This window comes from Enhydra lutris, unplaced genomic scaffold (assembly GCF_002288905.1).
Source record: "Enhydra lutris kenyoni isolate GAN:26980312 unplaced genomic scaffold, ASM228890v2 scaffoldscaffold2, whole genome shotgun sequence".
NCBI lineage: Eukaryota > Metazoa > Chordata > Mammalia > Carnivora > Mustelidae > Enhydra > Enhydra lutris.
This window is the reverse complement of record NW_019154086.1, coordinates 62085450-62157538: the sequence shown is the minus strand read 5'-3', so window position 1 is coordinate 62157538 and position 72089 is coordinate 62085450.

Genomic DNA, 72089 nt, shown 5'->3' with positions numbered 1-72089 from the left:
AGCGACAAAGAAAATCCTGAAAGCAGCCCGGGAAAAGAAGTCTGTAACATACAATGGTAAAAATATTAGTTTGGCAAAAGACTTACCCACAGAGACCTGGCAGGCCAGAAAGAACTGGCATGATATATTCAGAGCACTAAACGAGAAAAACATGCAGCCAAGAATACTATATCCAGCTAGGCTATCATTGAAAATAGAAGGAGAGATTAAAAGCTTCCGGGACAAACAAAAACTGAAAGAATTTGCAAACACCAAACCAGCTCTACAGGAAATATTGAAAGGGGTCCTCTAAGCAAAGAGAGACCCTAAAAGTAGTAGATCAGAAAGGAACACAGACAATATACAATAACAGTCACCTTACAGGCAATACAATGGCACTAAATTCATATCTCTCAATACTTACCCTGAATGTAAATGGGCTAAATGCCCCAATCAAAAGACACAGGGTATCAGAATGGATAAAAAAACAAAACCCATCTATATGTTGCCTACAAGAAACTCATTTTAAACCCGAAGACACCTCCAGATTTAAAGTGAGGGTGTGGAAAAGAATTTACCATGCTAATGGACATCAGAAGAAAGCAGGAGTGGCAATCCTTATATCAGATCAATTAGATTTTAAGCCAAAGACTATAATAAGAGATGAGGAAGGACACTATATCATACTCAAAGGATCTGTCCAACAAGAAGATCTAACAATTTTAAATATCTATGCCCCTAATGTGGGAGCAGCCAACTATATAAACCAATTAATAACAAAATCAAAGAAACACATCAACAATAATACAATAATAGTAGGGGACTTTAACACTCCCCTCACTGAAATGGACAGATCATCCAAGCAAAAGATCAACAAGGAAATAAAGGCCTTAAATGACACACTGGACCAGATAGACATCACAGATATATTCAGAACATAGATAGGGATCATTCCCTGCATATTTTCAGACCACAATGCTCTGAAGCTAGAACTCAATCACAAGAGGAAATTTGGAAAGAACCCAAATACATGGAGACTAAACAGCATCCTTCTAAAGAATGAATGGGTCAACCAGAAAATTAAAGAAGAATTGAAAAAATTCATGGAAACAAATGATAATGAAAACACAACGGTTCAAAATCTGTGGGACACAGCAAAGGCAGTCCTGAGAGGAAAATATATAGCGGTACAAGCCTTTCTCAAGAAACAAGAAAGGTCTCAGGTACACAACCTAACCCTACACCTGAAGGAGCTGGAGAAAGAACAAGAAAGAAACCCTAAACCCAGCAGGAGAAGAGAAATCATAAAGATCAGAGCAGAAATCAATGAAATAGAAACCAAAAAAACAATAGAACAAATCAATGAAACTAGGAGCTGGTTCTTTGAAAGAATTAATAAGATTGATAAACCCCTGGCCAGACTATTAAAAAGAAAAGAGAAAGGACCCAAATCAATAAAATCATGAATGAAAGAGGAGAGATCACAGCTAACACCAAAGAAATACAGACAATTATAAGAACATACTATGAGCAACTCTACGCCAACAAATTTGACAATCTGGAAGAAATGGATGCATTCCTAGAGACATATAAACTACCACAACTGAACCAGGAAGAAATAGAAAGCCTCAACAGACCCATAACCAGTAAGGAGATTGAAACAGTCATCAAAAATCTCCAAACAAACAAAAGCCCAGGGCCAGATGGCTTCCCGGGGGAATTCTACCAAACATTTAAAGAAGAACTAATTCCTATTCTCCTGAAACTGTTCCAAAAAAATAGAAATGGAAGGAAAACTTCCAAACTCACTTGATGAGGCCAGCATCACCTTGATCCCAAAACCAGACAAGGATCCCATCAAAAAAGAGAACTACAGACCAATATCCTTGATGAACACAGATGCAAAAATTCTCACCAAAATACTAGCCAATAGGATTCAACAGTACATTAAAAGGATTATTCACCACGACCAAGTGGGATTTATTCCAGGGCTGCAAGGTTGGTTCAACATCCACAAATCAATCAATGTGATACAACACATTAATAAAAGAAAGAACAAGAACCATATGATACTCTCCATAGATGCTGAAAAAGCATTTGACAAAGTACAGCATCCCTTCCTGATCAAAACTCTTCAAAGTGTAGGGATAGAGGGCACATACCTCAATATTATCAAAGCCATCTATGAAAAACCCACCGCAAATATCATTCTCAATGGAGAAAAACTGAAAACTTTTCCGCTAAGGTCAGGAACACGGCAGGGATGTCCGTTATCACCACTGCTATTCAACGTAGTACTAGAAGTCCTAGCCTCAGCAATCAGACAACGAAAGGAAATTAAAGGCATCCAAATTGGCAAAGAAGAAGTCAAACTATCACTCTTCGCAGATGATATAATACTATATGTGGAAAACCCAAAAGACTCCACTCCAAAACTGCTAGAACTTGTACAGGAATTGATAAAATCAATGCACAGAAATCAGTTGCATTTCTCTACACCAACAACAAGACAGAAGAAAGAGAAATTAAGGAGTCCATCCCATTTACAATTGCACCCAAAACTATAAGATACCTAGGAATAAACTAACCAAAGAAGCTAAGAATCTATACACAGAAAACTATAAAGTACTCATGAAAGAAATTGAGGAAGACACAAAGAAGAATCTATACACAGAAAACTATAAAGTACTCATGAAAGAAATTGAGGAAGACACAAAGAAATGGAAAAATGTTCCATGCTCCTGGATTGGAAGAATAAATATTGTGAAAATGTCCATGCTACCTAAAGTAATCTACACATTTAATGCAATTCCTATCAAAGTACCATCCATTTTTTTCAAAGAAATGGAACAAATAATTCTAAAATTTATATGGAACCAGAAAAGACCTCGAATAGCCAAAGGAATATTGAAAAAGAAAGCCAAAGTTGGTGGTATCATATTTCCAGACTTCAAGCTCTACAAAACTGTCATCATCAAGACAGCATGGTACTGGCACAAAAACAGACACATAGATCAATGGAACAGAATACAGAGCCCAGAAATAGACCCTCAACTCTATGGTCAACTAATCTTCGACAAAGCAGGAAAGAATGTACAATGGAAAAAAGACAGCCTCTTCAATAAATGGTGTTGGGAAAATTGGGCAGCCACATGCAGAAAAATGAAACTGGACCATTTCCTTACACCACACATGAAAACAGACTCAAAATTGATTAAAGGACCTCAATGTGAGAAAGGAATCCATCAAAATCCTTGAGGAGAACACAGGCAGCAACCTCTTTGACCTCAATTGCAGCAACATCTTCCTAGGAATATCGCCAAAGGCAAGGGAAGCAAGGGCAAAAATGAACTATTGGGATTTCATCAAGATCAAAAGCTTTTGCACAGCAAAGGAAAGAGTTAACAAAACCAAAAGACAACTGACAGAATGGGAGAAGATATTTGCAAACGACATACCGGATAAAGGGCTAGTGTCCAAAATCTATAAAGAACTTAGCAAACTCAACACCCAAAGAACAAATAATCCAATCAAGAAATGGGCAGAAGACATGAACAGACATTTCTGCAAAGAAGACATCCAGATGGCCAACAGACACATGAAAAAGTGCTCCATATCACTCGGCATCAGGGAAATACAAATCAAAACCACAATGAGATATCACTCACACCAGTCAGAATGGCTAAAATTAACAAGTCAGGAAATGACAGATGCTGGCGAGGATGCGGAGAAAGGGGAACCCTCCTACACTGTTGGTGGGAATGCAAGCTGGTGCAACCACTCTGGAAAACAGCATGGAGGTTCCTCAAAATGTTGAAAATAGAACTACCCTATGGCCCAGCAATTGCACTACTGGGTATTTACCCTAAAGATACAAACGTAGTGATCTGAAGGGGCACGTGCACCCGAATGTTTATAGCAGCAATGTCTACAATAGCCAAACTATGGAAAGAACCTAGATGTCCATCAACAGATGAATGGATAAAGAAGATGTGGGATATATACACAATGGAATACTATGCAGCCATCAAAAGAAGTGAAATCTTGCCATTTGTGACGACGTGGATGGAACTAGAGGGTATCATGCTTAGTGAAATAAGTCAATCGGAGAAAGACAACTATCATAAGATCTCCCTGATATGAGGGAGAGGAGATGCAACATGGGGGGTTAAGGGGGTAGGAGAAGAGTAAATGAAACAAGATGAGATTGGGAGGGAGACAAACCATAAGTGACTCTTAATCTCACAAAACAAACTGAGGGTTGATGGGGGGAGGGGGGTTGGGAGAAGGGGGGTGGGGTTATGGACATTGGGGAGGGTATGTGCTATGGTGAGTGCTGTGAAGTGTGTAAACCTGGCGATTCACAGACCTGTACCCCTGGGGATAAAAATATATGTTTATAAAAAATTTAAAAAAAAAAGAAATGTCTATCATCAAAATTATATGTTCTTTCTGACTGTTGGTTTATATTAGCTTACTGTTTAAGAAAAGGTTAATGTAGAATATATTTTTCAGACTAGATTTAATCCATTTCTCAACTAATGCTTATTTTGTGCTTGCTCTCATTATTGTGCAATCATCTTTCCATGGATTCAGGGGAGAATAAAATTCTAGTCTCAGAAGCTTATAGTCTCATAAGAAAAGATATAATATATAAATATATAAACAACGGCATGTAACAGAAAGAAAAGAAAATGAATGCAATGAAAATAAAGTTTCATGAAAGAGAAGAGGAGAATCAATTACGTTTGATGAGTGCAATCTAGGGACTTCAAGATGAAGTAGTCCCATCTAGAGACTATTAAAGTTGATTATTGACACTATGTAGATAAATGACCTATAAATTGACAGACAATAAATTTTATATTCTCTCTGCTGCTGTGATTAAGAGACATCCTGGAAATTATATAATTCTTTAATTTTGAATTTATATATAATTCCTAATATATGGCACATTTCCTTCAGAGGAGTCTCTTTTGCTTTATAAATTCATTTCTTGTTTGGCTAAATCTTTGTGTTTCACGTTGCATCATCAGTTTTGATATTTAGATTGAGCCCAGATTAGTAGATAGAATAAATATTTCCTCCCACATAAATTGGCAAAATAAATCATCTTTACATAGTTTCATTTGGAGAAATGAGGCATACTGTACATTATTGCCAAAGCATTGAAAATAAAACCTCTGTGTACCTCTGTGTTCTCAGGGGGTATTAAGGATGCCAAAGCTATTTTTAAGGACATGTATAACTAACTGCCTTTGAATACAGCCCAGAAGCTCTAGAGATTCCAGTCTACTAAGAAATACTGTTCTCAGTCACAAAAACTAGCAAACTTCCTGAAAGAGAAGAATTTTTATTGGTGAGGAATGTTAAAATATTAAAAGTGTAACCTCAATGTGATGCCATTTTTCACCTTTGAGAATACATTCCAAAGAGTGATGGTTTTTAGAAGGTACCTCTACCCCACTTGTCAAAGGTCAAATTTTCTTAGAATAAGTAACATATTCCCATAGATAAATCTGAGTTTACAAAACACATAAATTAGGAGGTAATTATTCACACTACAAGTGATTCACTCCAGGGTTCTTTTAAGGCTCTACTAGCAATTTTAAGTAATTGTTTATAGTTCATTAACTACTTCTAAGAGAGACAAGAGGAAACAGAGAGCCTAAATACTAAAAAAATTCTGGAGATCAACCAGAAATAAAGAACAAAATATTTCTGGAATTGGAAGAGCCCTACAGAAGCATAAACATATTTTATTTTTGGAGATAAGGAGTGAAGAGAAGGTAGAGTTGCCCTGTGTCACCCAGCTAGTTACCCAAATGGGCAAAACAAAAACTCAGCCTTTTCCACCCACAGCCTAAAGGTCCATCCATTACACCAAAACCAGCTAGATATGGTTCAGTTACCCTGGAGTCAACTCTTGTGGATGCGTGAAGTAGGAATTAAGGTCAGGCTGAGGGGGAAGCTGACCTATATAATGCAGGCAGGCAAGAACTTCAACTAAGCACATAAGAAGCTCTGGAATTAAATTAGCCCATTAGAGTTGTCTCCTGTCCCATCAAAATACTGGAATTATTTTTGCTCCCATCAGTCAGTGAGTGGATATGGGCCACCTGGAAAGGCCATAGCCTTGAGCAGAGAAGCCCTCTGTCACTGAAGGATTTTTTAAGGAGCAGCTGGCACAACATACCATTAATCAGAGGGATCTAGGTAGTGCATCAACATGTCTCTCAGAATCTCCAATGTAGAATTTCATGCATGATCTTTGAAGAGAGCTAAGACTAGATTGAAATTTCTGTTTTCTCATGACCAGTAATGTAACTTTGGATGATTTATCTAAGCACTCTGAACCTCAGTTTCTTCATCTTTAAGCCAAGGTCAATAGTACTTATCTCATAGAACTAGTTAAGTATCAATGCTTAGCCCTAAACATGGTTAACTAATAGTACCTATTAGGGATGTGTTTTACTTATTATTCTCTTAATGGATGAGATTGTGTTTTTTTTTACTTTGTATGTGGTAAGTAACAATTCTTCCTAATACTCATCTCTTGGAAGAAATATTATAGACTCATTTTATGGTCTAGAGGGGCTTGGACTGGCATTATAAAATGATCCTAAGATCTTCAAATTACAAAGCAGAAATGTAAGGTAATAATAGTAACAAATATATTATATATTGATTACTACTGATAATATTTAATATATAAAACAGTATATATACACATCACATATGTATACATACACAGTATATGTATATATTATATATACATTATATATGTGTATGTGTGTGTGTATTACTAAGTCTCACAAATTACATTAACTCATTAACTATCCCTAATGACTTAATATGGCAGGCACCCTTATTATCTCCATTTTACAGTCGAAGAAATTCAATTTTAGTTAGATTAAATGATTTGCCCAAGATCAGTTTGAGTTCCGTATCTGATACACTATATTCCTGGACAAGGCTGGAGGACTCAGACTATCTCTGGATGTATATTTTTTTTACATTTTTTTACATTTTTAATATTTTTAAAATCATATTAAATATTCAAAAGCCAATTGTTTTACTTGAAGAAAATATTTCTTTTTGCCTATGCCAATTGAGTTTCCTTTTATCAAAATTTAAGTTTAATTAAGTTGAAAATCACCCATAGTTAAAATAGTTGTAGTAAATAATTAAAAATCTCATATTTTAGGGTTTTATTTTTTTTTGAGATTTTATTTATTTAAGAGAGAGTATGAGCAGGGGGAGGGGCTAAGAGAGAGGGAGAAGCAGGGAGACTGCTGTGGGACTCAATCCCAGAACTCTGGGATTATGATCTGAGCTGAAGGCAGACACTTAAATGACAAAGCCACCCAGGCACCCTAAAATCCCAGATTTTAAATGCAACTGTCCTAGGACTGTGTCTTATTTTATTTTTGTTGAAAATACATGTATGTTTACCTACTAGATTTCTTAATTACACATTCGTGTTAGTATTCAACACTATTCATTTCCAAATAACCAGTTAAACTCTTCTTGAAGACATTATTATCAACCATTTGATATAATTTCTATGGACTTTATCTATTTTATTTACTCTTATATCTTAAATGCTTGGAACTGTAGCTGACACATAATAAATATTCAGCAAATTAATAACCATTTTTCACTTGTTCACATATGTGTCCTCATCTCTGCAATGAAATTTCCAGGTTCATAAGGTAATGGTCATGCTTTATATTATTTATGCACCAAACCAGTGTCTTAAATATAGTAAATGCTCAGTAGTACTTTTGTTTTGATAAAGAACTCTGAAGAACTATTTATATTACATTCTAATACCAGTAAGGTCTTTTTAAATTTAATGTTTCACAAAAGATCTTTATTCACTACAATAGCAGGTGACCCATAAACACATGTCTCTATAAATGCATAATGAGAACTAATCAGGGACATTGATTAACAAGTTCAGCTACAGTTTCCCATTGAATGATACAAAATAGAGTATGGAAACACTTTTGAACAGCCCTAATTCATATAAAAGGAAAGTACAAAGTAAAATAAATGTAACTTAATTATACAACTTTATGTACTTTAAAGTTTACTCTGTTTCAGATTTTCAAATATGTATTGGTTTGGATTTGAGTGTACACTAAATCATTTGACTTGTTACATTTCTCTCTGGTGGCCTTTAGACAGATTGCTCTCTTATGCTTGCTATAGTTGTTGCTCTAATTACAGGGACTGGATTGGTCTAATAAAAATAAAAATATAGATCTTTTATTTGTATGAATATATAAATTATATATTACCCTATAGAATTTGAGTGAAGAAAAAAAATGTGGGAATCTACAGCAAGCAATAATTTCTATATTACATTCGGTATAAATGGGATTGTCCTCCAAGCTATAAGTTTTTAAATAGAGAACAAAAAGATAGTTAAATAAATAAGGGGGACAGCTCCATCATGGTCTTTTTTTCTCCCAGGAATGTTACTTGTCTTCTGATACAGAGGCAGACATAAAAAGAAATCATAATGGACATTTTAAAATAGAATTTTTTTAAGTAAAAATATCAAAACCTGTAGCCCTATTCAAAAATAACACTATATACAGCTACTCTTAATAATTTGTTGTTTAAAATAAACCAAATGAATGAGGAAAATACCAAAATATGCAAAACAAATAATAAGTAAGAGTAAAGTCCATATTAAAAGTGATGAGTGATGAAGAATTTTATTATTTAATATGTTTCAGTGAAGTAGAGGTTGGAAAACTAAGCTTGAGTAGTAAGTAAAGAATACTTTAAAATACACAATTATAGAAAATATTGAATGAAAAGTGAGAGATAGTTTGACGAGCTGTAAGAAAAGAGTGTTTGCTAGAGACATGAACCACAAAAAGTCTTTGCAGTAGACATGAGATGAAAAAATGAAAGCCATGTAGGACAAATATTATTGAGAGGACAAAATACACATGTATATATAAGAAATGAAAAGCAAAAAATAAGTAAGGATGTGACAATCAAGGTCTTGTTTTGCACTGAAATTTTGTGACTACAGAAATATCTAAAGGCTATTCTTGAAAGGGATTTGCATAGTTCAATATAGGGTGGAATGACATTTGGGGAAAATTTGTATAGAGGAGTGAAAAATAATAATAGACACAATTAATTGAGTTTATCTTATGTAATCTTCACTGTAATTTTATGATCTCCAGTTTTACAGGTAACAAATATGAAGGACAGAGTGATTAACAGAATCCGTATAGCCTGAGAATGGGAGAGTCATAATTTTATGCCGCTTTGTAGCAGTATCTTGATATCTTTGTATTCCAACTCTAGGAGTTTGAACATGATTCTTTAAGAAACAAGGAGCCACTGCAAACTTCTGAGCAAGCTCCAGGATTCTTCCAACAGTAGTTGTGCCCTATTCTTGGTTTGTGATAACTTAATTACTGTAACATCAAAATATCTTTCTAGAATCTCCTCTTGAAATAAGATATGAACATTTTAACTTTCCATATGGATATATTCAGAATGTTTAAAAGAAAGTGAAAGACTACCACAGTCTTTTCACTGTTGTATTAAAAGCATTGTCCTAAGAAGCCCCCTTCTTTTTTCTCCTTATGATCTATCACTGTTCATATTTATTAAAAAGCCCAATGGCACTCATGGCATAGCATGTCCAAAATCAGTAGTTCAAAATAATGTCATAATATATACAGTGTACATATCACTATGAAAATGTATAAACAAAATATTTAATAATAAAATATATTAGCTGTAGGTTATTACGAAGCTACCCTCTTCAGCAAACAAAATAAAACAGAATTCAAGTTAAATATTTGGAAAGAAGTATTTGTTAAATCAATTTTGAATCTAGACTCCCAACAACTAAGCGGGGAATAGAGCCCCCAATTACAACTGAAACCATACTCAACAGTTCGTAACATCTCTTCTGGTTCCTAAATTACATAACAGAAACCAACTGTGCTTATGCAAAAATTTCATTTTTTATGAATATATTACAGAGAACAGATAGGAACAAAGGGCATCAGCATATAACCTAATCCCATAAGTCATTTAATTTATATCTGTGTATTTGACTAAAACTAGATAACAGACTTCTACTTCCAGGCAAGATGGAGTCACAGGGACCAGATTGACCCTCTCACCTGAAACATCTGAAAATCATGGACAAAATATATGAAAATAAAGGACAATTAAGACTGGACATCAGGCAACAAAGGACAGTAACCCCTTAGATACAAGGGAAAGAATGAGATGAGTCTTATCATTGTCCCCATCTTTTTGCATCTTAAGATTTCCCATGCAAAGATGGGAAGCCCAGCCAGCCAGAAAGTCTGAGTTGAAGAGGAAGAGGAAAATCCAGGGAAATAAAAAAATCATCTGCCTACAAAGGCCCAATACCGCAGAACATGAATAGGTTTGGGTATTTCACTTTCCTGCTTATAATCTCCATTATAGCTATAAATACTAATCTTTAACCTATCATGTGTTTTTGTGTCACTCTCAGGAGGCAATTTTGTAATTTCTGGGCAAGACAATTATTTCCCCTTTCTTCCCACTGTGGGACAGGCTTTTTGGCCTCTATATTCTCTTATTTTCTTTTGTGATCTCCCCCACATAAGAAGAATATATGATTGCTGGGCAGCCAAAATAGCAAGTGTCTCCTACAAGCATGAAATAAATATAGCAAGTACTACTGAGTGCTTCCTATGTGGAACCACCATATGTTTCGCATAGACAACCTCATTAAAACCCTTCAACAATACCATAAGATAGGTATTGTTATTATATTCAGTTTTACAGAGGAGAAAAAAAAATATTTAGACAAATCAGATAAGTGTACCTATATTGTGAATGGTGAATTCAGGTATAATACATGAAGTTGGACTATTATCTATTATATCTACGTTTCAAAAAAAATTGTAATATTGGTTACATAGTTGACAAGGAGAAGATATGTGGCTCCATCAGCCCCAATACATTTCCATCCCCAGAAAAACAATTCAAAACTAAGCGAAAAATGACTTTCTTACTAATTTTTAAATCTTGCAATGCTTGAGCTAAAGCATTACACATACTACACACTCAAATTGTTCTACAGTTATCTACTAAAATTAGAATGTGTGATGATATAAGAATTGAGAATTTTTTCTAAGTCTTCAAAAAATCCTCCCTTCAACTAATGTTTAATGAAGACTACTGGCCCTCCAAACTTGGCCATGATAAAACCTTAGGAACAAGTCTAGAAACATGAAATCACCTACATTCTTTCTCAGGTCAAAAGGAATTTCAGCCTGAGGAAAAGACACAACTCTGAATAGCTTTAGAACATGACTTGGACACTTAAACCATCTCCTGAGTATCACTAGCATTACAGAAAAAGAAAAATACGCAGGTGGTAGACGTACAATACAAGGACTACATGACAAAGACGCTGTGTAGCAGATGAATAGCCTGGGCCACTAAGTCCTAGTGTGACAATCAGAAAGAATATTGTGGTACAGACCAAACCCCTGCAGATTAATGAAAGGGACTGAAACACCTGGAGGGGAAAAGGTAGCAGAACTGACAAAAAGGTTGAATGATAAAAAGTAGAGAAATACTGAGAGGGCACCCTATCTCTCTAGGAGGCCACAAAAAAGATCACTAGTAGACACTTGATCACAGTCTGTAACTTCAAGTTAAAAATATAAATGAAGTAAAGGAGTTATTCACAATCTCTGAATGTAGTAGGGAAAAGATCAGTACCCTGGAGCTAAAGAAAATGTACTTTAAACTTATATTTGGGGGAAATTTTTTTTTTTTTAATCTGTGAACAATTGGACAATAGGCTTAACTCCCAAGGGTAGTCCATGAATTGATCTTCCTACAGACACAGTATGAAAGGTCAGAGAAAAAAATCAGCCAGACCCAAGGGCTAAGTTGCTATCACAGTGATGGGAGTAATTGAGATCATCTTTTTTCAAGCAACAAAAATTCTATGACTTTTTAAAAAATAATTCCAAATATTGACTTTTCTTGAGGAAACATCGTAACACCTTTGGTGCCTTCTGATGATCACTATATTGCAAAGCAAGTTCAACTGTAAATGTGTATGAATAAAAATTGGCCATGCATTGGACATTAAATATATATCCAGACGATTCTCCAAAATGGATTGTATATAGTGAAGATTGCCTTCTTTATTTGTAAGCATGTATGTGGCTCCACTGAATACATGCTAATCAGCCACATTAATATAATAATATAACTGTACTCCATTAGCTGTCCCACTATCTACTCACTATCTACTCTCATTTGAAATGTTTACTTCATTCTGTACTTTTCTGGCAAAGAAAGTCTTTTGAATATTACTTGTTAACATAGATACTGGCAATTTCATTCAAATTCCATATACACGTGGATTACGAAATATTTTAGCTAGAAATAGGTGAATGGGAAGTGTCTTGTCTTTATTTTGTCAACTGCAAACTAAATTCATGCATATGAGTTTTGGTTATAAGAAAAAGTCTTCATATCCATTATTTTCTTTAGGCGGGGACTAGGCCTTTGGGGAACTTACATAATTCCAATGGTATGCTATTTATCAGAGAACGCCTAATGTTTGTTTTTTAAAAACTAAATGAAACCAAAACCACTTCCTTCCTTTCCTATAAGCCGCAGCTTTTGTTAAGTTCTCCCTTGCTTCATCAACCTAGTAATTACCTACTTTATTTTGTGTACCTAGTATAGCCTGTACATAATAATAACTAATAATAATAGGCACTTCTCTATGTGAAAGACATACAACATCTAAATTGTCTTCAAAATAGTCACATGAGTGAATGTGTTATTATTTTACCAGTTTTACAACAGAATAAATTGATGTTAAGTGTTTATAATTTGTCCAAGTTCTTATATTTATTTGAATAACAAGGTCAGCACTTGAAGTCAGGTCTGTCTGATACCAATGTTCACTTTTAAATACCTCTTATATTGTCTCATATATATGTCGTAGATACTTATAATCCCTAAAGCAGGAAATGTATTTCACTAAATTCCCATCTGCTTCCACTAAAATAATAAACTCCTTTTGAAATCATGGATGATTTCTTATTAATCTCCATATTCAGTATAATATTTGACAAAGAGAATGCAATAAACAATCAGTAAATAAATGGTCACTAAACACCTAAAATAAAAAATCCTTTTTCCTCCCTTTATATTATGCATAAGACTACTTCCTTTGGTTATACTGTGCTGTGTCCTTTTATAAAATATTGGATTTTTTAAAATTTCTACCCTCTCCCTAACCGTGATCTGATCCTTTATGACTGGCCAACAATTGTATGATAGCATGATGACTTTGGAGGGTTAAAGTTATTATTTCAAATTCTGATTCTTTAAGAACTTTGTGAAACTGAGCAGATTTCTAAACTGTGTTAAGTAAAAACTTCCTAATATCAAAAAAAAGTAAAGTGTGCTATCACTTCTCAGGTGTTACGATGATGACTAAATGAGGTATCTACAAACACTGCAAGCTGTTGACATTCAATAAGAACTAACATCCACTTGCCATTTATCCCAACATATTCTCTTACCACAGAAACTTTCATTCAATCCATGAGGAATGTCTAATATAGAAAACTTCCAGGAATGTGTATCAGTACATGTTCCAAGTCTTCTGGATCCTCACGAGAGTTAGATGTTAGCTTATTAACAATAAAGGTTACCAGGTCTCGACTCTCAAGTGGCTCGAAGTCTAATGGGGAAAACACATAATGTAAATAGATATTCTAGGGCAGTGTGTTCTTTGCTACAATGGTGTGAACAAAGTGTTATGGGAACACAAAGAAAGGAACAATTAACTGTTCAAGAACAGAGTAACTTCAGATAGGCTAATTTAAAGGAACAATTAATAAGACACCCATAATTTTCCAAAGTACAAGTAACATCTCTTACGGGTTCATTAGACAAAGAAAGTACCAAAAGCCTAGAATTTCCTGTAAGCTAAAATATAACTAGCTTTTACTGTAGCACAAAGCCCCAAAAGTAAAAGAACACTTTCAGATTAATGTAGTATTAATGTAGATTAATACAGTATTAATTTTATAAGTAATTTATAGGCAAACAGTACTCAGGTACACACAGGCCAAAACTCATGAAAAAAGTTATTGAATGTGCAGTATGAAAGGCCAACATTGCTGACTTAAAAGCGCCAAACCTCTCACCAGGGAACAATGGTTTTGACTATATTCTTTGAGAATGCACCCCATGGGACTTACTTTCATGAAATGTCTCAAATTTTGACCTAGCGCCACCATGGATTTTTATCGAAACTCTTGTGTAAAAAAAGTAATGTAAATATCATCAAAGAGGGAAAAGGAGGAGTTTTCCTAAGCACAAAGGGCCAAATTTGAAATGTCTTAACAGTATGAACAAGTGGTATGAGAATGTCACTAGAATTCACAGGGTTCACATAAATTTACCTCCTCTTTTCCTGGGTTTATCTTTTGTGGATTTGAAAAGCACTGCATAAAATTAAACAGATGTCTAAAGTGTATTAAGAAAAATTATCTGTTTTCTTTCAATTTTTAAATTATAGACATCATTAGACAAAAATATGTCTTGGTATCCTTCATGTCCCATCTCTCTGTTTTCTCATCTCTGAAATAAGGTGGTTTTGACCACCCTTCTGATGCTACAATTTCTATCTATTTCATCAATGAGGCTTTTGCTGTCTCCACCCACACAGCCTCCTTTGAAGCATCATTAGAGGCACTGTACTTATCACAAATTTTAAGTGAACCATGATGCTGGAATTTTTTTTTTTTCAAACCTTGCAATGATTTGAGCTTTTCCCACCAATTGGGTAAGAAGGTGATAAGTATTATTTTAATTTCTATTGAGTTGAAGTAGATAATTTGTTTAAAATACAAGGATGGGGCACATGGGTGGTTCAGTTGGTTAAGTGTCCAACTCTTGTTTTTGTCTTGGGTCATGATCTCAGGGTTGTGAGGTTGAGCCCCATGTCTAACTTTGGGTTCAGTGGAGTCAGCTTGAGATTCTCCCCCTCTCCTTCCCTCTCTCCCCCTCCCTTGCTCTCATGTGCTCTCTCTGTCTCTTTCTAAAATTAAAAAAAAAAAATCTTAAACTGCAAGGATGTATCTGTATGTTACATATGCTAGATGAGTTATTCAGGTGATTTATAAACTGTTTTTAACAACTATTCATTATGGAATGCTTGCTATGTGGTAGACATTGCTAATCTTTTAATATACATCATTTCATTTCATCTCTATAGCAACTGTATGTGGTAGGTATCATAACCTCTTAATTATAAAATAATAAAAATAAGACTGAGAGAATGGAAATGACTTGCCCAAGGACACAGAACTAATGCATGTCCATGGCAGGATATGTACCTGCATCTTTCTGATTCTATATCTCAAATCCCTCTCTTAGTCATGACCTTAATAGCCTCAATATAGCATAGCCTTAATAGCATGCTTTCATTCCTTACAGTTCTGTATTATTTGGATGTTGCCCTAATAGCTTATATTGTGGACAGGGATAGTTCTAATTTTGAACCATTAAATCTATGATAATACATGTTTAATAGCACCACGAAGGCAAACATTTGGCCTGGTTTTACCACCACAGCATTTATCACAAGTAACAAAGAGTAAACACATAGAAAACCCATAATGGACACATAGTATGCACATATGCTAAATCATTGGATTTTAATGCATTAATGACAACAAAAAAGAAAAGCATGAGAAGATTTACTCACTCTGTATCATGGTATTCATATAAGTAGAAAAACAGGCATGGGTTTATAAACACAAACCAAATTTATTTAATAATACAGCAATAGTCAACCAAACTTCAACCAAATTATCGCCTACGGAAGAGAAGTACTCCAATGACTAGTAACTAGTACTTGCCTTCCACTCATGTATATTAATTATATACTCCATATATAATGGTGACTTAGACATTAATATTTCCCTAAGTTAGTTGTTTTACTAAAAAACAAAACAAACAAAAAACCAAGGCAATGGAAGTTAAATTTTTTTTTTAATGTAGATTAAGTGAGTAAAAATGGCAACAATAGACCCAAAGTACTGGGTTCATAATGTTAATCTTCACCTTCCCTCTATCTCCATATTCTACCATGGCCATGTGGAACCTATTAGGAGTCTGAATTCCAGTTTAAAAATCACTCTATCTTATAAAGTCGAAATAGAATAAAGATCTCATCATAAAATGTTCCCATGTACCACTCTTAACTAATTTTTATAACAATACAAAATTGTTATCAAAGAACCTGGCCTTGTTCTCAGATTTCCACACATCAGTTTGTTCCCTCCATCAAAGTCCATATATCCAAATAGTCTGCCTTACACATTAGAGCTAGATAATATTCCCTATTAACTTCTATCTAATAGGAATCCCAGCCCTTCAATACTGTGAGACACTCCTTTCTACCCAGGATGTTAACAGAGAGGATCATGTCTGCATGATATTCTCAGACTTGCCCCCTCCAACCCAGGGTTGAAATAGCTTATTAAAAATTCCTTACTGACTTGTATTAATATAAATTAGTAGGTAGAGGATATAATCCACCACAAAGTACAAATTTTTATTCAAATAATTCTATTAGCATAATTATCTTTTTTTGAGGAAATTAAATGTACATTATTATACTTGATGTGCCACAAATTATAGAAGCAAAAATTTCACTTGTAAGGTTCTGCAGTTCTCAAGTAATTAGCCATATTGCACCCTGAAAACTAAAATTAAATACATAAATTAAACTAGTAGGGGAGATAATAACATTGTAAGGGGGGGTCTGGATATAGTACAATGTGTCATACCTTCTAAGGCTCAGCCTTAGAAGAGCCACTCTTGGCTTGGTCACACAAGAACCAAACCAGGTTTCCTAGTCCTTAGTTCGTGACTGAAGTGATCACTTGGCAGTCCTCTAAAGGGAAAGTCTATGTCTGATGAAATACTACTTATGCAAATAGGTCTCTTTTGCATACTTTCTGGACATTGTTCAGTTCCTTAATCTCTGCAATACTCAGGGTGTGAATTCAGCAGTGAGGTGTTACATATATTCAGTTATAGTTAATATCCTTTCCAATTTATACAAATGAAACTTTCAGCTCTTAGTTCTCTGAAGACACACACATGGAGTCATAACAAGGACATTCACTCTTTCTCTTACTGGAAGTAGCTTAAGGTTGAACTTATAACATTATATTAGCTACATTTAGTGATAATTGCTCCCTAGTTCACAAGCTTAGGACTACTCTTTCTGCTAGCTAATGCTACTTCATTGGATGGGAAGATCAGTCTGACACTTGAAGCTTAAAAGCAAAATGCAAAAAAAGAAACATGAAATCCCCATAACATTTTATTCTCCTCCATATGCAGTCATTATTTCTGATAATATGAGAGGTAGGTAACAAAATAACACTATATATTAGGTTCTTTCTATTTTATTCCCAGACATAGAGTGAGACACAAACTCTGACTCCAGAAGACAAAACAGAAGATGAAGAGGTAGATTATCTCACTAATAATATTGGTACCACAGCCTTACCCAATATTCCCCATATATAACTGAATACCCAATCTATAAATCTTCATTTCAACCACATGCTCTTTTAATATAAAATCAGCATTTCTAGAGAAGAAGAGATTTCAGGGTATAAACCACTTACCATCAGGTAAATCATCTTTTCATCATAGTTTAATGCCAAACCCATGGGAATGGGCACAAAGTAGGAAGATCTTTGTAAACCATTTTAATGCCCACCAGAAAGCACCCTTCTGAAGAGTCAAAAACAACTAAATGAGGTGGGTGAGAGGGTGGAGGAAATATATGAAGGGGGTTAAAGTACACTTACCTTGATGAGCACTGAGAAATGTATAGAATTTTTGAATCATTATATTACACACCTGAAATGAATATAACACTGTATGTCAATTATACTTTAATAATAATTTTTAAAAGTCTACAGATTAGAAAGGGAGAAATAAAACTGTCCCTATCTGCAGATGATATGATGGTCTAGGTAGGAAATCCCAGGGAATCTGTTGGGAAAAAAACAAACAAACAAAAAACTAAATGGTTTTACACAGTGAGTTAACTTCAGTTAGCCTTTGTTTTTGGCTTGTGCTAGCACAATGAATACATGGTGACCCAAGTATGGAAACTGTATATGGGCCCAACATCATGGGCTCAAACTTCCCTGACGTAGGTACTATTGCTGACCTAGGTATTATTGCTTCCTCTTGTCCAACTTGCCAGCCACAGATTCCTCAGATCCCCACCCTCATCTGTATTGAAGCATTCATTTTCCCAAACTGCTGAAAGTAAGTGATGCAGGACTAAAAAAATCTAGCTTGTTTTCCATAATTTGGGATAATTGTTAAGGTCATTCTTTCCTCAAAAATTATCATTGAGAAAATGATAAGTAATCCAAGACATGGGAAAATATATGTCCAATACACCTATGAAGAAAAGACTGTACAGAGAAAATAAAGAACTTTTACAAATCATTAACAAAAATATAAAGAAGCAAAAATGATCTATAAAATATTTAAATAGAAACTACATAAAAGAAGAGGGAGAAAGTGATTTTTTAAAACTTATAAAAAGATGTCCCACATCATTAATTATTGGGGAGATCAAAATCATTAGGGATAGGGGAAATCCAAATTAAAACACAGGGAGGGGCTCCTGGGTGTCTAATTCAGTTAAGTGTCCAACTCTTGATATCAGCTCGTCTTTATTTCAGGATCGTGAGTTCAAGCCCCGTGTTGGGCTCCACATTGGATGTGTAGCTTATTTAAAAAACACAAGGATCTCCACCCATTGGAATGGAAAAAAATTAAAACTTACAAGAGCAAATATTGATGAAAAGGAATAGTGAAAAATTATAAAATCACTTTGAAATATTGTTTGGTATTTTCTTATAAAGTTAAACATACACCAACCTTACGACATAGGATTTCTACTTATCTACAAAAGAGAAATTAAAAATATATCCACAAAAAGTATTATACAAGAATCATTATAGCAGCTCTATTCATACTTTATAGTAATTGAGATAGTGTGGATTCGTGTAAGAGCAGAAAATAATTCAAGGAATAGTTCATTATCTAAAAGACAAGTTCATTCAAGGGGGAAAGTCTTTTCAACAAATAGTGTAGGAACAACTTGATAAATATGTTCATAATAGCTTGTACCTGAAAACAACTGAAATCTTCACCAAAAGAAGTTAGATAAACAAAATATCATCTACAATGTAATTCTACTCCAATAAAAGAAAAGAAAGAATTTTTGTTACATGTAAAAAATACATGACTTTCAAAAACATTATTTTGATAAAATAAAAAAGAAAATATTATATGACATCACTTATATGAAGAACAAAAATAGACAAAACTAATCTATTATGGTAGAAATGGGAATAGTTACCTATAAGGGTGTGTGTAGAAGAGACTGAAAAGGCACAAAATGGAAATTCCTGAGCTCATGAAAATGATCTATACCTTGATTAAGATGTTGGTTACATGGATATATATTTGTCAAAACTTCGAATTGCCCATTTAAGATATTTGCATTTGTATGTTAATATTTTTCCTCAATAAAATAAAATAAATTAAAGAAATAAAAATTATTCCAACTCTAGGAAGTGAATTATCTCAAAAGAAAAATTTCAGATTATGCCAAAGCAGTCATTTGGTGGAACAGAGGCATTTCAAATAGAAATAATAAATAGAGTTGAGGATTTTTAACAAATAATATAAATAATAAAATAATGAATCATTGGAAAATGATTTTAATTTTTTGCTGATTTGACATGAAAACTTCTATCAATGAAGGTAACACAATATGTCCCGACAAGGTCATTGAGGACATGGCAGGGTAGTTTATGAATGTCAGGAATTCAAGAAGTAAGATTAGTTATTACACAAAAGAAACTTTAAATTCCCAGTTCACATTTAAAAGATAATTCAAAGAGCCCTTCTCAAACTTGACAACAATCGTGAAACATCGCACGACATTACCAGTATGGAATTATGGAAGCAGAAAGAAACTTTTTAAAGCTACCAATAAAAAAGAACAACTTCAGGGAAACCTGGGTGGGCTCAATAGATAAAGGATCCGACTCTTGATTTCAGATCAGGTCGTGAGCTGGGGGTCATGAGATCTAGCCCTGCGTTGAGCTCTTGCCAGGCATGGAACCTTCTTAAGATTCTCTCTCCCTCACCCTCTGCCCCTCCCCCATAGCGCGCTCTCTTCTCTCTCCCTCTCCCTCTCTCTCTCTCAAAAAACAAAAACAAAAACAAAAATTTCAGACCAACCTTCCTTGAGGAAAGACTTAATTATCATTCTATTCTCCAAAGAAGATATTATTTCAAAATATTTATCATATGAAAAAAGCAATCAAAGAATATGCTGCCAAAATGTAGAAAAAATGATTACAGATGTCTATCAGTACTTTCATTAATGAATATCTTAGGTTATTAATCTGGATTTTGAGATGATTGTGGTATATTTTAACATTTTACCATTTGTAATTTATTACAATTTCTCATTTTAAATACTCACTTTCCCACCCAAAATTAAAATCATAATTTTGCGATCTTTTTTCTTAAGGAAGGCATGCAAAATAATATGAGATTCGGTCTCCACAAAACAAGAGGGATTTGGCCCTCTGACAAGTCCTTTCAAGGGCTATTCTTATAGGTGGTAATAATGCTCCCTCCCTATATTCCCAGGATGTCACACCATCCTTGTTTTGCTGCACCCATCCTCAGCCTTACCCCTACCAGCTACTCTTCACTACTTCCTTATTCATGTTAATAGATTAATTCCTTTGAAACACTTGGGGGCGCCTGCGTGGCTCAGTGGGTTAAAGCCTCTGCCTTCGGCTCAGGTCATGATCCTGGGGTCCTGGGATTGAGTCCTACATAGGGCTCTCTGCTCAGCGGGGAGCCTGCTTCCCCCTCTCTCTATCTCTGCCTGCCTCTCTGCCTACTTGTGATCTCTCTCTCTGTCAAATAAATAAATAAAATCTAAAAAAAAAAAAAAAAGAAACCCTTGAACCTGAAGTTCAAGAAAGGACTGATACTTTCCTTATCACTCGTTTCCCTCCAAACACATAACGAACATTATATCTTGTAACAATTTGTCAATCAACTATGACGTTATTTATATTATTGCTTCTAAATCTCTGTAAAAATGATTTCCATTCATGGGGATAGAAATAAAATTATGACACAGAATGGATATCACCAGCTAATCCATAACTGATTTAATGATCTTAAGACTGAATAAATAGTCACCACAAGTAACAATAAGAAACCGTAATACAACACTGAACTCCAAAGAGAGAAAGGACAAAGTACAGAGGTCTATTCTAAATTTTTGGTTCTCCTTTTTCATCTGGACCTTACTAAAATCACAACAGGCAAGAAATAGTTAAGATTTGCAAGATGGTATTTTTGCCAGCAGGTGAATAGAAGATTTAATCACTGTTGCCTGTGCTTGGTTGGCAGAAAAGTTTAAAAATGAAGAATTGGATTATTATGCAGTTACTTAAAATGATGTTCACATTAAAAAATTATGACAAAAACATTTAAAATAAATTGAAAAAAATGGTTTCTACAGTATTCTAGAGTTTATTTTTAAAACATCCTATAAATGTATGCAGGAGTCTAGATAAAAACAGAAGAAAATGTTACCAATTGAAAGATATCTCTGGGTGGTGCAACTGTAGTCCGTAGTGACCATGTTTCCACAACTGCATGTTTCTTTTTATGTAAAGAAGTTTTAAATTAACGCTTTCTAAAAAAAGTTTAATGAATTTAAAAAATCATATATACACTACGATGTTGGGATACAAATATATGTGTATTTATATATACGTACATGTATATACAAATGCATTTCATTTAAATGTTTTTAAATGTACACAAGCTAGCACTCACATTTACTGGGAAAGATCAGGAAGCAGTACGGCACAATAGTTAATAGGGGTTCTTTCTAGGACTTCAACATTGGAGTGATTTCTATTTTTCTTTTATACTTTTTATATCAATTTTTTCTGTAATTATATACTTCTTTTTAATGAGGGAGCAAGAAAAAGGCAAGAAAATGTATCCAAAATTTTCTGTTTTGTTTTATAGTAATACTTCTTAGTAAGACTTCATAAAGCTAGACCCTTCCTACCTCAAGATGGGTTTTTCCCAAATTTTGAATGAAATCTCCCAGTCGCATTGAGAAAGTGGGAAATAACAAAATTCAGACGTGAAGAGTGTTCAGCCCCAATATGGCAATGAACGACTGGAGAAAAATTATGTGAGCATGGGATGGGGGAAATGAAACTACACAAATGACCAAACAGATAAACAACAGTATTTGTAAAGATTTCCAGTTAGGTCAGCAAGCTCAGGAGCAATTATTGGTTTGACTTTGAGAATTTGTAGAAGGTGCCTGAGGGACTCCAATACACATACAGTCTGAACAAAGACTTTGCAGGAAGATATTACCAGCTTAGCCAATAGGATCATCAAAAACCGAAACACACACACACATAAATACACGCACATACATTTATACACATAAACACACACATACACACATCCACACCCACACAAAAGGCTATGAATTGTGAATTCAGCCCCCGAAGTACAAATCTGCTGCAATAGCAGACTCCGGGCTGGCAAATGACTACCTACTCCTTAAAGGGGCAAGTGGTGGGAGGATGAAGGTGGTGTCAGGTATGCCTGGTAAATTAAACTCACCCAGAGAATATATAGTAATAATGATGCCCAGTCTTAAATAAAGATGTTAGCCCTTTAAATTATGTTTGATTTCTAATTTCCCCCAAATTGTGCTTACTGATTATTCCTAGAGGTCTTTGTTCAAATTTGACAAATATAAACTGGAACAGTTTATTAAAGAAATACTGGACCCTAGCAGATTTTAAGAACCATCATTAACACACAAGTGTCCAAGAAAGGATCAATTAATTCTCCCTGATTAAATTCGACTACAACTCAACCTACACTTCATGGAGAGAAATTGGAGTAAGGAAGATTTATATATGTGTGTGTACGTGTATGTGTGTGTGTATACACATGTCAATGTATATCTATTTAAATATATACATATAATATTATATATATATAAAGCCATTATCAATGGAAGGTTATAGCATTCTAACAACAAAACATAAAATCTGAGGTAAGAGCCTGCATGTTGATGTCTTCTAAAGAATACTTCTTAATATTTATTAATCTCTGTGTACATTGCATGTTATTGTGTATAAGTACTTATTTCATCTAACTGGATTCAATTGAGAAGGTTACATATCATGAAATTACCAAAAGTTTACAAGGAAAATTTTCAGCTGCCCTTCATTCTGAGTTAGAATGGCTCCCTAGTATCAGACCCCAGGGACCATTCACATGTTCCCTCTCAGGGGACGCTCCCATCAACAGTGCTAAATTACTGTTGATGCTGGGCATGAGTCCACGGAGAAACTAGGAACTGGACCAAAATCACCACTGAACTTTTAGAGGATAATAACTTCTGTTCATTTCTACCTTACCTATGATTCACCTCTGAAAAGCCATTTTTAAAAATCACATTAACCATTTAACTCTTCACAAAACAAGGGCTTAATCTCTTTTTAAATCTGCTGTTTACACTAATATATATAATTTTTTCAAGTGTGTATGAAAGATCTAATTCTGGGGTGGGCATCAGAGATAATGTAAGGGGTAGGGCTTGAGTGCATTAGCTTTCTGTTTTTTTCAAAACAAATTACCTCATGTAACATAATCTCTGTCTGCAAATTGAGGAGATAGCAGAAATGAGATGGGATTTTAAACAGACATAAAATGAGCACGGCAGATAATGTTTATTACAAGGATATAGTCAGGAGGGCAAGTGGGTGTTAAAATGAGCCATTCTCTAAAATAGTTACTTGAACACGTTTGTGATTTTTAGAAGAAGAAATACTATCTTAATTCTACTTTCAAAGGTTAAATGTCAACTACTTTGAAACTAAAAATTCTAAGTTCAAGACCTTAGAACTTAAACTTAGTTTGATAGAGAAAAAAGAAAAAACTCTCTCTTACAGAATATTTGGATATACAGATGCTTGGTAATTAATAAATTATTGAAATTATTCTAAAGATCATTGCTTTATTTTGTATATTGTTCAAAGGATCATTACTTTTCTTACACATGGATTAAGTCATGGAAAAAATATGGAAAAAGTCTCAATATTTAATATTGTAAAACTTTAACAGATTGCCATCCAAGGTGTACAAACAAATAATGATAGTATCTACCATTAATTAAAGAGCCAATATTTTGCTAACTTTATTAACTTCATACTTAGGTTTCAAGTCACATATGATTTTCTTAATTTTATCAAACATAACCAATAAATATATAATAAGAAATAAAGTCAAGATTCTATCATGACATTTCTTTTTTTCCGCTTCCTCTTATATTTTTTTCATTGTCAAAACCCGGCAAACTGCCTCACTTAGGCTGCATATGATACTAGAGACAACTTTCCTAGTTTTTAAATTTCCTTTTATCTTATTCAGGTAAGAGACGGCAAACACGAGAGATCTCTTCTAGCTTTTTGTATACCTTCATGCTATTCTTCCAGATGATAATGACCTATTGCATTAACACTCCATTCATTCATTCCTTAAATTCCACCCGTAGAGAAATAGCCATAGTGAGGACATTTATAGTTCTCATTTTCACAGAGTTTATTACTTAATAGAGAATATAGATGGATGAAAAGCTGAACTCATGCCCAGCATCAACAGAAGATAGATGTAAGGGAATTTGAGACTTGAGCAATATGAGGGGCACCCCAGAGGAAACAGACTTGAAGATGAGTGGATTTAGTCATGTATGCCCAGCAGAAAAAAAGTAAAAGAGTCCTGTCCCCTGTGCTTCACTGTCAGACAATCTTGCTCAGTCAACTTCTGAGGTATCCTGCACTCAAAAACTTTACTGTCCTCTACCCATTCTTTTGATGTTCCTAGTCAATGAATAATTTCATAATCTTATTAACGTAATTGAATGATTTTCCAGAGAGCATCCAAATTTATACAGAGGAACTGACTTAATGCACTGAAATCTCCAAAATGTAAAAAAGCAGATGAAAATTTAAGTGGTCTTGTGCATCTAGCTTATTTATATTTGCTATTCAGCCTCATTTTAACCAGAAGTGTGATGGGGCTACATGCTACATGCTACATGCTTCATAAAATTGCTTAGTCCCTGATATAGATATTATACGATTCTCTATATCTATACCATTCTCTAGATAAGGATATACACGAGGGTCAAGAATAATAGAGACATAAAGTCAGGATGGATTTTAATTCCTGGTTCTTGAGAATCCCATTAAGCTATATGGTTTCCCACAACCATGATTCTCCCAATCAGTTACACTAATAGTCTAAAGGAAACAACCAAACCACAGTATTAAAGTAACAAATAAGTGTTTCTGTTTAAGGGAATGACATGTGCACCAGAGACAATTATATATAGCTAAAAACAGTGACAGTTATATATAAAAGCATGTATTTCAAGGAGATTTTGGGGATATTTTCAAAAATGAAAATATCAAATTTATCCTCAAATAACTTAATAGGTACTTAATAAATTTATGTTAGGAAGAAGGGGTAGATAGATAAATAAGATACTTATTTATTGAACATCCCTTGAATGCTATATTCCAAGTACTGTTTCCAAGCATAAGCCAGGCCTCTAAAGTGTCTGCCCCCAAGAAAAGGAACTCTGGTCGATGAGAGAAATGTGGAGACTACTGTGCCTGAAATATGCAGGGAAAATAACACACAATGAGTTTGGAAGTATAAATAGGTCTCAAAGAATGTGTGATCATCTCAGAAGTTGAATATAAACATAGTCCATGTTTTCAAAAAGTTACTCAGATCATTGTCAGGTTTACAGAAAGAAGGCAAGTATGGACGTGAGGAGACTAGTCAACAGTCTTGCCAGCAGGAGACATTGGTTGGTAGCTTACGCTACGGTGGTGTCTGAGCAGATGGAGGGGAAAAAAAGACTCCTACTAAGTTTACAGGTTCAAAACCATTGCTAGCTGATGAACAGCATGTGAAATCTAAAGGGAAGAGAATCCCAAGGAGATGAGTAACTGACTAGATGATGATATCATTTACTGAGCTCATAAAGAGAGAGGGTAGCACACTCGGAAAGTCAAGGGTTGCATTTTGGTCATTTTAATTCTGAAATGCCTGTCAAAGATCTAAGATGAGGCCATTGAATATATAATCTCGAGGTTCAAACTGGAGATTATATATTGAGGGAAAGGAAGAGAGAGAGGAAGAGAATGTATAAAGAAGATTTGAGAGACAAGTATTCAGTTTTGGATCCATTCCAACATGTGAAGATTTGGTAGAGGAGGAATCAGCAGAAAAGAGACTAATGAACAGCCAACAAGGTGGATGATTAGTGAGGAGAGTGAGAAGTCATGGACACCAAGAACTCCAAGAAGGAAGGAGTTGTCAAGTATGTTGAATGCTGCACAAAAGCCAAGTGTGATGGGGGCCAGATAAGTGAGCACTGAACTTGGCATTAAGAGATCATTTGGTAATATAATAAGCAATTTCAGTAGAGTCATATGGACAGTAACTGGAGTGAGTGGAAATGGATTGTAGTGAAGACAGGGAGGTAATGAGTGCACACAGCTCTTGAGAACTTTTGCTGCAAAACAAAGCAGAGAAATGGAAAAGCAGCTAAAGGAGAGTTGCAGAGTCAAGAGATTTTCTTGTTTTGTATATGATTGTTGTTGTTTGTGTATGTTAACATTAAAAGTGCATTATACTAAGCATGTTTGCATATTAATGGCAATCATACAAAAGAAATGAAAAGTCTGAAGATTTCATGATTCAGGTGAGAGAGAGGATAAATAAAAGTGTGACCCCTAAAAGAGTAAGAGTAAAGGTGCAGAATATAAGAGGATAGGTTGGCCCAGGATAGAATCAGGGACCCTTTTTCCATTGTAAAAAGTGGGAAGAACAGAGTACAAATGCAGAGTATGGGTATCTCCTCAACAGTTCTCATATTCAGTGAATTCCGAGGTGAAGGGCATTGGGTGAGGTGAAGCGGAGATAGATATCTTGTGTGGTGAAGCAGAGATAGATATCTTGTGTGAGCAGGACTAGCCACATAAATTGTAGAGGTTAAGCACAAAATAAAAATGCAAGGACCTTTGTTGAAAAGGCAGGAAATAAATATTAAAATTAATAAATATAAATTTTTCCTTTCTTCTTCTCTCTCTCTCACCTTGCCATTATGTCTTTTCTTTGTTGTTTAACATCTCTAAGTAAAGTAAAATTAAAATATTAAGTTACTAGCATGAATTTAACCGTTAATTTTTATATTGTCAATGCCAGTTTTAATTGGAAGTGTAAGAACATTAACTCATTTAAAGAATTACTGAAATTTGGGGCAGATGGGTGGCTCATTTGGGCAAGCATCTAGTTCTTGGTTTCTGTTCAGGTCATGATCTCATGGGTCATGAGATGGAGCCTTGCATCAGGCTCCACGCTCAGCAGGAATTCTGCTTGAGATTGTTTCCACTGATCCTCTCCCTACTCATGCTCTCTCTCTCTCTCTCTCTCTCTCTTAAATAAACAAATCTTTAAAAAATAAAACTAAAGAAAGAAAGAATTAACAAAATTCTACTAACTGCCATCATGTCCCACCTTAGGCCTTTGCATGGAAAGAAAGAAAGCAGCAAATGAGGGCCTCCCCCAACTAACACAACCCAATCACTGCCCCAGAGACAGAAAGAGAGAAAGAGCAAAAGCCTTCCTAAGGATGGGAGGCTGGGCATGGTATGGGCTGTTAGGGAAATGGCCTAGAACTCATTCCCAGGAAGCAGAGAGGTGGACAAGAGGCAGGAGTATGCATAAGCCAAGACTCCAAGGCCCTTGCAATTTAGTCTTTGATCTTATAGGACTTCACTTAACAAAACATATAATGTCTAAGATAACATTATTAGGAGTTTCAAGACAGCAACCACAGGAAATCACAAACCGTTAAACTACAGAAGGGGATGGGATTCTAAGCATAGGGTTTTAGTGTGTTTGTACTGGTCGTGTATCCAGAAAGATGATCCTGTGTGAAAAGCCTTTAAAGAGAGTATTGAGCCAGGTTTAGGTATGTTGGCTTACTCTCTTGTAAAACCTAACCCATTAGCACAGTTTAACTGAGAAATATTTCTCCTTGAATCTCTCATATTTCTGCATTCCTAGCAAGCAGAGTCACTGATTACCTTTCATTCAGGACAATCTTTTCAAGGATGTTTATATAGTGAACAGACTTGAAAAATAGAGATAGTGTCTTTATCCACAGCAAAAAGGAAGCATGCTTCTTCCCATTATGATAGATCTAGGCTCCCTAAAGTTGGGCTTCCTCTCCCCTAAGCATTTCATGATGTGTGCAGCTGTCATCTAGCCATCCTCTTGTGTCCCTGTGAGAACTGGAGCTTAGAGAACTGGCAAAATCAATCCATCCATCCATCCATCCATACATACATATATACATACATAAAATAAATGCTGATACTCTGGCTACCAGTTAGATAGTCATTCAGCTCTGACCCAGAGAACTCATGTCTTTTAACATCATCCATTAAAGTTTGGCAGGCAAACTTGGTGGGTTGCAATTAAGATAAAAATCCTGCTTTTTGATAATTTTGCTTTAGTTCTGTCCTCTCTGATCAAGACTTTCCAGGAATAACTGAATTTGCAAAATGCACTCTAAAACACAGGTCATTATCATTCCCCTGTTAACAGATGCAGTAAATGGAAGCATGCTGTCTAGAATAAAGGCATCTGGCTTCTAAAAAACAGTGGCTCACAAAATGTTCTTCATTGGGTCATAATGGATGGAATGTACATACTGTAAAAAAGAAATAACAGGCCCAAAATGGAGTCACTTTTGCTAAACCCCACCAGGAGTTAACGCCTGACATAAATGCAGTTTCAGCCTCTTCCAGTAGAATTTTAAAACAATCAGTGTGGAATTTCCTGATCAGCACTAGTGAGGCAATCTCCATGATAAGACCCCTGCATTTCTCCCTAAGTAAAGGCAACCTTGACTAAAATATTCCTCTTTCCTTTTGCTAGTAACTTCCTTGTCCCACCCCATTCCTGTCTATAAAAGCCTTCCATTTTGTACGACTCCTCAAAGCTCACTTCTTTTTGCTAGATGGGATGTTTCCTAATTCATGAGTCTTTGAATAGAGTTAATTAAATCTTTATAAGTTTACTCAATTGGATTGTCTTTTTAAAAATAATACACTTAAAGTCACCTAAGTTGATATAAATTCAAGGTAATGTTGTTTTACTATGAAAAAAATCTAAGATTCTTTAGTGAAGAAGTACAATTTTTTTTTGTCTTCAGACACACAATAACAATTTTGAGCACATAATCCCAATAGATGTGTAGGTATTCAAGCATTAATTAAATAATTACACTCTTGTGATAATGTTATATATAATATAAAATATACAAAAATAAAAAGACTTAAAATATAATAAAAATAAATGTTTTAAAAATGTCATCAAGAAAAAAAAAATGTTGTCAAGTTTCCTGCCTACCTCCTACTGAATTATTTTGTGCACCCTATGATGTAGATGCACGCCATCTGGAGAGCTCTGCAATGTGTTGGTATACATTATAAATCTGCAAAGGGAGTCATTATGTGCAGTTGCTCCAACACATATGACCATGGAAGTTTTGAGCTTTTTACTTCCTTGTTTTTCCTCATGAATCTTCTAAGGTGAGTGTAACTTAGAATGCACCTTAAAAATATTAATCTATTTTTCAACAGTTACAAACTCTAGAGTTGCAAAACTCTGGTGGCCCAGTGCAGTCTCATTGACTTCAGATGAGTTTTATTCAGCAATGTAGTTGGTCCCCAGTATACTTAGTCTTCAGTATTTCTTTCTGTATTATAAGTCTCCTTTACTTATTCATCCATCTAACATATAAAGCTCACTGACTTTTTTACTATCTCTTGGATTGGTTTTAAACACCATACAAAGTTTAGTAGGAAGCTTTGTGACCTTAAAGGAGCATAATGTCTTCAGAATGAGCAGACATTTTTGGCCAGACATAGCTTGCTTGAATTGGACCTACACCAAATAGTTGTGTAAGGTAAGAGAATCTTTAATGCCCCACTACCATTTTAGGGTTACTTGTGCCAAAAGAAATGATCCCTATATTATTTATGATTTTCACATTTAAGAGGGTTACAACTTCAGCCTACATCCAAGTTTGAGAATGGACAGGTTGATGACAGACACAATAATTAAAAAATAAGACACATTAATTTGTCATTTCTCTTTCTTCACCAACCCCATCAGCTAGAGGTTCAAATTTTTCGTATAAATTAAAAATTTTAACTCTACTTTAGAGTTATCTTATTGGACTTTAAACCAGTTACAAAACAAAAGACGATTTAAATATTCCAAAATTCTTACAATGAAGGTAAATAAAACATTGCAGAGTACAATAACTGAATCATATTAATACATATAATTTGTATTACTTCTGTGATCCAATGAAAGAAATAGAAGAACTTATGTAAACACTAGAGTTAGTGCTTTCTTTCACTGGAAATGCTTTCAAATGTTAGGTAGAAAAGGGAGACATTTTGCAAGGTTTTTAACCAACTGGAATTGCATTGCCATGCCTCCTATGTCCACAGGGAAAGAGCAGATGAGATAGTAATTGATTTCTTCCAAAAGGAACCATCACCTATGACTCAAACTATTCTTATACAACATTAGCCAAGCAAAAGAAAGTCTCTTAATGGGATTTTTAGATTCTTTAGAATCTAGAAAGAAAACAGAACTCTTTCTAGATGTTTTAATTACCAAGTTTCACAATTATATGATACATCATGTTTTGGTTATTCTCAATGAACTAACAGAAGTAATTATCTTGAAATTTGATTAAAACTTGGAAAATAATACTGGACAGAATCAAAATAGAAGGTCTACTTAATAAGGTATCTAGAAGGAAATATTTGCCATAGGTGCAACAGAGTTATGGAGTGGTCAAAAAATGTAATTTAATTACCCTACAGAGGAGAATGTATTAAAGACAGATTTAAAAAAAATAAGATATTTAAATGACAGACCAAAAGAAGGCAAAGTAGACATTAAAAATACCCATTATAAGTGTTTTTAGTTCTAACCTAGACTTGTCTTTGAAACCTTTGAGAGTTAAGAGGGACTGTTAAGTACACCCTAATTTATTCTAGCATTTGAACTGAAAAACTGGAGGAAAGGACTGAAAGGAACCAGAGCCAGAGAGTATGATGATAAACATGAAATCTCATTTTCAAAAAAAAAAAAAAATCAATAGACTTGCATTAGGTTTTAAATGGCTCCTGTTACACTCAGTAGAACCCCAGAAAGCAGACTGAAATTTTATCATCTTACCAGTGTGCATTTTCTCTGTCTCTCTGTTTCTGTTTATTCATACATTTCTATGTATGTATATACAGTTCCATGCATAAATACTTTTGTATATGTTATACACATATACAATATATATATACTTTTGAAATGTAATAAAATAATTTTAACAAGCAAGTGAAGGAAAAAAAAACAGAGGCAAATGAAGAAAACAGTGTGCTCTATCCACAAAGTGCTTTTGAGCAAAGATGGTAGGTGATATATAATAACTAAAAAGGCAAAATTACACTGGGGCACTTAAGGCAGGAACCAGGGGAGGTGGGTGGGTGGATAAGTTAAACAGGGGATGGGAGTAAGGAATGAACTTGCTGCAATGAGCAATGGGTATTGTAAGGAAGTGTTGAGTCACTAAGTTGTATGCCTGAAACTAATATTAACAGTGTATATTCACTAATTGGAATTTAATTAAGTAAAAACTTAAAAAATAGAACAAGTTACAAAAAATAATTTTACAGACTATATGCACATACTTTTTAAAAATATGTGTCTCAGTGGGAGCAGACTATAAGCCTCTCTTTGAAGTTTCCATCACACTGTATTTTTGTGGGCTTCTACTTTTAGCAGGCTTAGATGGTCTAGGATAAAGAATCTTATAAGGTAGAGCCACTTGTCTATAGCAAAATACAAATGCAGGGGACAAAATCAAGGTATCAGTTGAACAGTAGGACTTTTTCTGTCCTCAGGTATTGATAATATAACCAACACCTTAAAGGATTAAAGACCTACTTCTTGAAATGTAAAACACCAACTGTCTCCTTTTTAGCTACATGCTGCTAAGGTGGTGACTAAGTTAAGAATTTGGTTGAAAGGTACGAAGTTTATTAACAGCACAGGAGAGAGAAAAAAACAGAAAGATACTACAGAACAGCACTGATAGTAGTTAGCACCAAATAGTAAAACTACTCCCTCTGCACAACTAAATTCAGTGCTGAACCCTTGCACAGAAGAAACCAATAACAAATTTACTTAGTCCCACCCCTGACAAAATGAGGAAAATGTAAACCTATGAACATATTTCCAAGGCTGTCTAAACACTGTGGAAGGGATGAGGGCAGAAGTCAGGGCAATGGGCTCACGATTGAACAGACATGAAGAATCATCAGCTAGAATAATACAATTTAAAAAAAAAAATTAATAACACTGACTGGGCATCCAGAAAGTAATCTACGCTGATTCAAATACTGAATACCCTGATTTGAGTTTTTAACTTGGCTCCTCAGAGAGATGCCAATCTTCCTGTACCAGTGTTATTTTCCCCTTTTCCTTACCCTGGAGCCACACCACAGTCTCCATCCACAGTATCAGAATGTATGTTCACAATTATAATTCATGAATCTGGCAACACTTGTCCTGCTTTGAAAGAGCAATTGAGTAACTCTGATCACCGTTAATACAGAATGGCCATGTTAACCTAGGCAGTCCTAACTTTATTTCATCTCAGCATAACTACTTTCCTGCTGAGGAATTAAATAACAAAATGTTGTTTCAGGTTGAGTTTTAAGGCTGTGCCCTAGAGAGAAATTCACAAATCAGCTTAGTCGACAGAGCTGCATTTCCTTGCCTACGTTTGATTGAATGTGCTCTGTCCACAAAGTGCTTTGGAGCAAAGATGGTAGGTGATACATAATAACTAAAAAGGCAAGATTATATTGGGGCACTTAGGGCGGGAAACAGAAGAAACATAACCATTTATCGATATTGCCATCAGGCTGCTCTAAGGGAACTTTATACAAAATACGTTGTCGTTAAGAGCAGATTCAATTACTTGGTGTTATTAACACAGGCAAAAATCAATTACCTGTGGAAATATTATTTTTAAATATTTATTTTATCATCAGGCTTTGTATCAAAAAGTGCCCATATTCATAATTCCCTTCTATGCCATTTTAATCGTCTATATTAATACCTTAAAAGCACCTAATTATTTCTTTTTATCAAATTTAATTTGCTCTCAACAATACTGATAATCTCTAAAAAGATCAGGGAAAAAATATGCTGTTGATACCAGTCAATCCACAGAATTATTGGAGATAATAAATTACTGTTTTTAAGCCACTAAGTTTTGGGATGGTCTTTATGTTACGATATGCATCTAAAAACCTGGCATAGAAAATATGGAAATTTTGAAATTTGCTAAGTGTTTTTTTTAATTTTCCTACATTGATATCAAAATGTGAAAACATTTAATGTCACAAATCAGTCTTTCATGAAATAGTACTGGAAAGGCCATACACACACAGATATTGTTAGCTATTCATTCAATCTAGACATCAAATAATTAGTCCTAACTCATGTGATTTTACTACAGATATATGCATTTCTATGTGGCATTATTTGCCAGTGCTCCGCAATATTGACTACTTGACCTTCTCAAAATGCTTTCTTCCCTCAAATCCAGAGTCCTATCAGTTCCAATTACTTCTGCCAATTACTTCTCGAAATGTCCATTTCTTTCTGTTCCCATTCCCCCATATTAATCCAAGCCACAATCATTTCTCCTAATGAGTCTTCACTTCTTTCATTCCTTTCCAATCTTCTTTTTACATTACACCAGAAAGATATTTTGAAATATAAATTGGATCCTGTCACTCACCTTTTGATATCTTCCTACAAATATGTAAGACAAACACCAAACTCCTCCTATACTCATATATAAGGTTATGCATTTGTAAGTCCTGTCTTTTTCTCCTCTATATAGTTATCTTATAAATATATTATGTTGTATTTGTCGAAAGAGTAGAATGTCCTATTATATGGTCACACCATGGCCCTATAAATATAACTATTCTCTTTGTAGTTCAATTTCTTGAAACTACTCCTCCTCCCAACCCCTCTCATTTAAGGACTTTTATTCATGATCTTTTTTCTGCCTGCAAATATGCTACATTTTTGCCAGAGGAGGCCTTAAATGAGCTCTCATACTAAGCTCACCCTATTGTTTTATGTTTCTATATTACTCTATACTTCAGCTTTTTAAACATATTACAGGTCTAATTTCTAGTTCAGTGTTTGTCTTCTCCATTAAACTGTAAGATCAATCACCATTTGTTCACCGTTATATCCCCAAGGCTGAACACAATGCTTGGAAAACAGTAGACTCAAAATTGCTCACTTAATTAATTCTGTGTTTTGTTTTTAAACTTTCATTTAGTTTAGATATAATGCATTTTGCCACATCTGCTAATCTTAACTAATAATAAAAATACTAGCCAAAGTTGTTTTTTATTTTAATGTTTGTTTTCACATAATTTGTTTAATTGATCTAAGAGAAATGAGCTATGGGTAACCTTATATTCAAGAACTTCCCTGATGTTTAAGCAAATACTTGGCACAGAAAGGGTACACCATTTCATTATTACTTAACACCATGGTAAAACAGTGTTTATACCATTTTGAATCAAGGAAAACTGAGCTACAAAGAGGTCGCTTAGCCAACAAGTTCTCTAAGTTAGACACTGGTAGAAAACAGGCTGTAAGTTAGGATGAATAAAGAAGAGTTTGAATAATACATATCAAAACATTGTAGTTTCAAGTGTCACTAAACAAGGGAGGCAGAGATGAACATTTTTCAAGCACCATTAATAATCCTATCATATACTTGTGCCATTTAGAGGGCTAGAGCATTTCAGTGATTCACCACACCCACCACTAATCTTCCATTTCTAATGCTATGTACTTTGATGTAGAATATTAATTATATCAGTTCTATACAGACAGTCTCATGAAGTGCTAAAGCAAACACCTCAAGTAGTCTCACTGAGACCGTTATTAATATCAGGTTCATCTACAGAATCCCCTGAGTACCTGAAGAATACATACTTCAGATTCTGAAAAATATTGGGTCCCGACACTTCAATTTATTCAAGTATTTTGTTTCATTTCCATAATCTGTTTTTATGCACTGCTTTTTCATTTTTAAAAATGTGAGTGAGATGAAATTAATTGCTTGGTTACATGAGCCTTAATAATCACAAAAATTTCATATGGTTTATAAAGCACACTCCATTTTAAGAGACACTTACAAGTAAGAAAAACTGATTATAATATGGTTTTATATATGAATGCCCTTTTGGTTAAAAAGAGTGTCCAGCACTTTGGCCAATTATAATAAAACTTTATATTTTCCCATAACCACACCCTAGATGTTGTTGACTTTCTTTTTTATTTACATTCTCTGCCATAGAAGCCATGTTACATAGTCTTCATGAAGTCCATTTCTACTAAGTTCTGTACTCCACACAATTTCTGAGAGCCTCTAAGGCATGCACACATGCTCCTCAAATCCATCCTGCTTGTCACATTCACCACCTGCTTTCAATTTAGACCAATAATGTTCTCAACCTGCAGGTCACCCCCTGCTACAAGTAAGTGGCTTCCTGACGCTCCTGTCATTCACACAAGACAAATATTGTTAATGAGTTGTTTTTTTCATTCCTCAAAGCATGCCTTAGATCAAGCCATAATATTTTTAAATGTCTTCATGGAAGGGATAAGAAAAGTAAGCACAGCCGATGTCCCAGCCTAGCTCTTGGCAAACTGACATGGGAAAGCCAACTCTGCCTATACCGAAGTTATACCACTTTAGGGTCACAATATCACTCTGCTCCTATCTCAAAGCAAAAGAAATTCTCTCTGTTCCAGTCTAAGACTTTAGCATATCCTACCGCAGAATAGAACCCTTCTCAAGAGAGGCAGATTTTAATTCTTTTCTAGGAAAATTCCCATTTTCATCTACAAAATAGGATCTGGGAATCAAGATAATCATACTGCTAATAATAGTTGACATTATTTCCTGTATCTGGCTTTTAAAATATTAAATAGCATTGTGTGTGGCATACTAATAAAGCAGCACAAGTCAGACCATGGTAACCTCGATCCAGCTTACAGTCTTTCTAATAATATGAGATGAAGACACTTATGCGTTTTACACATCCTTCCTAGAGGGATCTGTTCTTTCAAATAAATGTGAATAAATGTCTGGATGTAAAAGAATACCATCTCCCAAGGACAAATACTAGTTGTCAGTCATGGGATAGGGTATTTCCAGATTCAAGAAAAAAAAATTCATTTCTCTATCTCAGCAGGGATACAGTTTTGCATAAGATAAGCCTAACTTCTGTCATTAAACAAAACACATCTTGGTTGAAAGCAGCTGAATTTTGATTACTTCTTTTTTTCAGGGTTACACTATAAAGAAAGGGTAGATATTTGCTTTATATATGAATGAGTGAAAGAGAAAACCAGAGTACTAAGTTTCCTTCCTACTCAGTGCAAGCAAACATAAAAAGTCCAATTTCTCCCCCCTTTCCCCACAATTGAAACTTCTAGCAAAACCAAAGTTGCAGTTTTTAAGTTTTAGTATTTTAAAATTCATTTTTTTGTACACTCTCTCTCTCTCTCTCACACACACACACACACACACACACAAAATTCCAAAGAAAGACAATAGTCAGTGACTCCCTTTGTGTTATCCTCTGAGAAAGCTGACAAACTGTATACTTCCACTAACCTTCCTGGCCAATGCTAATTAACCTCTTTCCTTTTAAATCTTGTAAATCATTAAGCAATTAACCATTCACTGCCTTGGTAAATCTTTTCTATTGTTTTCCAGTACTGCTTTTAATCCTACATTATGTTTCATCTTCCCAATTCAACTGTATACTTGGAGGGTACAACTGTGGAGGGGAAACAGATTTGTGTGTCTTTCAAATCACCTTGAACTGTTTCTCTTCCTTCAATAGGTGAATAGCAAACATTGGTTAATCCTATTCTACGGACATGTTCAGAATACTATGATCTCGATTGTCTTTTATCAACTCCATGAAGTTATCTATATTCTAGTACCACTGAAGATTGAAAATGCTATCTTAGTTAATACTGTCATCATATCAACTAAATTGGAAATGACCTCAAGTTTTAGTAACTCCCTCTTTCTTATTGTCTCAGCTAATTATTCTAAAATTTCTCTAAAATTCTACCTCAGAAAGGCCTGTGTAATTTTACCTCTTTCTTTGATTCTTCTGTCTTTACCTTAGCTTAGAATTCACCTGGAATATTCTAAGGATGGCTAATAATTCCCGATACCTCCAGTCAATTAACATGACTGCTCATCATTGCTAGTAACCCCATCAATATATTGCTGAACATAAAATGATTCTGTCATATTCTTGCTTAAAACATTCCAAAATTTTGCTATTATAAACTTAGTCTGGCAGCCAAGATCTGCACAGTCTGTTTCCATTCTTCCTCTCCTGTTTCATACCCACCAAATTATATGACATACACTGAATGCTGCCACACCAAAATTTCCATTTCCTCTTGGATACAGTACTTACTTGGTGCATATATATGTTTTGGCATAAACAAAAGCATGTCAGCACATCTTGTTCCTGCAAAAACCCATTAGTACTTGAAAATACCAGTTAAATATTATTTCCTCTGTAAATTCATTTGTGTCTTTTCCAGGTGGAGATATTAACAGCTGTATTTCCATAGTACTTTGTTTATATCTGTGTTATAGCACCCATAATGTTTATTATTTGCTATTTGCTTATATGTCTTTTTCTTCTACTCTTCAGTGGAAACTACTACATACTTACATACCATAAACCTTACTCCATTTCTGGGAAATCATTGGTCTCATGGCAGAAAAGAGTATATAATTCAAAGTTATAAAGATATAAAAAATTTCAATTGTTGAAATTTCAATTCTACCACTATGTTCAAATCCAAGATCCAACATTAACCAAATTTAAGGAAATAATTCAACTTCCCTATAAATGCAATTATCTACAATGCAAAGCTTATAATATTTATCTAATTGTGTCATCATAATTACCAATGTGATTTTATATCAATCAATTTTCTTAAATGAAAATTTTTATTATTTCATGTTAGAAAATATTTAAGTAAGTGAATACTTTAACTTCAATATTTCCATAGTTTTACTATGTTATTTAGCTTCTGGCCAATTAGTTTGCTACCAATAACAGGCCAAAAAATAAGAGATGTAACCATTAGCTCTATTGCTTAGATGTAAAAAGCTGTGTAGAATGTTGCTCCTACCTCAACAATGGAAAAAAGCCTGGAAAAAACATAAGATCACAATTTCCTGTCTATCAGAGAGCAAAAATCATAAGGCACCCATTAACCAGGAAAATTCCAAAGAGGGACAAGTCTGTCTAAGGGAAAACAAGATGCAAAAACTCCTACCTGTGGCAGAGCACAGGATAAAGAGACACCAGCCACCATGTAAACAGGTAAGCCAAAAGTCAACATTTTATTTAACTGCCAAAGCCCAGGAGTAGAAAAGTTTGAAAAAACTGAGTCCTGGACATAAGGAAAGTCTCCATTCATTCGCAAAATTTTGTTATAGGTCTCTACCAGGTGATACAAGAAAGATTGGGTGTAGGACATAAGCCAAGAGTGAATGATACAGGTATCAAAAGATAGCTGGAGCTTGGAAGGAGCAGTAATTAAACACTGACTATTTCTCTAGACCTTTCTCTCCTATGAGGCAATCAGCTTTTAGCCTGTTGATGAAGGGCAGCAAAGTTTGTCACATACAAAGTACAGGAAAGGACTCCATAGTTGGGAGAAGAATAGAAAAATAAACTCTTTAGAAGATAGAAGGAAACCATCTTGGACCTAGGATACTATATTGATATCAAACAATGATCTATTACTGCTAACTGAAGGAAAGGAAACGTCCATCAAAATGAACAACAAATGTAAGACAGTATTGGACTGTTGTGGAAATGAAGTGCTGGAGTGCTGGAATGCTGGAATGTCCAAAGCCAAGGCACACAAGGCCTCCATAACCATGAGACTGGATAGAAGAGAAGAGAGAACCCTGCTGCAAAGATAATGTTAGTACATAGCAACAGGCAACAGTAATTTACTGTGGGGGATGTGGCAAGAACAGGAAGACCGGCTGCCAGTTGTGGCACAGATTTGCAGGAATAACTCAGAGCTGAAAATGGAGTACTGAGACTAAGAAAACTCATCCAAAAACACAACCCAAGCCATCAGAGCAAGACAAGAGCAGCCCATATTGAAGAAAATTGAAACAAGTAGTACACTAAAGCTTATCACTGCAAATATAAGCCCCTATTCATCTCAACTCCTGACTAGAGTCACTTAACCCCATACCTAACAACCTGACAGAAAAAGGGGAATGACTTTTCTGAGAATAAAATGTATTGACTTCCACTCTGACTATTCTAACATGATATCTGGCATTCAATCAATGATTGTAAGACACAAATAAAAAGCAAACCAAAAAATTATACATACATAAGTAATTGCATATATATTTTATAAAAAATTATGAAAATATTGCTTATACATATATGAGATGTATATTATATATAATAAGCTGAACCAGAATAAGAAATGACCATATGTTATAACACTCTGAGAAAGACTCCAAAATAACTATGACTAATTTTTTCATCTACTGCAAAAAACAAGAGACACATGCATTCACAGATGTAGAATTTCAACAGAGTGGAAATGATATGAGTCAAGTGCAAATGCTGACAAAAATTTTAGATACACAGAAAAATCATTTGGCTGTCTCATAAGTAGATTTAAAACAGTTAATAAAAGAATTGGTGAACTTAAAGGTAGATCAATAGAAATTATTTAAGCTGAAACAAAAAGTAAAAGGAAGGAGGAAAAAAGGGCAAAGAGATTATCCAGGAACTGTAGAAAATTTCAAATGGTCTAACACAGGTATAATCGAGTTCCAGAAGAAACAGAAAGAGAATGGAGTTGAAGAAATATGTGAAGTGATATTGGTAGAGAATTTTCTGAAACAATGAAGTTCTAAATGACATATTTGAGAATCTTACTCTGGATAAACTCACACACACACATATACATAAGAACACCATGAAAAATCTTAAAGGCAGGTAGAGAGGGGGTGAATGCACATTGCATACAGTGGACCAAAGATTTGCATAATGGCAAACTTCTTGTCAAGAATTACACAAGTTGGAAGACAAATGAGGGACATTTTCAAAGCACTTAAAGTAAAAAGCTGTCATCCCAGAATCATATAACCAATGAAAATATGTTTCAAAATGAAGATAAATGAAATGTTTTTAGACCAACAAAAGTTAAGATAAAAGTCAGTTCCAACAGACTTATACTATGAGAAATGGCCAAGGACTTTCTTCAATCAGAGAAATATGATACTAGATAGAAAGTTGTTTGAAATCCATAGATAGTAGAAAAATCAAAGTAAGTTTAAAATAAAAATTTTCCATTTTTTTATTCACTTTAAAAGGTAATTTATAATCTAAAGGGTAAATAATGAAAACATACTGTTGGGCTTATAACATGTATAAGTAAAATGTATGAAAACAATAAAAAGATATGAGGAGGGAATTAGAAATACTGCACATTTCTTATATGTAAAGTGGTATCCTTTTACATGAAGGTTATCTGTGATACATTAAAGATATATATTGTTAATCTTGGGATAATTGTTAACAATTTATCAAGAGGTATACCAATAAGAAAAAGAATCATAAAAATGCAAATAATCCAAAGCCTGAAGAAAATTGTACCCAAAAAGATGAGACAAATAACAAAATATTAAATTTAAACCCAACTATATATTGTATGTTGAATGTAATTAAGCAAAGTAAAATCATATTTGATTAAAATCAAAACTAAATGCATCTTATAAGAAACTCACTTTTTTAAATTTTTTTAAGAAACTCACTTTAAATATGAAAATATAAATAGGTTAAAGGTAAGGAGATAAAAAAGTAAAATGTTCAAAAATTGTCATTTCATCAATACCAAAAAAGTGAAGTAGCTATATTAATGTTAAAAAAAAAAAAAACTGACTTCAAAACAGGAAAAGATTTTCAAAAAAAGAAGAAGAACATGGAAAGGATAAAGGAAAGTGATAAAGGGAACAATTCACTAAGAAGATATAACAATCATACATATGAATGATTAAATGAATGAATGAATCAATCAATCAAATAAAAGAACTTCAACATGCATGAAGTAAAACAGAACTGAAAGAAGAAAAAAGAGAAATGCACAATTATGGAGAAAGCAGTATCTCTCTTCCACTAACTGATTAAACAAACAAACTGAAAATCAGTAAGGATTTAGAAGACCTAAATAACAATAACACCAGTTGGCCCAAAAAATTTACAAAAGAGTTACAATAGATAAATCAGTAGCAAGGATAAAATAGAATGATCAAAAAACAGTACAAAAGAATGGAGAAAAAAAATAATTAGAACAGATAGGATGAAGAGAAAATAACAAGATGGTATATTTAAATACAATTATATCAGTAATTTCACTAATTGACCTGAAGTTTCAAAATAAAAGACAAGAGTTTACCTTATCAGATTAAAAAAAAAAAGAAGAAGAAAACAAGACTCATCTATATGCTGTCTATAAGAAATCCACTTTAAGGGGCACCTGGGTGGCTTGGTGGGTTGAGCCTCTGCCTTCGGCTCAAGTCATGATCTCAGGGTTCTGGGATAGAGTCCCACATCGGGCTTTCTGCTCAGCGGGGAGCCTGCTTCCTCCTCTCTCTCTCTCTGCCTGCCTCTCTGCCTAGTTGTGATCTCTGTCTGTCAAATAAATAACTAAATAAAATCTTAAAAAAAAAAAAAAGAAAACTGGACAGTCCTTATTATGTATGTACCTAATAACAGTCTTCAAAATACATAAAGCAAAAACTTACAGAGGTTACAAGAGACAAACAAGTGCATGATTAAACAATAACACCAAACAATGGAAAAATATACATTCTTTGCAAGTACACATGGAACATTTACCAAAAGAGAACATCTTCAGGGCCACACACAAAAAATACCCTCAACCAACATAAAAAAAAAAAAAAAAAAAAAAAAATTGAAATCATACAAATTATGTTGTCCAACTACATAATAATTAAACTGGAAGCCAGTAACAGAAAGATACCTAGAAAATCCTTAAATACTTGGAAATATTTCTAAAATTTCAAATTAACTTGAGTCAAAAAGAAATTATAAGGAAGGGCAGCTGGGTGGGTCAGCTGGATAAGTGTCTAACTTCTGATCTCAGCTCCCGTCTTGATCTCAGTGTCATGAGTTCTAGCCCCATGTTGGGCTCCATGGTAGGCATGTAGCCTAGTTACCAAAAAAAAAAAGAAAGAAAGAAAGAAAGAAAGAAAGAAAGAAAGAAAGAAAGAAAGAAACAAGATGGGACTGGGCAGGGAGACAAACCGTAAGAGATTCGTAATCTCAGGAAACAAACTGAGGATTGCTGGGAGTGGGGGGAGGGATAGGGTGGCTGGATAATGGACATTGGAAAGGGTATGTGCTATGGTGAGTGCTTTGAATTGTGTAAGACTGAGGATTCACAGACCTGCACCCCTGAAGTAAATAATATATTATATGTTAATTAAAAAAAAAAGAAGTCACAAGGAAACTTTGAGAATATGTGTACTGAATAAAAATTAGAATAAACCATAAAAATCTGTATGAAAACAAAAGTAGGGCTTAGTGTAAACTTTACAAAGTTAAACAACATTAAACCATTAAATGGTTATATTAAAAAGAACAAAGTTCTAAAATTAATGATCTAAACTCTTATCACAGGAAACTAGAGAAAGGAGAAAACAATTACACATAAACCAAACATATGGAAAGAAATAACAAAGATAATATCCTAAATCAATAAAATTGAAAACAGTTTAAAAATACATAAAATCAATTCTTACAAAATCCAGTTCTTTTAAAAGCTCAATAATATTGATAAACCATTAGACAGGTTGTTCAACAAAACACAGAGAGACAGAGAGAAAGTGAGAGAGAGAGATCTCTGATGTCTCTTCTTGTAAGAACGACAATTTTATTGGATGCTACCTTTATGACCTCATTTAACCTTCACCCTTGTTTAAAGGCCCCATCTGCAAATAAAGCCACACTGAGGGTTAGGGATTCAACACAAAGCCTTTTAGGGGGACATAAACATTCAGACCATAATATCCCATCCCTGGTGCCCACTGTAATTCTTGTCTTTCTTGTATGCAAAATAGATTAATTTCATCCCAACAGCCCGAAAGTCTTAGCATTAATTCTAAAGACTAAAGTCCATAGTCATCTAAATCAAATATGGGTGAGAAGGTAAAGTTTCTCTTCAGTGGTAAACCTGTGAAATCAGACAAGTCATGTGCTTCTAAAATGCAAAAGTGGGATGGGCATAGGCTAGACATTTGAATTCCAAAGGAAAACAATCAAAAGAAGAAGTGGTGGGTCCTAAGCAAGTCCAAGCCTAGCAAAGCAAATTCCATTAGATCTTAAGGCTTGAGAATAATTCCTTTTTGGTTTGATGCTCTGCTCTGCAGGCCCACTGGGGTAGCATTCACATGCACACAGCCCCTTTGGGTCATGGAGCATCCGCAACTCCATGGCTCTCTGTGAGGTTCTTGTCCATGCTGCTAACGGTGGCTGCCTGGCTGGCTGAAAGGGCAGAAATGGGGGAATTGCCAACCCTGAAGATCTCCGATCGCTTTCATTGTCATTTTTCCCTTTTCTTGAAGGATTAAATATGTTTGCAGCTGAATAGCTCTACTGACCTTTGCTGAGAAATCCAGGAAGTCCAATAGCTGACAGACAATACCTTCCTTTATTTCATCTCCTCTTCTCTAGTCCTGTTAGTTGGCAGTGTTTCTGCTGGCATAATCATATCTCTATTCCTGGCTTCTGCAAAAATGGCTTAGTAAATCATGTCTCACTCATGAGCTCCTTATCAAATGATTATTCAGCCATATTCTTAGTCTTCTCTTCAAAACATGCTTCTTAAAAAAAAAAAAAAAAAAAAAAAACTTTTGTAATAAGGATAGGCTATAAATTTTCCAAATCTTCAAATTCTGGTTCTTTTTGACTTAACAATTATTTCATTTTATCTACCTCCTCTCATATTTTACTATAAGAGATAAGAAGAATACAAAGTCACTCCCTCAATACTTTGCTTAGAAATAGCCTCAGCCAAATACTCAATTTCATCAGATAAAAATTCCACCTTTCAAGAAACACAGGAACACAATTCAGCCAAATTCTTCACCATGCTATAACAAAAATTGCCTTTTCTCCAGATTCCAAAGCAGGAACTTCATACCCATCTGAGATCTCAACAGAATAACCTTTTAATGTCTATATTTTACCACCATTCTGGTTTTGATGATACCTGTTTTCTCTAAGATAATAGAGGCTTTTTCTATAGTTCTCTTCTTTTCCTTAGGAGCTCTCACCAGAATCACTTCTAACATCCGTATATTACCAACACTCCCTTCAAGGTAATGTTGGCTTTTCTAACATTTCCCTCAAATCTCTTCCAACCTCTAGCTATCACCCAGTTCCAAAGCCATTCCACATTTTTAGATATTTTTTATATGACCTCTTCATTTTAGCAACTTTTTTAAAATAACCACCAACATCTGGAAAATAGCTAAATGTTCTTCAACTGAGGACGAATGAAAAAAATGGTGGGATGTGACAGAATACTACCCAACAATGAAATATGCAACAACAGGGTGAAGCTCAAAAGCATTATGCTAAATGAAATAAACCAGTCTCAAATAGTTAGATGCAGTTGCTTCCATTTCTATGACATTTTATAGAAGGCATAACTGTGAGAATGGAAAAAAACTGATTCCTAGTTGTCAGGTTGTCAGCTTCTTAAAGTAGGGAGATAAGATGGACTAAAAACAGACATGTGGGAATGTTCTGAATGATGGAATATTATTGATTATAGTGATGATTACATCACTGCATACATTTTTCCAAATTCTACTATATATAAACCATATCAAAGGTGGGGGGTTGGTGAGGAGGATGAAAAGAAGGAGAAATAAATGAAAGAGGGAGGAAGGCCTAGAAGTGTGGTAACCTAACTCCAAGATTGTTCCCAAGTGATCTCTGCCCCCGATTTCCATGCCCTCGGTAGACCACTTCGTCAGTGAATTGAGATTTACCTTGTGTGAACCAATGTAAGACAGCACAAGATACATTAATTTTTTTTTTAAGACTTCTGATGCTAGGTTGTGAGAGAATTTGCTTTCTAGGAACATTTATTTATAGAGCCCTCAACTGTAATGTAAGAAGTTTATCTTGAAGCCATCATGGTAGAAAGAATACATGGAATACATAGAAATATCCTGGAGAAATCCTGAGACTATGAAAAAGAGAGAGAGTTGCCATTGTAGCCCTATTTGTTCTAGCCTGTAGGTGTTCCAGTCATCCCAGAAACTAGGGATCAGAGACAATTTGTCCCACTGTTCCTCTTGCCCTCAACAAATCATAGATTTCTGAGAGAAAGAAATGATTGCTATTTTAAGCCACTAGGTGTTGGCATGATTTTTTATGCAATAATAGATAAATGGACCCAAAAATAAAGAAGAAAATAATGGTAAATAAGTGTATGTAAGCAATCAGAATAAATGTTAATACCTCAGAGGCAAAGAAAATAATATAGGGCAGAATAATCAAGAAAAGAATTCCTATTTTCCATGCCTTTCTTCTTCCAAAGCTCTCTTGAAACCTCTGTTAATGGAGATCCCAAGATAAAACAAAAACAAAAATCACCTCACTACTTAAAGTTAACAAATAGAGTTAAAGCTTTTAAATCCTAAGGGAAAGTAACCGCAAGCTTAGATATAGTATTCCTGAATTTGGGTAGATACATTATGATTCACAATCTAAAAACTCAAGCATCACATCAAATCCAGCCTTGAAGTCTATGAAATATAGTTAAGCATTTGTACAATGAATTGTAGGACAATCTTCAAATTGCCTATATATTTGTAATCATCTTAATTTGCACAAAAAAATTAAAACTATTTTTTGCTGATCCCAACTAACAGGATTTGGATATAAAAACATTATAGTGATTGTCCAGCAAGGAGAACATAAAAACCTTTTAGAAAGGGTCTGGCTTGCTCTTTCTAATGGTGCATGTACAAAATTATTTCTATCTGCCAAATGATAGGAATTTGTCTGGGTTACAAATATACCATGCAAAGGAGCCCTGATAAAACAAGGAACAATTGACGCCAGCAGTAAAATTTCTGACACAAAAGAGACCAACTGAGTCACTGTTGGCACTGCTAGGCATAAAGATTGAGACCTCACCAGTGTGTGTGCATAATCAATCAAGTGACATTCCATAGTAGAATGTCAAGTCAAGATGATCCCAGGTAGAACAGTACTGACTTAGAAATCAATATATAAAAAGTATTATCTTGCTGACTTAGAAGACAAAATGGACTCCATTCAAATAAAGACTGATTTCTCCTCCATTTTAAATGCAATATTGTATTCCACCTATATTTTCAACTCTGTGATATTTTACCATCTTTCCTCTTTAGCCATCACTGAGTGTTAGGATGTACTAGTTCTCAAATTTCTCCTTATCCTGACATAAAATCTTTCACAGTGCAATAAACTAGAATAGAAATTCATAGCAAATTTATTGCACTAACATTTATTGACCTCCTGTTAATTGCTGTCATCTTAAGGAGCTCAGAGTCTGGTATGGAATATAAATTAATAATAATAATAATGAAGAAGAAGGAGGAGGAGGAGGAGAAGAATGAGGAGGAGGAAGAGGGGGGAGGGGAGAAAGGGGGGAGGGGGAGGAGGAAGAGGAGGAGGAGGAAAAGAAGTAAGTTGTCTAAATGCAATAGCAGAAGCCTGTACAAGGCACAGATGTGGCATCAATGCATTACTAATTATTCCAGGCTACAGCAGTCTTGCTGAAGACATCAGATGGACATTTATTGGAGATTTATATGAGTTTACCAGGAGGACGAGTTGGAAGAAAGATGTCTCAAGCAGAAGGAATAGCATCTGCAAAGACAGGAAGCTAAACCTGTATAATGCTTAGTATTTGATATGTCATAAATTATGATGAGGGGAGTAGCAGAAGAAAGGGATCAGATCAAAAAGGGCCTTATATTTTAATACCAAGAAGTTTGAATTTATACTGTAGGCAATAGGGAGAAAATGAAATGTCTTCACTGATAGAGAAACATGATCAGATAAACAGTTTTAAAAGGTTACTTTGGCAGTAGTGTAGAGGATGGCTAGAATGAAGGAAACAAAAACAAAGGGACTGCTTAGGAGACTGTAACCATTTTTTAGAGCAATGTAGTGTTTAAAATATAACCTATGAGAAATTATACTAGTTACCAAGCATGCTTAGATAGAGTTTTCAGAAAAACATATACTGGCAACAGGCTTCTAGGGAGAGGATGATATACGTTCTTAAAGCCGAGCAACTGGAAATGCCCACCTCACTTAAGGCGGAACACCACCTGCTTCATTTTTCCATTATCTCCCCTTCCCGGGAGAACGTCAACAGCTAGTCAAACAATCCTTTCATTTGGGCTTACTTGCTATAGGTCATGTACTACATGGCCAGACATGTTTTGCCTTTCTTCTTATGTATCTACAAGACTCATGGCCAATGTGTAATCTACTCCAACTTCTTTGTTGGAGAACAACTCACTCTCTAATAAATATAAAACAAAAAAGTTGTTCCTCGGAATAGTCTTTTCTACTGCCGCCCCCTGCTCCCATTCCCTTACAGCTGACTTGTTTGTGCCTCATTCTTCTCCCGGGCACCATCAGGAGGCGACAGGAGACAATTTAACTGTCTCATCTTAAGAAGGCAATGCCTGAAAAGTGGCAATAAAAGTGGCGATGGCATAGAGAGAAGCCAGTTTTGGAAATACTTAGTAAGATTTGAAAACTAATTATATGTAGACATTGAGCATGGGCAGAATTCTGGAATAATTCCTAGATTTTACCTATGGTACTGAATGACTGGTGAGTCATAATCTAATTCAGTGTATATAAAAGGAACACATTAGAGTGGGAAGGTAATGAGCTCAAGTTTAGAAATTCTGAGTTTAAAGTGACCACAGAAAATACAAATGGAAATGAAACTAGGCAAAGAAGAGATGGGATTTTCTCCAGGATTTTCTCTAGGATTCTCAGGAATCCTACCTAATCAGTGGCATTCTCTGGTTATATTCACTATTAAGGCATATTTTTTTATGACCAACTGCATAAGAATATCATGGCTTAAGACCATGGACTCTGGCTATGAAATGTGTAAGCCTGATGATTCACAGACCTGTACTCCTGGGGCAAATAATACATTATATGCTAATAAAAAAATTTTTTTTAAATAATGAAAAAAAGAGCATGGACTCTGAATCCAATATCCCAGGATTCCTATTCTTGTTCTGCTACTTTTGGGCTGCATGAACTCAAACCATTACTTCACCTAGCCTCAGTTTCTTGATCTGTAAAATGGTGACCATAATGTTATCTATTTCCTAGAGTTAGTATAAGAATTTAGTAACTTATATTAGCACTGCACTAAGAAGTGCCTGATATACAATGAGGACAGTGTGCTTACTACATGAGATGAGTAAGTCCATTTCAACATGAGATTATTTGACGTGGTATGGAAACATACCATAGGCTACATTCTGTCTTGATTATATTCCAGGCAGAAAGGGTTTTTTGATATTTAAATTATTAAAAGTTGATAAAGCACTTGAATTATATGCTTCTAAAGAAATAAGGTACAGAGCTTAATCTTTATGAATTTTTTTTTCTATTGATTGCACTGTGGTTTACAGGAGACACAAATCTTGTTAAAGCTGTTCTGATTTGAATTTTAGCATTTAAGTGGTTTATAATTTTTCATAGGATGTCATTAAATCTGCAAAATATTTTTTTCATAATTTAAATTTAGTCTAATTTAACATTGGGGCATGGAAAAAATACCCTTATTTTAGGCCAATAATATTGTGATGGAAAGGATATAATTTTCAACTCAGTGGAAATGTACCAGGGTTCTTTTTTTTTCTAGAAAAATTCATGTCTCCTGAGCTTACTCTATTGTATAACCCAGAAGAATGGTTCATGAATCTTTTTTTTTTTTCCTGTCAAGATCCCTTTTCATCATCTTATTAAAGTTCAGTGATTCCGTTCAGAATCTTTCTGACTCCCACTCTTTTTCACTCTTGCCACCTCATCGACAGCTAACTTCTGCTTCTTGCCCACTACCCTTTGGTTTGGCATTTAAATCTTGGGCTCCCCAAAGCCATCAGGAGTTAAACATCTGACTTCCCTGGAGACATCACACAAAATTGGAAAGTTATGTCAAAAAAAAAAAAAAAAAACCTCTGCCTTTAGAACGACTATTATAAATGCCACAATTATAAAGATGAATCAGAACACATGACATATTTCCAAAATTGGAAGAGATTTTATCTGAATTAATGGCACTTTTTGGGAAAAGAATCATGTAACTGGTTAACTTTTCATCTCAGCTCATATCTAGAATATTCTTTGAGTTTATCTACAAGTGATTAAGTTTGAGGAATCATTCTCTTGGTACTTGATGTAAGGAGAAGCAAAGATCAGCAAATAAGGAGGAAAATTAGCCTTTGGAATATAGTCTCAACTGTTTAGCCCTCTTACCTTTACCTAAAATTCACTTCCTTAAGTAAGTTCGTATTTTCTTAGGTAATAAGTAATTTAACACTACTACATTCTTACTGTTTCTCAATATAATATAAAGCAATAGCTACAATGAACAAAAAGGCAACTTGAAAACCTTCCTGTTTTAAAATAAAACAGTGATGGCATCTTTGCCAGATACAAGTTACACAACGAGCCGCAATGTTGAAGGCTAGACAGGGTGATTACAAACCGCAACTCTCTCATATCATAAATTTAAAATAGAATTAATGTTACTTATATTAAGGAATACATTTGTTTCCATTATAAATATTTAGCAGGCTTTTAGGGAATAATTTCCCTGGTCCAGGTCTTCATTTAAAAGCTGTCCAAAGGAGCAGGAAATCATGCCATCTTTATATACATTTCCCTGTAGCAAGCAGAAGCATTCAAAATCATTTCATTTGTTCAGACGGTAAGTACTCTCTGAAGGGACTTAGACCTTTACTGCAATCACCAGCACCTGCAGAATTTATTCTGGGGCTCACACACACCTGTGAGCCTCATCCATCCACATCAGTAAAACTGCTTAAAACCAGGGCAGAGGGATTATAAATCTCATCATGGGATTTGCTGTCATATTTCCACTGCACACACTAGTGATATATCCACCCACACGTTCAGGGCTTTGATCTTCTAGTACCAGTACTTCTGCCACCTTTTCCTTCTTGATTGCTTAATTCCCAAGTCTGTCCATAGACACCGTTGCAGCTTCAAGTTGCCCTGCTTACCTTAGTAACTGACCTCGGCCCTCACTAAGGACATCGTGGATTCTACCTCTGGAAGTTTAGTTTGACAATTTGACAAGTACACTTATTTTGAAAAGAAAAATTATTGGCTCCGGGAAATATGCTTGATGATAGTAATTTACCAAGCTCTCTTATATATATTGTTTAAATTGATCATGTTAACCATCCAGTGAGGTAATCTGTCAGTCTTGTGTCACAGTCCTGTATACAGCCTCCATTCTCCCTACATCCCCAGCTTCCAGGGCTGAATCCACTCACGGTTCCCACTTACAGACCTAAACTGATTCAGTCCCTAAGCTAATCAATAATAGTGCAAAGTAAAATTACATTTTATTGGAGTTTAGAATTAAGTCATATATTTTAAGCTCAGTGATTTGGCCAAAATATGTGGGTTTCCTGGTGTCCCAAGACTCACTCTACAGAGTTGAAGTTTTAGTCGAAGGAAAGCCCGAGATAACCTTGTTGCCACAAAAGTGCAGCCAAGATTTGGCCCCTTTCATAAACGTGTACATGTGATTGGGTTTCCCTCTATTACTTATTCTTGCTTATTGGGCTCTGTGTTTCTTGGCCCCCAATTCAGGGTTCTGCTTTACATGTCAGACACTGGCGGGTCCCCTACCTCTTGTCAGCTCTTTCAAGTCATCAGCTTCTTTTCACTGTGTGTCTCTTTCGTGTGCTCCCCAGCTATATTGCTGAAAAATACAGATTGATTCCTGAAACTTAATGAATCCCTCTTGAGTTCCCAATTTTCCTTATGACTAAAATGTGTCTGGCTTCAGAACAGCATCCCCACACTCATACATAGTGCAGATAGATAAATTTTAAAAATAAAACAATAAATACTTCTCTTAGTTTTTACTAATTTCCAGCAACTATTCTAAGATGTTTACATATACTATTACTTAATCTTAAAGATAACCACTGCATGAGGTAGAAAATGTTATTCTCTTTATTTTATAGGTGAGGAAATTGAGGCACAGATGAGCTTAATCACCTAGTCAGAAAACAGTGAGCTAGATTTTAACCCCAAAGTTGTTTTGCTTCTAGAGTCTGTGCTGTTAACCAAGATTCATCATGTTCTGCCTGGGGCAGGGGTAGGGGAGGACTTAGAATATTTAACTTGCATCATGGTTTCCTTTGCAGGGAGGGTTACTGTTACCAGTCTGTGTCCCTCAGCACCACCCTATGTCCAAGTCCCAGCCTTAGCACTTGCCTTCTTTGATAGATTATTTCCAGATATGGTCATACTAATACCTTCCATCTTGCATACCTTCTGTAGTGAGACCTCACCACTTTTTTCACCAAATGATGGGTCTGATTTTTTTTCCCCTTGAATGTGGGTTGGCCTTGTGACTTTCTTTGTCCAGTAAAACATGGTGAAAGGAATACTTTAGGACTTCCAACATTACATTTCAAGTGCTTTGTAGCTTCCATTTTCACATTCTAGAAATCTTCCTTATCGGTACACAGCTTAAGGCCAATAGGCAGTGAGAAACCCCAAACTAGCTCCCATCCAGCCCTCAGGATGAAAACTGGGTACCCTAGCTCACAGTGGCACCTGGTCAATCCCAAAGCTAGATACAACACAAATGGTCTATATCAGACCAGTAGAAAACTCACTCAGTCAAATCACACAATCATGAGAAATAAACTGTATTATTAAGACAATAAGGGATTTTTTAGATTTATTTATTTATTTGGGAGAGCATGGAGGGTTGGTCAGAAGGACAGGAGGAGAGATAATCACAAGCAGACTCCCTGCTGAGTGTGAAGCCTGATATGGGGCTTGATCTCACATCCCTGAGATCATGACCTGAGCAGAAATCAAGTCTGACGCTTAACCTACTGAGTCACCCAGGAACCCCAAGACAGTAAGTTTTAGGATGACGTGTTATACAGCAATAAATAAATGAAACACATTCCCAGACCTGAGGTACCTAGGTGGAGCATACCTCATAGTTGAGCTACCCTAAATAGCACAGGTATGAGTTTAGAAAAGTTGAAAACGAAGCTTAGAACTAGAATGAATCTGTTCTAGATTATATTGGTGAGACACAAAGCCTAGACTCCAACTCTGGTCTTCTAAATTTTAATGTCTATACATATTTAAATCTACTGACTTCCCAATAGCAATATACCATCACCACTACTCTGTCTTCAAAAAGGACAACACAGTCTAGCAGCCATGAAAGGTCTCTAACCAGCTTATGGTTAGGCCATTGCATTTCACCTGAGATGTTTCCCAGAGGCAGCTCCTCCTGGAACACCCCGGGCAAGGGCGGGTACCATTAATCTTAGAACTCTGCTCCAAGAATGAAAGTGAATGCCTTTAGCTGGAAAACAGGAAGATACTTGTCCCATTGACAACCGTTCTTAAAATAAGAGATTTACACAAGATTTTTTACTCCTTTGTTCTCCAAACTCCTCAACCTATTCAGAAGAACATATGACCCCATTTAGGACAAGTTCATCAAAAGTTAAGGCTTATTAATTGGTTATCATTGCCCATGTTTATTTCCTATCCTACCACTTATTCACAAAATATCAGAGTCCTTCAAATGTCTTTGAAAGGCCACAGAAACACAACAGTTTAGTCTTTTACATAGAATTTTAAAGCAAACTTCTGAGAAGTTTGCATTCTGGCCATTCAAAGGTTGTTGGCTTGGAATAGCTCAGATCATCTGAGGCATGGGTGCTAATTAACGAAGCATCATTAGATAAATAACATTAGTGAAACTAGTAGGCTATGTAACCATGCAAAAATGAAAGGAATAATTAAATTTCATTGAGTGTTTTTGGTGGGAATCTGGATTCTGTGCTATAGGATTACTTTCTAAAAATGCTTAGATTTTCTAAGATAGCAATACAGATGAAAGAGAGTAATATTATATTGTCCTCATTATTTTTCCACATTAGCTTTCTTCATTCTGTCACAGTTCTGGCACAATCATTTGTGCCAAATATTCTTGGACAATCCCAATTTCATGTGATTTTTTGTATTACTATAAATGAGATTCATTAAATATAAAGCTAAACCTGATATAGGTTTTCTATCTATTAAAAAATAATTTTCATACTAAAAAAAATTAAAAATAGTGTAGGTCAGATTATATGATGTTATTTTTGATTCAGAAAATGTTAGAAAAGTAGTATATCCTTCTTTCCTCATGCTCCAACAGAAACAAATTTAGAAAAATAGATGTACCCTATACTCCTAAGACTTAAGTAAGATTAAGATTAGTCTTCTGTCCAGGAATATATTCTTAGAAGGAGCATTATGACAAAATCATGAAGACTACTCTGCCAAAAAGAAATCCCTCATGTGTTATTTCTCTATTTTAAATAACACTGTCATGCTTCCTTCTCCCTTATTGACATACAATAGAAAATCCATCCCAGTAAAATACTTCAAATATTATTAGAAATATTTGAAGTTGCATGCTCAAATAGAGTCAGAGTGATGAAGTTGTCATAAATGATTCACACATTTTAAGAAATCTGAACTAAAAGTAATAAAGATAAAAATACACATTTCACATGGACATCTCAGATGTAGCCACGGATAAATCCCTTTATCTGTAGCTCAGTTCCTGATTTTCTTCTCCCAAGTCCTTGCGTATGCTCATGTGTACTTGCTGTGGGCAACCACAGTGTTTCCTCTGCAAATAATAATGAAAGTAACAGCTGTTCCACACGTATATAGGCTTATAATAAAAATTAAATAAAACTGTGCTTGTGAATGGGCTGTGTACACTAGGTTTGAAAGCTCTAAGAGTACTTTGTGAACTTACCTAGGATCCAATAGTAGCAGCAGCAGACATTCTTCAAACATTTATCTGTCATTTAAATGCAAAGACTGCTGCTGGTCAGTTCTGGGCATCTCATCACCCTCTCTGACTGAAGTACCAAGGTTAAGAGGAGAGTCTAATTTTGACAAAGTGGGAAGCATTGACTTTTGTCTTTCTACGTCTTTCATTTTCAGAACAGCTTTGCTCCCCCAGCCCTCATCATTCTGACACCCATTCCATGCCATGTTCTCAGAACTGGGTGCTTAATTGGCATTCAACTGGAGGATTGAACAGATACTGCCTAATATTTTCTAAGATAAGTTGCAATTTAATAGCTGCAATTTTGACAACTAAAAGCTTTCATACCAAAGGAATGAATCTGTAACAGTGAAATGACAAGCTGTTGGGACTTAGCACAATGAGTCCCACTTGAAACTTCATCAACTCCTAAAACATAGATGGGATCCTGTTCTGCTTTCTCTTGAGGTCAGTTCTGACAAGGTTCCCATTAATGTCTCTTCCAATGATGAGAAGCACTTCTCCTTTTTCATTACTAAGAGAGGCCATTAAAAATCTAAGCAAGCTCACACACAACTTAAAAAAAAAAAAAATGGATGAATTAGGCAAACATGCTAAGTAATGAAAAACGGGGCAACTCTGTTGAAGTTCTCTGACCCTGCAGAAGTGCACACTTAAGTTGACGTTTCTGTCTGTATGGTTTCTTACCTGCCACATGTCAGTTACTTCCCTATTAAATAGAACCTGGGGGCGGGGTGGGGGTTGGTGGTTTGCAGTGGCGGGGTTGCAGAAGGCAAAATGTGATGAGCCTGGGTGAAAGCTAATGACTCAGGACTCATATAAGGCTTAGCTTCAGAAAGGTCTTGGAGGCTCGCACGTGATCACATACAGCATGAACAAGAGCGGATGGCACGTCAGCAGCAGACAGGGGACCAGCACTGTGGGATTAGTGCGGCATCTCTGTAAGTGTTCAGAAATGGGGGTTAAAAACTTCCAGGTTGGCAGATACTTCTTGTGCTCCTGAACTTTAAATGTCATATAGCTTCATTCTCACGAAACATGACAAATGATGTTTCAATACCCCTTGGATTCTGCTTTGCAGTACAATTACAAGAAATGCAAAACAATCAAGATATCCTACCTTTTGTCATCGGCTTGATCGAGAGCCAGCAGAAATACAAAAATGACTTGGAAGCAAAATATCCATAAAGAAAAAATCTGACAGCTCTCTTTGGGTTTATTCTTTGGAGGTTAATCTTCACATACTCTCTACATGTATCTCCGAGCTGTAAACATAAACTTTGGAATGTGTGCTTGGGAAGGAGAAGGAAGCTGTGTGGGTCAAACAGAAACCAGGCAGAGAACAAAATGAAAATCAGGCTGCAACCTAATTGATCTGATGGAACTCTGCCTTTCCTTTATTGTCTTGTAGCACTGTGTCCTAGTAGAAAGTATCTGTACATCTGCTGCGGCCATAGGTTTGTAGTCTACTAAGAGAAGGTGGAAGTAGCCAAAGGGGAGGAAAGAATCTGCAACAAATACTGGAGGGTCAAATGCAGATGTTAGTGCAGGGAACATTTTAGAGAATCAGCTTACTTTTTAAATGATTTGCAAAGTAGTCCCAAAGCCTAATGTGAGAGGAGGAAAATAAAAAGAAGCAATAAAGAAAATAGAATTGATTCACGAGAAAAGGAAAAACACAATGGAGATCACTGTAACAACACCTAGGTCATATTGAAGAACCATGCAGCTCTGCTACTTGCCAATACCTGAGCTACTGTTCTACATCTTTGCCCAAGTATAAAATCATCAGGGTCGTGAGCACAGGCACATCAGACGTAACAGCCAAAAGGGAGACCTTCACGGCACTGAGGGGTCTCTCAGAAGAGTAGAGCCCTGAAGAGGAATGTCCGTGCAGTCACTTTCTTTAAAACAAAATATAGCATTATTATCTGATGTTCTCATTAAGTTCCAGACTGTGCTCAGCATCTCTATGGAAAACAGAACAGAACAGAAAAAACAGACCCACATTCAGGAACCAGAACAGTCTATAAAGGGGGTTGCTGTCAATAATAGGAGGTGGATATTTAGATGCCAATCCCATCATTATTTTGTAAGTGAAAAAAATAATAATAATAACATCAGGTTTGATGCACTCATTTTAACCTGCCTTCATCGGTTCCAATGATGAGCTTGAGGTAGTGAAAGAATCCTCTGAGATAGAATGCTAAATGCCCATGTAATTTTGGGGGAGAAAGAGGGTTCCTTGCCTTTCCTCAGAATTCGAAAGGATCTATGATCCCAACTAATTTAAGAGCTCCTAAGCCAGACAATTTTTGAAGTCCTATCCAGTTCTATGCTTCTGAGTTTTATGCTCCTCAGATTAAGATAAAACTAGTTGATACATTTTGCAAAGTATCATTAGAAATTATAATAATATAGATGAATAAGCAATTTCCTTGAGTATTTATAATATGCCGGGTATTTGTCTTGATGTTATTTCACTTAATGTGTAGAATAGCCCTATGAATTGGGCATTTTTCTTGCCATTTATACTAAGAAACAGGGATTCAATGTAGAAACATGATTAGCCAAGATCAAAAAACGGGAAAGCAGCAGAGCCTGTCATAAAAGTTAAGGAAGTCTGGCTCCAAAACTATTGTTTTCATGACTATACCCTCTAACTTTTCATAAAGACATGATTATGTAGCCTTTCCCAAGAAACAAACAAAACTCAGAATTTCCTTGAAGGTCCAGGGCCATGCATGAGACCATACAGGAAAACAGAAAAAACTCATTTTGCCTGCCAGCATTTTAATCTATGTGTATTTGGACTAAAACAAATGTCAAAGGGTAAAAGAAGAAAACAAAGCCCAGAACAGTGTGTGCAGATTTGGGATACGGGCCCCACAACCAAGGCCGTCAGAGCCTCGGGTTTGGGGCACCACTCACAGGCAACGTCAACATCTTAACTTTCCAAGTCTCTCAGGATGCCGTCTTCCCTCTAAACCACATGAAGACACATATTTGTTCTACCCTAGGGACAACTCTACTTCTGATGTTGGGGAAACTGCAGAGTTGGGGGCAATCTTTGCAGGGCCAGCTTCACAGCAAAAGAACTGTCAGTACACAGGCTTCCGTCCTCCGATGGACCCTGAGATTGTTTTAATGCTCTGCTGTTGCCATCGTGAAAATTTTAATACTTTATGGCAAAGAGGCATTACATGTTTATTTTACAATATGCCCTGAAAATTATGTAGCCAGTCCTAGGACTTGGTTCGACATTTATGTATGACCCATTTTCTATTTCATTTAAGTTAAATTGTCAAGTTCTATTCACATTAAGTGTTCCAGGTTAGGGGCACCTGAGTGGCTCAGTCAGTGAAGCGTCTGCCTTGGGCTCAGGTCATGATCCCAGGGTCCAGGGATGGAGCCCCATGTCCTCAGGCTTTCTGTTCAGCAGGAAGTCTGCTTCTCCCTCTGCCGCTCCCGGACTCGTGTTCTTTCTTTCTCTCTCTCTCTCTCTCTCATTATGAAATAAATAGATAAACTCTTAAAAAAGAAAAATTTCCAGCTGACATACAACGGTTCCATTCACTGGCCAACCGTTCATACTGCTTACCACATCCCAGTTCTCCGCTTTCATCCAGTGTATACTAAAGGTGGGGAAACGCCTTAATCTTTATCAAACCGATACTTCCTTTTTTACAGATAATCAATTCAGTTCAGTGAGGTTGATTCAAGTAATGAAAACAGATTCGACTAAGCCCCTTTCCCCTCCGGTCCTGAAGACTGGCGGTCATGCACAAAAACGCAGTCTGATGGGAGAGGCTTCATGCTTGATAGGTGAACTTCTGAAGGTGAGCAAGGGCTACTCATCGATGTCCACACTTGCCGAAGCTGCTTCAACCACCTACAGTCATGTCACAGTCCCTAATGTACAGAAAGAAAACGCTATGTGCTCCATTAAACATCTATGTCCTGGATATCTGTAATTTACAGGGCATTGGAAACTTTATTCTAATTCAGTTTTTCTTAACCTTTCCAATACAAGAATGATTTCAATAAAGCAAAAAAAGTCTATCTCTTCTAAGTAGTCATGGAACGTTTATTCTCACAGCCATTATAATTTAATTTAAGATATAGATGAAAATATATTGAATCTATTTTCTCTGGACAATATACATTAAACTGAAGAAGCTAGTTGTATTTGTGTTTTCATACTTGCCATCTAACCATCGTAAGTATCTTAAGAGAAATTCACAGAACTCTCTTAGAGAACGACTAATCAAATATTTTTCATACATGATAGCATGATGGGAAGAATATATTTTAAAATGCCTTATAAGCTGTAGAGAGTAATAAAACATTGATTACTCTTCTAAGAGTGATTCTTTTGAGTTCATTTCCCGGAAAATTACATCTGTAGGAAATGTCAACTTAGACACACTGAATAGTTTATTTAAAGTCATATAATTGCTTTGTATGTTGAAATAAGTTCTACACTGAACAATAAAAAAAAGAAAAGAAAAGTTTTTTATTACTTGGGAGTAAGGGTTAGGTCTCCCTGTGAGCAAAATTCTACCCCACATGCCAGATATAGTATCTAAAGCACAGGAACACAAAGAACCCAGTTTTTACAGCTCAGAAGTCCGGGTATGGCTTACTCGGGTCCTCTGCTCAGATTCTCATAAGGCTGCGATGCTGTACTGGCTCTGTATTTTCATCTGGGGGCTTGACTGGGAAGAGATAGGATTCCAATCTCATCAGTCTCTCCTTGCTTGCTGTCTTCTGTATGCAAGCACTATATCTACTAGTTTCTCTTGGGAGAGCTAACATATTAAGAAATTTATCGCATTAGTTTAAGCTTTCCTAGCTCTGTAAGTGCAAGGCTCAGGGGTAGAGAGTGGTGTGGTAGTAAAAGAAAGTTTGTTGTTTGTTTTATAGTAACAGACTCTTTTTCTAAGGAGACTGGGCATGAAGGAAGTGCCTAACAGGGTCCCAGAGCATCTGGAGACTAGCAAAATTCCCCTGGGTGTTAGAGAGAGATATATAGATATATTACCAAAGTGTGTGTCGAGTGGAGATATCAGGAGCAGAAAGGGAAGGACTGTGTCATTTTTCCCTCTTCTTAGATTTTTTCTGAAAGTCAGTCCCAGCTGAGATCTTAGCCTAAACCGGTCATAAGAAACAAGCCTGACCCCTATTAAGATGGGCATAGTATACTCATTGGTCGTTCTGGGTTGAATCTGTGAGATGAGGCAGAATCAAAATACCAGTTATTGCCTCGGAAGAGCCTTTCTTCACTAGAAATGTCAGGGGGACACAGTACTGGCTACTATATAAGTAATACATCACATGGACCAGGTACTCTATGTGCATAATCTCATTTAATTCCCAAAGAACTCTGCGGGTATTACCATCCATGGCAGACACACCCAAAGGTGACCCCCAGTGAGTCACGTTCTTTTATCACTCCCTCCCCTTAAGTTAAACTAAAATCTTTGCCTTGTTTTTTACCAATAAAATATATCAACAGTGATGGGATGTCACTCCATTGATGAGGTTACAGGAGATGTCACGCCCATAATTACCCATTGTGCTCTAGAGGATTCTGTTTTAGCAGAATCCAGCCAGGGGCTCTTCTTGGTTGCTTGATTGCAGGCCTATGTGACTCTGAGCAAAAGACCCAACTAAGCTGTGCGCAGACTCCTGATTCAAGAAATCCTAAGACCATAAATGGGTGTTGTTTAACCGGCAAGTTGTGATAATGTTTTATCCATTTAATAAAAAGATAACATAGCATTTATTTTGTAAAGGGACTCAAATATTAGGTTAATTATCCTCTGCCACCTAGAGACGGAAATCTAACCTGCGTTTGTCTGGTACCCAAGTTTGGGTTTCTTTAATTCTCATTTACATAGCTCTCAAGCAGTGAGCTCTTGCTCTTTCCCTTAAAAAAACAATTTCAGAGTCTTACAGTTATTTTGCTTTTTCTCCAGTTTCCCAGATTTCAGGTGTCCTTTACAAGACATTCTCTACTACTACTCACCATAACTGTTTATTGAACCCAATCCCAGGATTAAGTTTTGGGTGCTGATACACACCCTTTTGATTTGGCTAAAACCTGAAATTATCGTAGATGTTTTTTCATTGCCTATCCTCTGAATTTGGAACAATAACAAAATATAAATTGGAAAGATTATGAATTCAGTTTCTGTTCTAAAATGTAGAAGCTTAACAGAACTATTTATAAAGTTTGTTTCTTTCAAGTTTTCCTATCTTTATAGACAGAACTAATGAGTTTTGCTATTATAATTTTTGCAGTTTTACTGAAGAAACTAGTTGACAAAATATATCATACGTCTTTATTGACTAATGTTGGCATCTCCCCAAAATTCATATGTTAAAGCCCCAACATCGGTGTGGCTATATTTGGAGATGGGGCTTCTAATGAAGTAATTATGGTCATGAGATCATCAGTAGGGCCCTTATCCAATAGCACTGGTATTCTTATAAGAAGAGACCCCAGAGTGCTCACTCTCTCTCTCCTCATGCATGAGCCAAGGAAAGGCCTTGTGAAGACATAAAGAAAAGGGGTCTGTCTGCAAGCCGGAAGGGGTCCTCAACAGAAACTGAAGCCTACCGCTACTTTGACCTTGAACGTTTCAGCCTCCAGAACTGTGAGAAAATAAACTTGTGTTGCTTAAACCACCCAGCCTATAGTATTTTGTTATGGCAGCTTAAGTAGATTAATGCACACACCTTTTATATAAAATAAAAATAAAAAATAAAAACCTTCAGAATCAGTATACAAAAAAATTATCTCTGCTTCTACAATAAGGTGGAAATAGTCAAAACTTCTCACACCAAATTAGCTGAAAATCGTCTATAAAATAAAGTTCCCTGACCACAACCCCCATTAAGATTCTGTTTTAATAAATCTTGGTAGGAACCCAGGTATCTGTATTTTAAGAAGTACCAGCAGTGCCTGGGTGGCTCAGTGGGTTAAAGCCTCTGCCTTTGGCTCAGGTCATGATCCCAGGGTCCTGGGATTGAGCCCCGCGTCAGGCTCTCTGCTCAGCAGTGAGCCTGCTTCCTCCTCTCTCTGCCTGCCTCTTTGCCTACTTGTGATCTCTGTCTGTCAAATAAATAAATAAAATCTTTAAAAAAAAGAAGTATTGAAGAGCAAAGTACACTGGTTGATACATTCTGTTGATGAAATTCATGAGCCATGCATTGAGAATTACTACTCTAAGTATTCTACAATACTGAGAATATCTAAGTATTCTTATCTAAGTATGGATCTGTAATGAACTGTGATGATAGAATAAGGAAGTATTCTAAGTAATTCAAAGGTATACTTGGTTATTTTTCAAGATTGAGGAAGATACTTATTTAGAGCTAATAATACATGGAAGAATCTATGTTCAAAGTTAATAACGAGTTTTCTCTGACAATAAAACAATGAAATAATTATTTAAATTAATTTTTCTATTCCATTTGTCATACTGGCTTTTACCCCCAAATTAAATGCACACAGGAATACTCCTCTTCATGCTTATTTTACAAAGTTAATATACATTTAGCATTATGGTAAAGAATCCCAGATCTAGAAACTGAATAAGAAACAGATGTTGGGAAATTAGTGAGACTAAAATGCAGCCTACCTTCATTTCTATTATAAAGAGACCCACATCAGGACCCCTGTTGTGGCTATATGCACTCAACAGAAGTTTCATTTGGATGTTTTTCCAGTAATGAAACCCAAGTCAGGAAGTTTTCAAGCTGCCGATGGATTCTTTTAGGCAAGTGTGATTTTCAAAATACCTGCCCCATTCAAAAGATTGCTGCAGGGTACCAAAGCAACAGAAATTCTTCAAGCCATGCTGCCCCCATCACACCCCCTCCTGGTGCCCAGCAGGATTCTCCAGAAGCAAATACATGAGCTACTTGCTAAAGAAGAAGTGCTCTTTCTAAAATTTATTATTTACTAAATCCTGGAGTTTCTCAGAACATTCCTTAAACGTGCCCTTCAAATCTTCAGTTGGTATATTTCCAGCCAAGAAGACAACCACAGGTATATTAAGAAAGACCTACTTTATTAAGACTCAATTGGGTTAATTCTTCTTCTAAAAAAGGTGACTGCCAGGTCAAAAGGAAACAACAACGGGGCAGCTTTTATACGCATTAATTTTCAATTGGGTTTGAGAACCATACCATTTCATGTCCTGATTTTTCAAAAGAAATGGCTAGCTTAAATTGATTAATGAGATAAGTCAGGAACACAAGCAAAGTGACGGAATACAGCAGACATACCAAACATTAAATATTTATTTTCCCCACATTCAGAAACATTTTTGAGTTTTTAAAAATAGTATTAAAAAATACAAGCCTACACAAAATAAACTTATGGATTAAAATAATTAATATTCTCTTGCCATTTTGTATATTTCATACAATATCAGGGTCTTTTATTTTCTCTTACCTTTTACTTTCCCTCCCCTTTCTGCATCTTTTAATTATGATTGATAAATTTTTAGATTGCCCACCTTTAAGATTTAGACCTAGTCCTTGCTTTCTTTCTTTGTTCTCTTCTTTTTTAAAAAATCAATTTGAACGCTCTTTTTCCTTCAGGTAAAATCTCCAATTTGCAGCACAACTTCCCTACAAATTGTATTATTTTTCTACTATTCTACACCACTACTGCAGCGATTTCATAGATCAGTTAACCAACTTCATCTTCTATAAAAATAATCTTCTTCTAAATTTGTATCATGATTTTTTAGATAAATATAATTTCCACTAACTTATTTATTAACTAGGAGACATTTCTCCCCACAGTAATAATAGCAATAACACAAACAAACAAACTGGGTCCTAATTATAAGACAGTGATTTTGATGTCTATAATGTTGTGGTTAATGTTTCTAAACAGCCATACGTCTTCTCTCTGGAGCTAAAGCTCCACATCATTTTCCCAAAAAACTTGTTTGATACAATAACATTTCCACAGTATGTTAATCGGTATTAGGGAAACGAAGAGTATACAACCAAATGAATGCAAGAAATATTGTTGTAGTTAAACAAAATTTAACAGATTTATAAGTTTTTACGAATTGGCTTGAAATAGGTAAGGTACAGAAACATAGGATGCTTCAAAATTAGATGTGTCATTCCTATACAAGGAGATGATATTATTTTGTATTTCCTTACAATTTTTTGGTATGTATAGTGAGGAAGCACAACTGATTTACTTTTCATATTGCAAGGCATCTTAGGTCATTGATCATATTAATATATTTTATGAATTTTCAATGTGAGAAAGAGAATGTGGCCAAATATTTAAGCACAAGTCCCTCCCATTCTCCCATTTGTTGCCCTCATCCCCTCCCCCTTAAAACACTTGCCTAGAAAAATAATCTCTTATGCACAGCTGAGAAAATCTGTTTCTAGACTGAACCTTTAGAGAGTGATATGCCAAAGAAAAACACCATAAAAACAACTCAGCACAGTGGATAGAGCTTTGGAGTCAAACAGAATTGGTTTTGAATTCATTTCTCAATTATGCAACTTACTTGCTAAATTACCTGAGGATGTTTTTTAAATCTCTCAGAGATACTGTTTCTGCATCTATAGAACGGAGAAGACACTGATGTGCATCTCATTGACTTGTCATGATTCTTAATGAGATGAGTAGAAAGTCCCAGTACATAATCATAGTTAGCATTCAGGGAGCACCTTGAAATACTGTAGTCAGCTTAGAGTATATTAGTAAGTATAACAGTAAATCAGAGAAAAATTAGATTAGAGGTTATTGGTTGTAAAATTTTGCTGGATTTCAGCAAATGCTCACTTCCTTATAATAAATTTATCATCCTTTTTAATCAAGTTTCTTTTTTTTTTCCCCTGAGTTTTAAGCTCCTTTAAAACAGAGGTCAGGTGCCCTTTATGTTTTCATGTCCTTGAACAATAGTAGCTAATTAATTTGGATAAATTTAGTTGAAAAATGCTATATCACAATGTCTGCGACTGATCTTCCTGAGTAATCATACCTAACACAACAAACATATGTTATTACATAATAAACGATAGTTGATTTATTTATGTAATTACAATTTAAAATAAAATTGCCATGAGACGCAATACCAGTTGAACCCTATTTTTCAGTTTCTTTAGAGATTAATAGGTAGATATCTGTGTTTAAAGATGAGGGTCATAAGCAGAAGTAGAGTCTGTCAAAATAATGTTCTTGTGATTTAGAAGCATTTTAACTGTTATAACAATTGTATTCACTGCCTGAAATTTAAAATAGATGACTTGTTTAACATTATCATTTATTAGAAATTCTAAGATCAATTTTAAAATATTCAGTCACTAAATTCTCAGAAATGAATGAGTATCACAACTAGCCACTAATTATAAGTCCCTAAAGTGTCACCATTTGTAATCAACAAGTATAGCTTTTACATGATCAGTGATGCGTGTGTATTGTCTACAAACCACACCCAAGTTAACTATTGAAAGGAAGGTAAAATGATGCCAAGCAAAACAGCGAAAAATGGTACTTAAGTGCTTTCTAGAGAGAAATTTGAATACTATAGTTTTCCCACTTCAACTCTGAGGTCTAGACATCCTCTGAGGCCTTCGATTCAGGCTTCTTGATTTCAGCACACTGAAACTTAACATAACATAAAAATAACATACATTCCACACACGAAGATGGAGTCAGCAACAGAACGTGGAAACTGCGTAGTCATTTCAGGGTCCTACGTTTGATTTAAAACTCTGCTTTTGTGGTCTCGAAATTCTTCAGAATTTTAATTTTGAACCTGTATATTACACGTGAAGTCCCATGGGATCATGGAGCACGCATGTGAGCAGAGGAGATACATGGAGTGTACACACACGCTCAGGCCGGGGAGCACCCTGGGCAGAACGCAGACCAAGCAGGAGACCTGGCCATGTAGAGTGTGTATCCAGACCAGTTGCTGGCACCTCCCCTGGCAAGGAGGCTGGGACTGGGCACGGAGCCAGACTGCTGGCCATGGTAGCAGGAATGGCAGCTGCAGCAGCAGCAGCGACAGCAGCAATGGAGCAGCAGCTAGCCCATGCGTTCCCACAGCCCTTCCCTGCCACATCTGCACAAATATTCTGCAGGAGCCCAGGCAGTAATTTTGTCAGTCAATTACAACAAAATCAAAGTGTATACAGGAACATTGCAAGAAAGAACATCTGAGAGCTAACAGAATTCCTTGAAGAGTTTAGACTCAGGTTTTGAAAACTGCTACACATTGCAAAATAAATGTCCATAAGCATAGAAACAGAAAGTAAATTTAAAGATTGTCACCTTTGATGGAAAAGAGCACTATTTTCATATGAAGCTTGGGACAAACCAATTATTTACAAGGAAGATAATTTTTGAATTAATTCTTCTTGTACTTGATGACATAGAGTTGGAAAACAATTAACAGACATTTTGAATTATAAACAAATCATGAAGTCACTTTTGTTTTTTTTTGTATAACTTCCACAAGTTACAGAAAATGCCAAAAGACACTAAGATGCCACTGTACAAATTTGCATTTGAAATTAAATTTAGACTTACATGAAATTGATTCTTATGAAGAGCTAAATATTTTTTGGAAAAGTACTCCTCAGGAATCATCAGCTCTGGATATGCTAAAAATTTTATTTTGATAATTATTACAAAGTTGTTCCAACTCCAATAACAGTTGTCATCAGCAAAAAGAACCTTCTCAAAAATAAAAGTTATCAAAAATTATTTGTAGTTATTTGTAACTGATTTTACTTTCATTTATAAGGTTAAAGATGAAGTTGTTAAAAGTATAAATTTGATGGCCTAATAAAATTTAGAAAAGCAGTCAGAAAAATTAAAATAGCATATCAATAAAATATTATCATTATATAATAACCTATAATAAGGTATATCATTCTATATGTCATCATCATAGTGAAAACCATGAGACCAAACTATTATTTTTCCTGCAAGTTTTAAGACTGTGTTGTCCTTTGTATATCTCTCCTATACCTATTACATTTTATAAGCAATATTTTTACACAAAAAATTTATATTTTAGTATTTTTAACTGAAATTTTCCTTTCCTCATTTTTGAATAAGGGGTTCTGAATTTCATTTTGTGCGGGATGCTACAAATTACAGACTCAGCTCTATATAAAGATAACTTAATTCATTTCCAACTATTCTTGCTTTCTCATGTGCTATTTTATTACTTCTAAATTCTCCACATAAAAAAAATTAGAGTTTTTCACCTAGAGTGTTTCCCCTAAGATAAAGTAATTTTAGACATTATAGAACAACCCCAAGAACGCACTTGGTATTTTCAACATCTTAATTTCTTCACCTGTGAAAATTGGATGGTGATTATACATTGTAACCTCCAGTGCTCGGTCAAATACATGCACCAGAAGTGGCGAAATACATTCTGTATCTTGTATCCCTTTTTATCTTTCCTTGGAAAGCTGTTATGCACATCAGCACACCTAAGTCTCTGCAGAGTCCTGCAGAGTCTTTGTGTAACTCAGATGCTTCAGTATCTGTCCATGAGCCTTGATAAAACATCTTTTAAATTTAAATTCAATGAATTAACATATAACGTATTATTGGTTTCAGAGATACAGGCCTGTGATTCTTCAGTCATATATAATACCCAGTGCTCATTACATCACATGTCCTTTTTAATGTCCATCCCGCAGTTATCCATCCCTTCTTTCACCCACCTCCAGCAACCCTCGGTTTGTTTCCTATGATTAAGAGTCTCTTATGGTTTGTCTCCCTCTCTGGTTTAGTCTTGTTTTATTTAACACTATCAACTCTATACATAGCTGGACACTGTGAAAAACATGAACAAATGCAAGGTTCCTTCAGATTTTAAATTCATACATATATTTTTTTTTAAGTCAGAATGCTCTAGAATCTAGGCTAATTGCTATACTGCTCAGGTAGGATGGGTGTTTGTTTTTGGTAGTTCGTAATAAATCAAACTTGAAAGACATTTATGCATATGTGAATTTCCAACCACTAAACTATACCAAAATAATTTTTCTTCCTGTCATGAATACACCAACTCTTAGGAAAGAAATGCAAGAGAGGAGACCATAGTAGTCGTTGTTATTTTTCTCTGTAGGACACATAACAAATCAAAAGGATATGTAGGGGTGCCTGGGTGGCTCAGTTATTTGAACGTCCAACTCTTGATTTCGGCTCAGGTTGTGATCTCAGGGTCTTGAGATTAAGCCCTGTGCCAGGCTCCACAAGCAGTGAGGAGTCAGCTGGAGATTCTCTCCCTCTCCCTCTGCCCCTCAGCAGCCCCCTCTCTCTTTCTTTGTCAAATAAATAAATACATCTTTGAAAAAAAGTTAGGATATGTAAATTGCCCATCTACTAGAAATCATTTGCTTCATGGAAAATTGATATGGTCATACAATTGTTTATTATGAGAATAATTGTCTTTTAAAATACTTATGAAGGGGCAACTGGATGGTACAGTCAGTTAAAGGTCTGACTCTTGGTTTCAGCTCAGGTCATGATCTCAGAGTCAGGAGATCAAGCCCCACCTTGGGCTCCATGCTCAGCTTGGAGTCCACTTAAGACTCTGTCTCCCTCTCCCTCTGCCCCTCCTTCCATGCATATGTGCTCTCTCTCTAAAAAATAAGTAAATCTGTAAAAAATAATAATAATAATAATAAAATGCTTATGAAATTTTTGAAAGGTAATTGTATTACACAATTTTAAAAACATTAATAAATCATATTTACTTGGGGGGCCTGAGTGGCTCAGTTGGTTAAGCATCTGCCTTCAGCTCAGGTCATGATCTCAAGGTCCTGGGATCAAGCCCCAAGCTGGGCTCCCTGACCAGTGGGAAGTCTACTTCTCCCTCTCTGTCTCTGCCCCTCATCTCCCTCTGCTTGTGCACACTCACTCTCTCTCTCAAATGAATATATAAAATTTTAAAAATATATATTTACTTTTCTCTTTGACTATGAACAAGGGTTATCCTTTCAGCAATAATTTCTCTACTATAGTCAGTCCTCCATCATCAATGTGGGAAAGGCAAGGTTAATGCAGCTTAAGAGTGAAGAAAGCTAGTGTAGAGTCATGTTTTTAGCTTGACTAGATCACTTTCCTGCCAACTAATGTGGGGCAATTTATTTGAAGGTATTTTATTTGTATGTAAAGCAAAGCTTAACATATTTCCTACCTCTTAGAATTATTTTGAAAAGTAAGTTAAATTAAAAGATAAAAGCACAAAAAAGCGAGGCACCTGGGTGGCTCAGTCAGTTAAGCAGCTGCCTTCAGCTCAGGTCATGATCCCAGAGTCCTGGGATAAAGCCCCACATTGGGCTCCCTGCTCAGGGGGGAGTCTGCTTCTCCCTCTCCTTCAGCTGTTCCCCCTGCTTGTGCTCTCTCTCTCAAATAAATAAAGTCTTTTAAAAAGACAAACACTCAAAAAGATCAAAACCAAAAGAATAAAAGTAGGAAGAAACTGAGACAAAACAAATAATAGATAAAAACCAAATGTAATATAAAAACCTAACAGATAAAAATCTTTTAATTATTTTCAAAGAGATAGTAAAAATGTTCATGAAACATATGTTTTAAATATACATATTTAAACAAGTATGTTTTAAATATGCATATTTTTGCATGTATGTTTAAAACATATGGCTATGTTTTAAATATACATATATAACAAAATATTTTATAAGAATTTAAATAATGAAAGCAGAAATAAAAAGAGGATGAATAGAAGAGGTATAGGATAAACCCACAAACACCACTGAGAAGGCAGACAAGAAAAAGAAAAGAGAAGAAAGGGAAAATAGAAATGATAACTAAAATCAAGAATCAGTCTAGCAAGTAGAGAAAATAGAGGAAAGAGGCAATGAAAGACATAATACAAGAGAATTTCCCAGATTCCCAAGGAGATAAAGATCCAAATTCAAAAGGCCAATTAAAATAATAAATAAAAAAGATCTATACCAACTCATTTTACATGTTTTAGAATCCAGTCACTGAGAGAAGAACCTAAGACTTTAAAAAAGAAAAACAAATAATCTGTATAATGTGTAATAAACTGCAGTGAAACAGTATGAGGGAAGAAAAAAACATATTCATTCATACATGCAAATAATCAAAAAAAATGTACCTCTGTTGCTTGAAGCTACAGAATGCTTCAAGAAACAAAGAAGTGAAGAAGAATTTAAAATTACCTTGAAATTACCTTGATCCTAACATGACCATAGTGAAAGACAGTCCTAGGAAAACATCCATCCACCTGGCCAACAGAACATTCAGTTTAGATCAAAGTAGGGAGACTGATGTCTCCAGGAGGAATCTCTAACAGAAAATAATTGAAACTGATAGATTACCTTAGATATTAGACTACTGAGTACAATTTTGCAGGGTTTTTTTTTTTTCAGAAATTTGAGATTAAATTAGTAATGTAAACCCTGAATGCTGACTTACTAGAAATTGCAATGTGTTTTGGGAATATAGGGCAAGAGGACAGTAGGTGGTGGTCAGAAAAATGATACAAAAAAAATTAAATCTCGGTGTTAATTTAAATTAATCAAAAGACTTCTTAAAAGTTTAAAAACAAGGTATAATTAAATATGAATATTATATGTGCGTACATGTATGTACATATATGTATATATATTTCTATATATGCGTATGTATATAGAAAATGTACATGTGCATATATTTCTATATACACATATGTACAAGTAATACATATGTATATATATGTATATAGAAAATGTATATATGTATATATACATATATACATATATATACACGCACAAATTACAAAACAAAAATAATTTAAAGTGGTAGCCTCTGAAAATAGAATTTGGGAGTAGGAAGGAATAAGGCAAAAAAAAGCACTATTTTTAAAATAAAACTAGTAGTATTATCTAACTCTGTTTAAACTGTAGACATATATTATTGTGATAAAATAAAAATTAAATTTGAAAACAAAACAGTAATGCCATGTAAAACGTTTACATAGTTGTGCCCAACTAGAGGCTAAGTTTTCAAAAAGAATATATTTTGAACATTAGTCTGCGGGAAATTTTTAAGCCCATGGGATTTTTTTCATAGCACTCATAATAATTATGAGACATGTTCCTTTTAATCCATCAGTATTTAATCAAAGAATATAGATTTATTCAGTTAAAACAAAAGAGCATTTTTATACATTGCAGACTGTAAGGAGATCAATGTTATTCTAATACCATAATATCTACTCTTTTCCAATACTTTCGTAACTTTTTCTTAAATTCAGTGTACATATAAGTCACCAGAGGATCTTGTTAAAATGCAGATTCTGAATCTGGAGGCGTGAGGTGGAGGCTGAGATTTTCCATTGCAAACCGATGCCCAACTAACGTTGATCCTGATGGCCCCAGCACCACACTTCTACTATCGACACAGCTCTACACTATGTTTCCTCTCCAAACTGAAAATAATTTAAAATTAATTATATTCATTCCATTTCAAAAGGATGTAATGATCAAATAAATTTTGGAAATTTTAGTTCAAACATTAACTTCAGGATTCCTTAGGGTTCTCAAAATGCTGAAGGGGAGTATCAGTCACCAAGATGGAGACATCATATACCGTGGTTCCAAAATATACTATTATCCTGGCTACTGTTAAAGAAAAAAAAAAAATATTCATGACGCTTGTTAAAGAACAGTAAGGCATGCTTTATTCAAGGGCAGCCCTATACTGCGGTTTTACAGTTAGGAGAGAAAGACTGAGCTCAACTCCAAATACAATAAGGAAAAGTCGGGATTTATAGCCAAGGAGCAGGGTGAAGGGTCAGTGGATGGAGAATTATTAAGAGGTTGGGGTAGTTTTTTGCTAAAGTCACCTTATAGGATTCTTTCTGGAGGCAGCCAGGGTGATCACATTCTGAGGGTGCAGGATTTTTGTTGAACTGTCCCAGCAGGACTCTTGCTAAAACTGGAAGAAATGCAAGAAGTGGAACAAGGAGAGAAGACAAGTTGAGACTTAGAAAGAGGACTCAGAGGAGTCTGACTAGTTAGGTCAAGAAACAGCCTTGAATCTTTTTTTTTTTTTTTTTGGTAGGATGAGCAAGGGAAAATGATTAGCTTTTGGTATTACTTTTTACCAAAAACGTAAAGACATTAAATAACGTTGTATTTCATTTTACTCGGAGAATATAAATGGGGAAAAAAAACCTTTCTAATCCAGTATCTTATCTAAAGAAACAAAAGTATAAAAAATTAATTCTTTCTATAATTTAAGCTTCAATTAGCAAATACTAATTCAATACTTCCTTTTCTCAAGTGAGTTACACCTAAAGCTAATA